Source organism: Mobula birostris, chromosome 4 (genome assembly GCF_030028105.1).
Source record: "Mobula birostris isolate sMobBir1 chromosome 4, sMobBir1.hap1, whole genome shotgun sequence".
Taxonomy (NCBI): Eukaryota; Metazoa; Chordata; class Chondrichthyes; order Myliobatiformes; family Myliobatidae; genus Mobula; species Mobula birostris.
In genome coordinates, this window is record NC_092373.1 from 57366826 (window position 1) to 57438914 (window position 72089).

Consider the following 72089-nt stretch of genomic DNA (forward strand, 5'->3'; position numbering starts at 1 on the left):
ATTAGAGAGGTACGGGAGGAGGAGAGTGCTTCGGGTCAAACAGGGGGCTCGGACCCCCGGAGGCGGTCTTCAGCGGTTCAGGAGGTGGTAGCCAGGGTGAGATCAGAGAAATCCAAGGGGTCCTGGGGGGGAGGACCACCCCTGCTTGAGAGGATTGACGGGGGGGGGTACCCCCTTCGGGGGGCGTACCAGGAGGAGAGAGGCGGCGGGTAGTGGGTGCTATAACTGTGGGAGGGAGGGGCTTTTCCAACGGAAATGTGAGTGGCTGGGGGTATGCTCCAGTTGTGGGGAAGCGGGTCACTTGCGGAGGGATTGTGAGAGACGAGATGCTCCGAGGGGGGAGGGCCCCCGGGCCACTAAGAAGGGAGAGGTGTCGGGAAACTTAGGAGAGGCTCAGTGAGGGAACGGACTGGAGTCTCGGTAGGAACCGTTCCCAAAAAGCAGCCATGGAACCCCCGAAAGTACAAGCCCTTATTCCGGATGCACCAGTGGAACCCCGTTCCAGCGTGTCCCTACGGATAGAGGGAATCTTTGCAAAAGCTATCCTTGGCACAGGATCGCAGGTTACCTTACTGTACCAGTCGTTCTACAACAAGTATCTGAAGCATTTGCCAGTAACCCCGTTTAGCGCACTACATAAGTGACGGTGATTACCCGTATGATGGGTACCTGTTAGTGAGATTGGAATTCTCGGAGGGCGATGTTGGAGTTTCGGAAGCCCTTCCTTGTCAGAAGCTGGTGTTGGTCTGTCCGGACCCAGTGGAAGCTGGTGGTGCTGCCCTGCTGGTGGGGACTAACTCCCCTCTGGTGCGACAGCTCTTGGGAGTCTGTAAGAAGAAGGGGGGGGAGAACTTTCTGGAGACCCTCTCGGTACACCCCGTGTTCCGAGCGGCGTACGAAGGAGTGGGTGACCCCCAGGGGCTGGATCCTGAGTGCAAACAAGGGACGGTGTGGTGCACTCAGATGTGGCCTAAGGTGATACGGCCAGGGCAGGCAGCATTAGTGATGGGGACCCCCCAGATTCCCCGGATTACCGCCGGGCGAGGCCCTGCTAGTAAACGCCCCAGACAACCTGGAAGGGGAGTCCCGGTTCCCGGCTGGGGCGCTGGTGAGACCTGAATTGCAGAGGCCCTCAGCTGTACAGGCACGGTGGATGGGAGTGATGGTAAGGAACATAATGGAGTGGGAGATCACCTTTAAGCGTGGGATGCCCCTCGCGCACTTGTTCCCGGTGACAGTGATGTTCAGCACCCCCGTGAAGCCCACTGGAGGAAAACTATTGGAGAACGGGGGGCGGCTGACCAAGGAGGCCTTTAATTTTAAAGACTCCCCTGTACTGCCGGAATATAAGAGCAGGCTGGTGGAGAAGATGCTGAAGCTAGGAGACGTCTCTTCTCAGGGCGAGTTTGATGTGGGATGTTCCAAGAGCACTCGGCACACTATCCAGGTGACAAATGACACCCCGTTTAGAGAAAGGTCGTGGCGGTTGGCCCCAGCAGACGTGGAAGATGTGCGGCAGCACTTGTGGCAGTTGAAGGATGCAGGGATTATCGCGGAGTCCCGAAGCCCCTATGTGTCCCCCATAGTGGTGGCAAGGAAGAAAAATGGGAAGGTACGCATGTGCGTGGACTACAGGACCCTGAACCGGCGCACGGTTCTCGACCAGTGTAGGGTCCCAAGGGTGGAAGTTTAAGTGGGGTGCAGTGGTTTACTGTATTGGATTTGCGGAGTGGGTATTACCAGATTCCGATGAGTGAGGCCGATAAAGAGAAGACGGCCTTTATCTGCCCCCTGGGATTTTTCCAGTTCGAATGAATGCCCCAAGTCATCTCGGGGGCCCCATCCACCTTCCAGTGGCTCATGGAGAGGACAGTGGGGGATATGACTGCTGGAGGTGTTGGTGTACCTGGACGACCTGATAGTGTTTGGATCTATGTTGGAGGAACATGAGGAGTGGCTGCTGAAGGTGCTGAGTCGGCTGAAGGAGGAAGGGTTAAAACTTCCCCTAGATAAATGTCAGTTCTGTAAGATGTCAGTCAGCTATGTCTGGCACATAATCTCGTGAAATGGAGTGGCCACCGATCCGGGTAAGATAGCCACAGTAACCACCTGGCCGAGTCCTCAGAAGGTGAGCGCCTTACGCTCGTTTTTGGGGTTTTGCGGATATTACCGGCGATTCGATAAAGGATCTGCAAAAATGAGTCATCCATTGAACCAGCTGCTGAGTGGCTATCCACCTGTGGGGAGGAGGAGGAAGGCAGACCGAGGGCTGGAGGTAGGAGGATACTTGAACCCGGGAGAGCCTTTTGGATCGAGGTGGGATGCTAAATGTGAGGAGGCGTTCCAATCTCTAAAAAGGGCGCTGACACAGGCCCTGTGTTGGCTTGTGCTGATCCCCGGAAGCCGTATGTTCTACACACTGATGCCAGTCACGAGGGTCTGGGGGCTGTCCTGTACCAGGAACAGGGCAACGGATTGAGGCTGGTGGCATTTGTCAGTCGGAGTTTGTTGCCATCTGAGAGAAACTGTCCCACTCACAAGCTGGAGTTCTTGGCATTGAAATGGGTGGTGGTAGACAAGTTGAGTGACTATCTATACGGGGCCCAGTTTGAGGTGAGAACTGACAACAACCCCCTCACTTATATCCTGACCTCGGTGAAGCTGGATGCTACTGGGCACCGGTGGTTAGCAGCCTTGTCTGCCTATGAGTTCAGTCTGAAGTACCGCCCGGGGAGTCGGAACATCGATGCAGATGCCCTGTCTCGTCAGGCGATGACGAGTTGGGCACAGCCGAGGAGTGGAAGAGTGTCCCTGCCCCGGGAATAAAGGCCATGTGTCAAGCTGGGAGCAACGGGGAAGTAGGAACCCCGATGGGAACGGATCGGGCAGTGGATCAATTAGGGGTTGACGATGACGTGCTACCCACTGTTTACTGTAATTTGACTGCTCTGAGGAACAGGCAGCTGCCAGTGTTGAGCCCCCAGAAAGTGGGGGCGGCTCAGCGTGAAGACCCGAGCATTGGCGCTATCTTGTATGCGGTTAGACAGGGTGATATGGGGCAGGTGGAGAAGGCGAAACATGCCTCCGTTCCCCTACTACTGAAGGAGTGGCCTCGGTTGAAGTTGAAGAACCACGTCTTGTACCGGGTCACGTCGCCTCCGGACCACCCCCGGCGCTGGCAGCTGGTCATGCCTTAGAAGTATCGGAAGACTGTGCTCCAGGCTCTACATGATGATTCCGGGCACTTAGGGGTAGAGAAGACCTATGGATTAGTCAAGGACCGGTTTTACTGGCCCCGGATGAGGGGGGAGGGGGAAGAATACTGTAAGACCTGTAGCCGTTGCATCAGGAGGAAGACCTTGCCTGCGCAGGCGGCTCCGTTATCCCATTTGCAGAGTGCGGGACCCATGGACCTGGTGTGTATGGATTTCCTGTCTATTGAGCCAGACACCAGCAATACCGCCAATGTCTTGGTCCTCACGGATTACTACACTAGATATGCGCAGGCTTTTCCTACTAAGGACCAGAAAGTGACTACAGTGGCGAAGGTGTTATGGGAGAAGTACTTTGTTCATTATGGCCTTCCCCGGCGGATCCACAGTGATCAGGGACGGGACTTCGAGAGTAGGCTTATCCATGAATTGCTGGATATGCTTGGGGTTGAGAAATCCAGAACCACCCCTTATCACCCGCAGGGTGATCCTCAGCCCGAGAGGTTTAACTGGACCCTGCTGGACATGCTCGGCACTTTGGAGATCAGACAGAAGAGTAAGTGGAGTCAGCACATCGGCCATTTGGTTCACTGTTATAATTGTACTTGCAATGACGTTACGGGGTACTCACCCTATTACCTGATGTTTGGACAGGAAGCGAGGATGCCCATTGATCTGTGTTTTAGGACTGAAGTGGGGGAAGTACCTTCGAAGCCATATCTGAAGTACGTGTCCGGTGTGAGGAGAGAGTTGAAAAAGGCGTACGAGTTGGCTGAGGCGGTGGCCACTAAGCAGAATCAGTGGAATAAGAAGAGGTATGATCAGAAAGTAAAATTCGTCCAGCTATTGCCAGGAGACCACATTTAGGACTACCTGGTAAGCACAAGTTGGCGGATCATTGGGCAGCCACCCTCTATGTGGTGGAGAGTCAGATGCTAAATCTCCCGGTTTACCGGGTGAGACCAAGGATAGGAAGGGGGGTGTCAAGGTACTCCATTGGAACCTCCTGTTGCCTCTAGGTCACGAGGTGCAGGTAGACCCAGAGCCTGAATGGGAGTTTACAGCTAGTACGAGGATTCTGCGAGGGCGCGGGGCAAGGGAAGAGCCCGCTGCGAAGGAGACGGGGCCGGTCCCCACCCCAAAAAGGGATACGTCATTGGAAGATGATGATTTGGACATGTGGTACCTGTTTTCGTTCGCAGATTCCCCGGTGCCGGGAGAAGATGCTCCTGGCTCTTCCCTCATTGAGTTAGGGGAAACGAGGGAGGGTGTTGCAGAGTCGCCTGTATTACAGCCGGGACTGGGGGAGGAGATGGTAGAGCCAGAACCTGAGGCAAGGGGTTCACAGGTGCCGAGGGGTCCCTGTGAGGGTGAGGGTCTGACAGGTAGGCCCAGGGTGTCACCTGGGGTGTCTGAACAGGAAGGGTCAGTAGAGGAAGTACAGAGGTCTCAGAGGAGTAGGCATCCCCCGGAGAGGTTGATTTATACAGCGCCAGGAGAACAGGGTGTGATGTCTACAGCGCTGGGAAGTTATGTCACTGCTTTATGCACCTGGGTTGGGTTTTGTGTTTTACAAGGAGCACTGGTGAACCCTGTTAACGTCATGAGGGCATGGCTTTTATTTGGTGGGGGGAGAGTGTATGGGGTCTTTCTTTCTTGTATGTTAGATTTAAATGGCTTCTTTGTTATGTTATACTTGGGAATGCTTCTTTGTTATGTTAAATGCTGAGAAAGTCTCTAGCTAGACATTTGCTTGGGTTAATACAGATAGCAGGGTGCTACTAGCCAATGGGTGTTCACGTATCGTTTTTTTGGATGATAATGCTGTCTCATATGACTGGGAACGGGGTTTTTGGCAGGGAGTCGGAGGAGAGACGGAGAGAGCAGCGGATGTGCAGAAAGGCTCTGGTCGATCACTTTGGGTGGTCCCAAGCTGTGAATCGACAGGATCCGGGTGGTCGTCAGGAATTGATTGAGCTCCAACGGTTGTGCATGAAGAACTTGGACTTTGATAAGTCTGGCGCCTCTTTTTTTTTCCATTACTTCCTTTTCTGTATCGAATTTATATTAATTTCATAGACTTAGTAATATCTATAAAGTGTACTTGGTAAAACGTCCTGAGTGTGCTGGCTGATGATTGATGTTTGGGACTGATTCGGCCGGCAGTGGTGCAGCAACTGCATGGGAAGCGTTGAGGCAGGTGCTGAGTGGGATTTCCCCTAGACATATACCAGCCAATATAACTGAGCGTTACATGGGTTTAGGAAACTTTTGTTTTTGATGGGTATTAAGACCCTATTTAAGAAAGAGAAGGAAGTGCATAGTAGGTATAGGCAGGCAGGAACAAATTTGATGGTTGAGGGGTATAAGAAATGTAAGAGAACAGTAATGAAGGAAACATGGGGTGCTAAAAGAAGGTGAGTTTGTTCTAGCAGACAAGGTAATGGAGAATCCCAAGGGCTTACTTAAGGATATATTATGAGCAAGAAGGTAGCACAGCACAGAATTGGTCCTCTGGACAATCTGAGTGGAATAATCTTTGGGTGGAGCTGGAAGAGTTGGAGGAGATGGAAACAGAATCTTTTGATGTGAGACAGAGTAGTAGTGAGGTCATGGGCCTTATACATATTACAGTGGAAGAGGTGGTTGATGTGTTGAGGTAAATTAGGGTGGATAAATCCACAGGGCTTGATGATGTGTCCTCCTAGACCCTGTGAGAGGCTGTTGCAGAAATCTTAGGGGACCTAACAAAGATATTTAAAATATTCTTAACCACAGGTGCGGTGCCAGAGGATTGGAGGATAGCTAATGTTGCTCTGTTTTTTTAAGGAAGGTTCAACGAATAAAAGACAAAATTATAAATCAATGAGCCTGATGTCAGTAGTGGGAAAGTTAATGTAAAATATTCTAAGGGACCGGATATATGAGTATTTGGATAGCAGGGACTGATTAGGGATAATCATCATGGCTTTGTGTGTGTTAAGTTACGTCTAAATAACCTTGTAGAACTTTCAAGGAAGTTACCAGGAAAATTGATGAAGGCAAGGCAGTGGATGTTTCAGTCACTTGGCATTCAAGATGAGGTAGTAAATTGGATTAGACACTGGCTTTGTAGAAAAAGCCAGAGAGTGGTTGTACATGGTTGCCTTTCTGACAGGAGGCTTGTGATTAGTAGGATCAGTCTTGGATCCATTGTTGTTTGTCACCTATATCATAGATCTGCATGATAATTGACCAGCAAGTTTGCTGCTGTCACAAAGATTAGGGTTGTGGTGGACAGTGAAGAAGACTAACACGGTTCGTGGCGCGATCTGGACCAGCTGAAAAAATAGGCTTAAAAATGGGATATGGAATTGAATGCAGGTAAGTGTGAGGTGTCTGCATTAAATTGGGAGGACCATCTAGGTTAGGTCTTGCACAGAGTGGTAAGACACTGAAGAGTGTGGGTAGAACAGAGGGTTATGGGAGTACAAATCCATAATTCCTTGAAAGTGGTGCCACAGGTAGATAGGTTTGTAAAGAAAGCTTTTAGCATTGGTCTTCATAAATTAAAGTATTGAGTGCAGGAGGTGGGATGTTTAAGTTGTATAAGAAGTTGCTGAGGCCTTATTTGGAGAATCATGTGCCATTTTGGTCACCTACCAATAGGAAAGATGTAAAAAAGATTGAAAGAGTACAGAGAAAATTTACCAGGATATAGTCCAGATTGGAGGATCTGAGTTATAGGGAAAAGTTGAATAGGTTAGGACTTCACGCCGTAGAACATAAAAGACTGAGGGGAGATTTGACAGGGGTATACAAAATTATGAGGGGTATAGACAGCGTAAATGCAAGCCTGCTTTTTTCCACTAAGGTTGGGTGAGACTATAACCAGAGGTCATGGGTTATGGGTGAAAAGTGAAATGTTTAAGATGAACATGAGGGAGATCTTCACTCAGAGGGTGGTGAGAGTGTGGAACAAGCTGCCAGGGCAAGTGTTGAATACAGGGTCAATTTCAATGTTTAAGAGAACATTGAGATAGGTAAGTGGATGGGATGAATAGGGAGGGCTGTGATCCAGGTGCTGGTCAATGGGACGAAGCAGATTAATGGTTTGGCATAGATCGTAGATCATGAAGGGATCATTTCTGTGGGGGTGTACTGTTCTATGGTTCTTCTATGACTATAGGTATTGCATGACATGCAAGAAAGTCAGAAACAAGTAGATAGCGGAGAAGAATTTCTTGTATGGAAATTTAAGAAAAAAAATCAGAACCTTTCATTCACTTCTAAGGCTGTAGCTTCTATTGTTCTTCCCCAATTGTCCTTTGAGCTGCCTTCAGGAATTGCTACAGCCTGGATTATGAATGAAGGGCTTTTATGGTTACAGAAATTCATCTTATATGTCCAACTAAGGCAGGACAAACAAAATCTGTTTAAAATGAACATCCTGATAATTATTTGACGTGATGTTACAACAAATATAATGACCTAGCTCTGGAAAACAAAACATTAGCCTTACACAAGGGCCAGGTAGGTAGGTTGACCTGATTGAAGTCACTAGTTATTATTTTGATGGATCCCAGGAAGTGAAATGCTCTAGGAAGTTTATTATACATGGTAACCAATATGTTATTTCTTTAGGACATTTGGAGGCCTCCTTTTAGGTTAATATTTCTAAGGTCTAGAAACATAGAAACATAGAAAATAGGTGCAGGAGTAGGCCATTCGGCCCTTTGAGCCTGCACCGCCATTTATTATGATCATGGCTGATCATCCAACTCAGAACCCCGCCCCAGCTTTCCCTCCATACCCCCTGACCCCCGTAGCCACAAGGGCCATATCTAACTCCCTCTTAAATATAGCCAATGAACTGGCCTCAACTACTTCCTGTGGCAGAGAATTCCACAGATTCACCACTCTCTGTGTGAAGAAGTTTTTCCTAATCTTGGTCCTAAAAGGCTTCCCCTCTATCCTCAAACTGTGGCCCCTCGTTCTGGACTTCCCCAACATCGGGAACAATCTTCCTGCATCTAGCCTGTTCAATCCCTTTAGGATCTTATACGTTTCAATCAGATCCCCCCTCAATCTTCTAAATTCCAACGAGTACAAGCCCAGTTCATCCAGTCTTTCTTCATATGAAAGTCCTGCCATCCCAGGAATCAATCTGGTGAACCTTCTTTGTACTCCCTCTATGGCAAGGATGTCTTTCCTCAGATTAGGGGACCAAAACTGCACACAATACTCCAGGTGTGGTCTCACCAAGGCCTTGTACAACTGCAGTAGTACCTCCCTGCTCCTATACTCGAATCCTCTCGCTATAAATGCCAGCATACCATTCGCCTTTTTCACCGCCTGCCGTACCTGCATGCCCACTTTCAATGACCGGTGTATAATGACACCCAGGTCTCGTTGCACCTCCCCTTTTCCTAATCGGCCACCATTCAGATAATAATCTGTTTTCCTATTTTTGCCACCAAAGTGGATAACCTCACATTTATCCACATTAAATTGCATCTGCCATGAATTTGCCCACTCACCCAACCTATCCAAGTCACCCTGCATCCTCTTAGCATCCTCCTCACAGCTAACACTGCCCCCCAGCTTCGTGTCATCCGCAAACTTGGAGATGCTGCATATAATTCCCTCATCCAAGTCATTAATATATATTGTAAATAACTGGGGTCCCAGCACTGAGCCTTGCGGTACCCCACTAGTCACCATCTGCCATTCTGAAAAGGTCCCGTTTATTCCCACTCTTTGCTTCCTGTCTGCTAACCAACTCTCCACCCACACCAATACCTTACCCCCAATACCGTGTGCTTTAAGTTTGCACACTAATCTCCTGTGTGGGACCTTGTCAAAAGCCTTCTGAAAATCCAAATATACCACATCCACAGGTTCTCCTCTATCCACTCTACTAGTTACATCCTGAAAAAATTCTATGAGATTCGTTAGACATGATTTTCCTTTCACGAATCCTTGCTGACTTTGTCCGATCATTTCACCGCTTTCCAAATGTGCTGTTATCACATCCTTGATAACTGACTCCAACAGTTTCCCCACCACCGACGTTAGGCTAACCGGTCTATAATTCCCCGGTTTCTCTCTCCCTCCTTTTTTAAAAAGTGGAGTTACATTAGCCACCCTCCAATCCTCAGGAACTAGTCCAGAATCTAATGAGTTTTGAAAAATTATCACTAATGCATCCACTATTTCTTGGGCTACTTCCTTAAGCACTCTGAGATGCAGACCATCTGGCCCTGGGGATTTATCTGCCTTCAATCCCTTCAATTTACCTAACACCACTTCCCTACTAACATGTATTTCGCTCAGTTCCTCCATCTCACTGGACCCTCTGTCCCCTACTATTTCTGGAAGATTATTCATGTCCTCCTTAGTGAAGACAGAACCAAAGTAATTATTCAATTGGTCTGCCATGTCCTTGCTCCCCATAATCAATTCACCTGTTTCTGTCTGCAGGGGACCTACATTTGTCTTTACCAGTCTTTTCCTTTTTACATATCTATAAAAGCTTTTACAGTTCGTTTTTATGTTCCCTGCCAGTTTTCTCTCATAATCTTTTTTCCCCTTCCTAATTAAGCCCTTTGTCCTCCTCTGCTGAACTCTGAATTTCTCCCAGTCCTCAGGTGAGCCACTTTCTCTGGCTAATTTGTATGCTTCTTCTTTGGAATTGATACTATCCCTAATTTCTCTTGTCAGCCACGGGTGCACTACCTTCCTTGATTTATTCTTTTGCCAAACTGGGCTGAGCAATTGTTGTTGTTCATCCATGCAACCTTTAAATGCTTGCCATTGCATATCCACCGTCAATCCTTTAAGTGTCATTTGCCAGTCTATCTTAGCTAATTCACGTCTCATACCTTCAAAGTTACCCCTCTTTAAGTTCAGAACCTTTGTTTCTGAATTAACTATGTCACTCTCCATCTTAATGAAGAATTCCACCATATTATGGTCACTCTTACCGAAGGGGCCTCTCACGACAAGATTGCTAATGAAACCCTTCCTCATTGCTCAAAACCCAGTCCAGAATAGCCTGCTCTCTAGTTGGTTCCTCGACATGTTGGTTCAGAAAACCATCCCGTATACATTCCAAGAAATCCTCTTCCTCAGCACCTTTACCAATTTGGTTCACCCAATCTACATGTAGATTGAAATCACCCATTATAACTACTGTTCCTTTATTGCACACATTTCTAATTTCCTGTTTAATACCATCTCCGACCTCACTACTACTGTTAGGTGGCCTGTACACAACTCCCACCAGCGTCTTCTGCCCCTTAGTGTTACGCAGCTCTACCCATATCGATTCCACATCTTCCCGGCTTATGTCCTTCCTTTCTATTGCGTTAATCTCTTCTTTAACCAGCAATGCCACCCCACCTCCCCTTCCTTCATGTCTATCCCTCCTGAATATTGAATATCCCTGAACGTTGAGCCGCCATCCCTGGTCACCCTGGAGCCATGTCTTTGTGATCCCAACTATATCATAATCATTAATAACAATCTGCACTTTCAATTCATCCACCTTATTACGAATGCTCCTTGCATTGACACACAAAGCCTTCAGGCGCTCTTTTACAACTCTCTTAGCCCTTATACAATTATGCTGAAAAGTGGCCCTTTTTAATGCTTGCCCTGGATTTGTCGGCCTGCCACTTTTACTTTTCTCCTTAGTACTTTTTGCTTCTACCCTCACTTTACACCCCTCTGTCTCTCTGCACTGGTTCCCATCCCCCTGTAGTGAACTAACCTCCTCACGCCTAGCCTCTTTAATTTGATTCCCACCCCCCAACCATTCTAGTTTAAAGTCACCTCAGTAGCCCCCGCTAATCTCCCTGCCAGGATATTGGTCCCCCTAGGATTCAAGTGTAACCCGTCCTTTTTGTACAGGTCACGCCTGCGCCAAAAGAGGTCCCAATGATCCAAAAACTTGAATCCCTGCCCCCTGCTCCAATTCCTCAGCCACGCATTTATCCTCCACCTCATCGCATTCCTACTCTCACTGCCGCGTGGCACAGGCAGTAATCCCGAGATTACTACCTTTGCGGTCCTTTTTCTCAACTCCCTTCCTAGCTCCCTATATTCTCCTTTCAGGACCTCATCCCTTTTCCTACCTATGTCATTGGTACCTATATGTACCACGACCTCTGGCTCCTCACCCTCCCACTTCAGGATATCTTGGACACGATCAGAAATATCCCGGACCCTGGCACCAGGGAGTCAAACTACCATCCGGGTCTCTGGACTGTGTCCACAGAATCGCCTATCTGACCCCCTTCCTATCGAGTCCCCTATCACAACTGCCCTCCTCTTCCTTGCCCTACCCTTCTGAGCTACAGGGCCAGACTCTGTGCCAGAGGCACGGCCACTGTCGCTTCCCCCGGGTAAGCTGTCCCCCCCAACAGTACTCAAACAGGAGTACCTGTTGTTAAGGGGCACAGCCACTGGGGTACTCCCTATTACCTGACTTTTCCCCTTCCCCCTCCTAACTGTGACCCACTTGTCTGCCTCCCGTGGCCCCGGCGTGACCTCCTGCCTGCAACTCCTCTCTATCACCTCCTCACTCTCCCTGACCAGACGAAGGTCATCGAGCTGCAGCTCCAGTTCCGTAACGCGGTCCCTTAGGAGCTGCATCTTGATGCACTTGGCGCAGATGTAGATTTCCGAGAGGCTTGGAGACTCCAGGGCCTCCCACATCCGACACCGAGAACAACAAACTGCCCTCACACTCATACTGCCCCTCTCCTCAAATAACAACAGAAAATGAATGCCAAACCTTCCTCGCCTGTTTCTGCCTAAGCCCGTTGAGCCGAAGCCCTTAAGTCTTCACTCTGCTCCTTAAGTCTGTGAGATGATCTGCAAGCAATATGACTCCCTTTAATAAGACTCTGAGAAATAGAGCAAACTGATAAAACCAAGTTAAGATGAATATATAAGTTTAATTTGCAATTTAAAGCATCTACAATTTTCAGTATTGAGTTTGGATAACTCAGTAAATAGAAAAATAAATCCCTTATCAATATGACATAGATTTGTGGTTGACAAAGTCAACAAAATAGGCTTTTGGAGGAAATCCAGTGATCTAGAGTATGTATATATAAAGGTGTCGTTTTACATCAGTTGTCAGAGGAAGCAGTTCGAGGCTTTGCAAATTTGTGCATTAAAGCAGATGCCAGTGCACAGGTAATCTGTCCTTCAAGTAGATGCATTTAAAGTAAAGATTCTTCTTTGCAATGACCCAGATCATAGACATGATTTGTCCTTTCTATTTCACAGCAGTCAGCTACTAATTTAACATGCTTAGTATCACATTCTAAGTACTTCAATAACACAACTATGATTAATTGAGCCCTTTAATAATACATTATGTTGAAAAACAAAGCCCAAAACGATGTCAAATCTTATTCTGGTGGGATTTATATTTTTAACAGAAAAATTAAATGAAACAAAGATGAATTATTTTTAACACCGAACAATAAATGCTGATGCTTTTATAATGAGAAAGTTAATTACTGCTTGAAAATTTTCCTTGGTGTAATTAAGTTCAGAAGTGCTAATTGTGAGATTATATAAACTATCCGTAACAGTTTTCTCTGATTCCGGTCTTTCAGGCCAGTCACATAGAAATCAGGTGAAGTCCAGCAGCTGCTTTATATGTCACACAAAACAATTATTTCACATTAGTCATAGTCATAGTCATACTTTATTGATCCCGGGGGAAATTGTTTTCAGTTACAGTTGCACCATAAATAATAAATAGTAATAGAACTATAAATAGTTAAATAGTGATATGTAAATTATGCCAGTAAATTATGAAATAAGTCCAGGACCAGCCTGTCAGCTCAGGGTGTCTGACCCTCCAATGGAGCAGTTGTAAAGTTTGATGGCCACAGGCAGGAATTACTTCCTATGACGCTCTGTGCTGCATCACGGAGGAATGAGTCTCTGGCTGAATGTACTCCTGTGCCCACCCAGTACATTATATAGTGGATGGGAGACATTGACCAAGATTAAATTCAAACATTTTCTATTTATTATTTTTCCTGTGATTAAAATTGTCCTTTGTTTATCTGTCCTGTTGACGTTTGATGGTTTTAGAAGCACAATCAAATTCAAACAAAATGTGCTGATAAATGTTTTCAAGTGAATGACATGGCTAAAAGAAATTTAAACTCTTAAGTTCAAAGGGAACTGACAATCAAACTTAAGACTGAATATATCGGTCTTTCCACTGAGTACTGATAACAGTTGAAAGGCTGACTTTCTGAGGCTTTGCATTTTCAGCAGTCTCACGGTACCTTTCACACCTCCAAGTTTCCACGCACTGATATTGCTACATTGGAATAAAGGGAACTGTTCTTAGGATATGCTGTTGCTGGCAAGGCCATATTAGCCGTGATAAAATGATGGTGGACTTGTTCTTTGACTTTGTAGCTGTTTAGTTGATAGTTGTCAAATGGGGGGGGGGGGGGTGTTAGAATATGAATATCTTCAGAAGGTTATTTAACAGTGAAGACCCCCCTATGTGAGCAAAGCCGAGTTCCAGGATGGACCGACAGCAGTCAGGGATTTGGGAGTCTCACCAACCTGCTAATGGGTTACAGAGCACCTGTAGGATGTTGAGACCAGTTAGACTTTGCTGGTTGAAACTGGACACCGCATCATGTCTATACTTAACACATTAGGATTCCCCTGAAGAAAGGATGGTCGGAGGATGCTTTCTGGCTTTTTGCGTCCATCGTAAGGCACCAGCACAAGATGATCGCGGGCCTGAAGAATGAGGTGGGGGTACCACATCGGTGCTGTGCCACCATGGGAGAGGCTGCCCAGAGAGCCCAGACCCAAGCTGCAGAGCTAGAAGACAAGAATAGTGAGATAGCCTCTTGGCTGATGAAGGTGCAGTAATTAGAGGCTGCCCGGTGGGATAATTGACAACCGGATTCCATTAAGGTTGGAGCTTTGCTGTGGTGAGGCGATGATCACACTGTGTGGAGGGGCAATGGGGATGTCTGACTGAATGGTGAGGGTGGGTAAGAGATGGTAGAGTGGAGTCCTAGGATTGCCCTCTCCCCTACACATCTGAAGTAGTACAGGCCAGGCCAGTGATCAAGCAGTCTCATATCCACCATCGGGGCATTGCCCCACAGCTTCTTCCTCCCAGGAAGGAGAGGAGGAGGAGAACTGGGAATATGTGAGGAGTGATACAATGGGCCCCTTTGAGGCAACAGAGATCAGGGAGTTCTTCGTGAGGGAATTGGCGAGATTAAAGGATGGGGACAGAAAGAAGACTGGAGGATCTTTGGCCCCGTAGTCATTGAGGATATGGGATGAGGGGCACACCGGAGTAAACCTATCTAGTAGAAATATGCAAACAGGCAGAAATCTGCAGATGCTGGAAATTCAAGCTACACACACAAAATGCTGGTGGAATGCAGCAGGCCAGGCAGCATCCATAGGAAGAGGCATGGTTGACGTTTCGGGCCGAGACCCTTTGTCTCACAATAACTCCTTGCCTGCTGTCCATCTTCCTCTGGTGCTTTCCTCCCCCTTTCTTTCTCCCTAGACCTCCTGTCCCTTGATCCTCTCCCTTCTCCAGCCTTGTATCCCTTTTGCCAATCAAATTCCCAGCTCTTAGCTCTATCCCATCCTTTCCTGTCTTCTCCTATCATTTCGGATTTTTCCCTCCCCCTCTCACTTTCAAATCTCTTAATATCTCCTCTTTCAGTTAGTCCTGATGAAGGGGTTCAGTTGAAACGTTGACTGTGCTTCTCCCTGTAGATGCTGTCTGGCTTGCTGTGTTCTACCAGCATTTTGTGTGTGTTAGTATAAATATTGGCATTTTGGGAGCTTATCATCCAAATATGCCACCAATAATGCCCCTGAGCATAATGCATTATTATGGGGTTGGGTGGCAGTGGTGGTCAGATTCAGGTGCCCTTCCCTCTCTGAATGAGATTTAAAGCCTCAGGTGCAATGGAGCAGAGTAGAGGAAGTGATTAGAGCCTAATTACAGGTTTATACAGCTATATTGATAGCTCACCAAAGGACTGTGAACTGAGCCGTCATGATAGGACATTTGGTTACGGCAGTGACTCCACACCTGAGGGTGGTAGTGCTGTCTTTCATAGGACCAAACGTCGGATGTCCCATATGTGCAGCAATTCAGTTGTGGCAGGGTTTGGAGTATGTAGAAGAAAGTACAGAGGATGGAGAAGCAGATGGGGAGTGGGGGGGGGGGGTCACACGTGACCTGAAAGGAAATGCTTTTGGCATTGCTCAAAGCAGGGGTCCAAACGGAGCAGGTAAATGGAGTTCCCACTCTCTATGCAATGTGGAGGCAGTACCGCGGGGGAAACGAGGTCAAGAGGCCATTAAGGGGGATGTGTCATTCTTCAAGGCCTCTCCCGATGAGGGCTCCTTTTGCCCTTGACTGGATTCCTTGCATTCCATTCAGGATTCCCTGTATCCCATTGCTAGGGACTCTGCAAAAGGCACTGGTGAACCTGCAGTGGCAGTGGGCATCGGGCTGGGGGGAGGATGATTATTAGCAAATTCATTGTTCACCCTTGTAAGGAGAGGATTCATGTGCCCGCTCCCTTATAAATAGAGAGTGAATGGTTTGAGTGCGGGTGAAATGATTCTTGAGTTGTGGCCAGACGTCAGTTTGCTTGAGCATGTGTGTGTGAGTGAGGGTTTTGCCTTTAAGTGTGTGTGTGGATGTGTTAATGAATGTGCCCGTCACATTAAAACACTCAGTTGTTTTCTTCTTTTCCTTTGTTCTTTAGAATATGTGGGAATTAATTGTTTGTTCTAAATTTTCAATTACTTTCAAAGGTGCTGAATGAAGAGAAGTACAAGCCTGGATTTTGTTTGCCTCGTCCATGTTTTCCTTCGGTTATTTCATCTGTTTCCCATGGAAGTGGTTTCAGGGAGAGGCCTGGATTCCACACTGGCCATGTGGAATCCAGGTTACAAAGATGGAGATCTGTGCATCTTTATTCCGGATATGAGGTGATCACATTTAGTTAGATAGATACCTTACTGATCCCAAAGGAAATTACAGTGTCACAGCAGCATTACAAATGCACAGATATACAAATGTTTGAAGAGAAGTAAGAAAGGATAAAAAATAGGTTACCTCTAACAGTCTGACAGAAGGGAGTCATCACTTCTCTGGCTATAGGTTGACTCATATAGAACTGAGTGGCTGAGGTTTAGAATGATTTCATATAGTGCTCTTTGGAGCAGCACAGTTGACTTAATCTATTAGGAAAGGTGCTCCTCTGTTCAGCCAAGTTGGCAGGCAGAGGATGAGAAACATTGTCCAGAATTGCAAGGATTTTCAGCCAGGTCCTTTGTTCTACCCCAGCCTCCACTGTGTCCAGTTTGACTCCTATTACAGATCCGCCTTTTTAATCAGTTTATTGTGACTGCTGGCATCACCCATATTGATGCCATTGCCCCAGCGCTCCACTACATAGAAGATTGTACTGGCAACAACAGACTGGTAGAACATGTGAAGAAAAGGCCTCCATACTCCAAAGGACCTCAGTCTCCTCAGGAAGTAGAGGTGACTCTGGCCTTCCTTGTACACAGCTCCTGTGTTGGTGCTCCACTCAACTTTGTCATCTAGGTGCACCCCCAGAAACCTGTAGATCCTCACCACATCCACACCTTCCCCATTAATAGTAACAGGGAGCAGTGCAGGCTTCGTCTTCCTAAAGTCCATCACCTTCTCCTTTGTCTTATTAATGATGAGCTTCAGATGATTCATTGTGCACTATTTGACAAAGTCCTCCACCAGGGCCCAGGATTCATCCTCCCATCCTCCCTTTAGACACCCAACTATTGCTGAGACATCAGAGAATTTCTGCAGATGACATGACTCAGTGATGTATCTAAAATCCGAGGTATGCAGGGTAAACAGGAAGGGAGCCAGTACAGTCCCTTGTAGGTGCCCAATGCTGCTTATAACCATATTTGACGCACAGCTCTGAAGTTGCATGAACTGTGGTCTACCAGAGGGAAATCAGCATTTGGAGAACAAACCCAGAAGTTGTTGGTTACATATTTTATTGACTGCTTTGTGTCTAAGTACCCAGTGACCAATCAGGAGGGAGTGAGTTTTTGTCTCCCTACATTACAGAATGACAGAATGGTGGATGCTGACACCTGTGCTGATGATACCGCATAATACATTCCTGTGGGTGGTGTTTGAATATGCAAACCTGACCAGATGGCTAGATTTGTATGAGGACTCCCAACTATACTGTGGAAGGGTTGCCATTAATATTGATCCTTTCGATGACAAGGAAAAGGACTTTTATGGGAAATTACCTAGCTTCTCTGGTTGTGGTTTGGAGGAAGCTGGGAGACTGATCTATTCCAGCCACCCTCGCAGCAGCTTTAAGGAACTAGAGCCTTAATAATCCCCTGTGGAGTAAGTGTTTTAAGGGCTGGTGCTTCCCTATGTATGATTTATTTACTTCAAAGTCCCTGAATCTAAAATTAATTCCCCACCTGAGAGGGAGAGGAATGTTGGAGCAGCTGATATGATGAGTACGGGTCAAGCCATTTGGTGGGAGACAGTGAGCGTGGGTGGGAATGGTACCCCGTGAGTGAATGATACTGTGAAGGTGGATACTCCTTGGACACTGAATGATAGGTACTGGGCCTACCTGTGGCTCCCAATGGGGTGGTACAGCGGCTGCCATCCAGGATATGTGGTGCCTTGCATACACCACCTCTGTGCTCCGGATGAGCACTCTACCTATGTTGGCTGGTGCAGTCAAAGAGCTAAAACAGAGGCAGAAAGGTTTTGGATGATCGCCTTTCCCAGTATGGTTGGCCGACCTGTCCCGGGAACTGTTACCAATGGTCTTAGATTACCTGTTCGCAGGAAGTTGACACTCGTGCAGTTATTGGTCAGGAATGCTGCACCTACATTACTGAGGAGTGGGGAAACATCATTCACCTGGCTGATCACATCTGAGAGTCAGTGGATAAGATTAATTGTGGGAGCAGCTCTGTAGCTATTACACTCCTGGGGAAGGCTGGTAGCTTATTAAGGTGCTCAAAGGCAGGAAGACTACTATAATATACTGAGAGGTGACAATTGGGTTTATAGTACTATGTATTGTACTTTTGTGTTTCATATGTAGCTTAGTGCAGCATTCACAGGGGTCATACTAGACTGAGGGCCAAATTGTCACAGTGCAGCATCTTTCAGGGGGTGATTTGTCATGTGGGGGATTAGATTACTTGTTGCCTGAAAACAGCTTCTGCCATGCCAGTTATCAATGATCAGTTATCACTGCCATCCCAGTTACTAATGAGAAAGAGCTGGCCCTTTCGAGGGAGGCAGCAGCTCTTTCTCATTAGTTGCCAGGCATTCCAAGGGACTGGTGTCTGGTTTCAGGTACCTCATAATTTCCTTTGTCTTCAGGCAATCATCTCCACACTGAGGTCATGTCCAGTGCTAAAAGAACCAATGGGAAAATATGCTGCAGATATAGAAGGACCCACGTGCACACTTAGCTAAGTATCTGTTGGTCAAATGTTTAGTTTTGAAGTTGTGTAACTTTGGGGGGCTGTTCATAAATATATGATTAATGTGCGTATTCGGAATCAGCATTTTCTGTCTCACTTACCAAACCATTGAACCTGCTTCCTTGTAACAATGGTGCACCCAATAAATTGTTCAGAGTGAATTGTAATGGAAATTAACACACAGCAAGTCAAAGTCAAGATGTATCTGAGGAGTTATTATTCTTCCATGGTCTAATGTTCATGACTTTCTTGTTATTTTATTTATTCATGGATGTCCTGCTGACAAGTTTGACATTTTTCCCTATCTTTGCAATATGGAGTAAACTTAATTATTGTAATGCAAAAGAAAGTCATGAGTACTCCACACCATCCGAATAGAGTATTAACATTCCCCACTTTATTTCCCTGTAGCCCTGCAGGTTATTCTTCACTACATTTCCATATCTTGCCTATGAACTTTACATACTACATTTTACAAGAAGATATGAATAGAACACAATGATCAACCAAGCAGAATCTTGATTTAGAATCTCAGAAACATATCTTTCTTTATTGCAGTTACAATGAATGTGGATAAACATGATAATATCCAACTTTCTAGTGGAGAGAATCTCATCAATGAAGTAGCCTAACACTGAGGACAATGAGGTTGCATATACATTGATAAAGGCATTCAGATTCTTGCTCAGTATGAGGATGATCTAGTTGGAGATACTTCGATGAAGGTAAAATTTTAAAAACTGGTGAATTTCTCATTGGCCACCTGTTCCCTACTGTGTTATGTTAACTTTTGTAAAACATTGAATTTCTGAACAATTCAAAATGTTAATTTAATTCTGTGAGCTTGCAGCATGTAGGGTGTCTGTACAAGGTAAACATTGTAGGTTTGTTAATATCTAATGATTGCTAATAGCAGCTGGATTCTTTCATAGTCTCAGGCACCATTAATGTGAGGATGTTTGTTGGTCACTTAGTGAGCTAAGTTGATGGATTCTTTCTTAGTGTCTGTTAAATTGGCTTGATGAACTTTTTTTTGCATTCGGATGTATCTCTTATATGTACTATTGAAGATCTTTTGTTACTAAAGGAATGTTAAATCCAAAACATTGATGCTCTGATGGATAAGGAGCGTCCATTATAATGTCTAATTAAGTTGGAAGTGTATGTTGATTTCTGTGTTAATGAACATGTGTTGTTTAAATGAAAGAAACCAGGATGAGTTAATGACATGAAAACAAAAGATCAAAGAGTGTGTCTGTCTCAGTGTGTCTCTCTATACTTGTAGAGCTCATATTTATTGGAGCAGTTTTCCCCGGGTTCTTTGAAATTCATCTAGACCAGAAATCATAACTGGTGTCTAGGACTTAGTGGTGGTTTTATGAGTGAGTTGGAATTCAGATTTCCCTCAACAACAGCAACAATCAAGTGGTAACTAAAGAATCATGAGTCCTGATATCTTTGTGACTTATTATGTAGTATCTTGTGTGGTTTATTTGTGCTTTCTATTTTATGGTAATAAATTTAGCTTGAGTTACACATATTGCCACATCTCTTGGACACTTGAATAATTTGAGTCTGATCAACCCAGCTCATTAAATCTACTTGATATATTTCCTTAGAGAAAACTGTTATAGAATAGTTAGACCTGAAGCATGGTGTTACCGATTCCTGGAATGCAGAGAAAACCTGTTTTGCATTTGATGTGGTCACAATCTGAAGGAAAAACTAGGAGTCCAGACACTCAACTAATTGTGACTAAATGGCTTGAGCTTGGTCAATCTTGCTTCCATTCAGGTCACATTCACCATACTGCTGCATTCAGTTAGGTTACTTGCAGGTATCTGTGCAGGTTTAGGAGATTAATTTGCTCATTTAAGTAACCCTATATTGAATGTTGACTTGTGATGGTATTGGGTTTGCTGACCATAAATCCCTAAACTCCACTGAAGATCTTAAGCTCTTTCTGATATAGATAGCCATGGGTACCCTCATTAGAGGGAGGTTATACCATAACTACCCAACCTTCAAAGACTAGGTCACCTCCTGTATATCCTCCATGGCCAGTTGAGCTGTCAATGCCCACTATTTAAGCAGTGGGGCTCACTGCCTCCCCCCCACACCAAGGTGGAGTTATTTCCAGCTAACGAAGCAGTTTAAATGCAGTTTGTTTACCTTCAGTGATAATGTTTAAATCCAAACAACATTCTTAAATCATGTTTAAACTCAGAGAATTTCTATCTTATAAAAATCTTGTAAATTATAAACAATTTCTAAAACAGAAAGGATTTCCAAAATACAGATACAATTCCAATAGGCTAGAAAAACATACCCATGAGCCACAGAAGAACCAGTTGTCCTTTGCTGAAGTCAAAGGCAGGGGAATTAATTCAAATTCATACTATATTTCTGTCATTTTTCTTGACATTATTTGGCCAATCTGAAAAAGCCTGAACTGTTTTCTAAACTTATTCTGTCTCTCTGCCACCTGGGTGACTTCACACACATGTAATATTTTTTCAGATACCTTTTAACACAGTCTAAAAGTTTCTGGAGACAGAGATTACAATTACCCACAATTAATGATGTGACGCTGACTTTCTGAATATACAAACCTTCCAACTATTAACCGATCATCTACTTAATATGTTAAATAATATCATATCTGCAAAATAATAATAAATAATATCTGAAAGCTTCCTTGAAGTAAATAATGTAGCCACCATTGTCTAGTGTGATGCAAGCCAAATTAAATAATCTATTGTCTTACACTGCACCTCTTGAATAGTTAGCCCAGGTGCTGTGGCCAGCATCCTGTGCTATAGACACTGCATGTTTTTAAAACTATCTTTTACTGCTTCAAACTGATCACTGCTTGCCATTGACAATAAGAACTGAAGACGGGCTCATGTTTATGACCAGAAGCAAAAGAAAGAACACTGGTTGGAAGTTAAACTTATTTAAAAATATCACCTTGATGATTAGAAGCTCACAACCTTTAGGTTTAGAAATCTGAGCTTGGCAAAAAAAAACCAAACAAGGTCCCCTGGTCCAGACAAGTGAATATTCATCATAGTCTCCCATTGTCCATTAATAACTGTATTCCTAAAGGGTTTGGAAATTTATCAATGGAAGACACCTATGTTTTAGTTGTACTTTTAAGTCTTAGCTATCTCTACTTCTTCAATCCCTTTGCTACCAGATTGCATTGACCAAATGCAGAGAACATTGAGCAGAAACATTTGTCTAAATTAATGTTCTTCCTTGTGTGTCTCTAAACAAATAGAGAGCACTTGAGGATTAGATCACTTCAGTTGTGAATTACCTAACTAAATGTTATACCGTCCTTCCACTGTCTCAGAAGAGTAGATTCATTTACTTCCTTATGGCTCCAGCTTCCCCTGGACCTGGTCCAAGCATCTGATTTTTTAAAAAAACTTCCACAGAGTTTAGGAAATGATTAGTAGGTTCTTTAAACAGCTGGATACAGTTATTAAAGTCTGTTATTTGGAATTAAGGGATTTTATTCCCATTGTGATTCTTATTACTCTCACTCTTTCACAACTGTCTTGGCAAACCAATCCCTCCAAGGCAAATTTCTTGTTTTAAAAATAAATAGTGCTGGATATCTAAATCCTTTCTGTGGAAGAAAATGGCTAAAGTTTGCTGAAAGTATATAAACATAGATAAAGCATTATATCTTACATGACTTAAGATTCAGCTTTTCTTATATCTATCTGTGATGGTCAATAAACACTAATATCAACATGTGGGTTTGAGTCAGCTTGGTGTTTAAAGAAATTGTTCACGCACTCTAGCTTAATTCTCTCCAACATTTACTGGAATAGCAGCAAAGTGAAAGATAGAGAAGTTGCAGAATACTTGAAAAGCACTCAAGAGAATGTTTTAAATCAGCAGGAGATGATACTGTTAAAAAGCAAAATATCACCAAAGCAATATGCTGGTGAAACTCAGCAAGTCATCCATGGAAATGAACAGTTGATGTGCCAGGCGGAGACCCTTCTTCAGGAAGAAGAATATCAACCCATAATGTTGACTGTTTGTCCTTAGATAATGCCATATCTTCTGAGTTCCTGTGGCATTTTGCGTATGGTGCTTTGGATTTCCAATATTGGCAGACTTTCTTATGTTTAAAATATTGCTAATGCAGAAAGTCTAAAATAAAATAGAAAATGCTGGAAATACTGAGTAGGTAACAGCGTCTCTGTCGAAAAAGAAGTAGCATTAATGTCTCAGGACATTAATCCTTCGTTAGAACTGCAAGCAGTATTGGGTTTAGTTTTGGGGAAAGAATCTGAAAAATGTGACAATGGAGCAGCAATACCAAATTTGTTAAATTTGACAGATGGAGGGAAGACAAGGCAATATCAGGACAGAAAGTTTTAAATTGGGGTAGGAACTATTTTAATCAGGCTTATAAAATGTGCACTGTCAGTAACTATTAAAAGGTAAATCAATGTCACAGCAGAAGAAAACATTGAACCAGAAGACAGTGAGGTGCAAATGGTTTTGGTAGATTTGGCAGAGTTTTCTTTTATTGGGAACAAAATCTAGACCCATTTTGAAAATACGGAATATGCAAGGACGTGTCAGGCAAAAACAAAAAGCTTAATAAAAAGTACAGTACCAAGAGCTAAACAGTGCAGGAAGCTTAGAGGAATATGGGGGTGCAGGTGTGAAAGTAAACAGCAAGACTGGTGGGAAAAGGGAAATTAGATTAGCAAGCAATAGCAAAATTGTTTAGAAATGTATGAAATATTATACCCAAGATTGGATAGGCTTGAGTGGAAATTAAAATGATAATGTGTGGAAGTAGAAAACATGTAACTACATAAAACCTTAGGGGTGCATTGGGCTAAGATTGGTTGTAACATTATTAACACTAAGGACAAAGAAGATAAAATGTTTCAAATGATAAAAATATTGCAACAGAATGATATTAGTAAGTCTAAAGTCTTTATGGATAGATTTCCAGTGGTGGATATATTAAAAGAAGCAAAGGGAAAAATACTCATGTGATAATCATTTTGAAACATTTTTTGCTGCAGACAACTCCTGGAGGGCTTGAATTTTACTTATGTGATACCATTGTTTCTCAAGATAGATTAACTGATTTGTAATTAATTCAATCTAACAGCAGTGATGTGACAATATTGAAAAATATTCTGATGGGCAGCATTCATGCATTTGCATTTGAAGAGGCACGGGTTCATTGAGGACAAGGTTATGTCTTAATAACTTGATGGAATTGTTTCTAATGAAATCACGAGTAGGGCTGATGAGGATAACATTTTGATGCAGATTACATGGATTCGGTAATATGTTTGACAGTGTTACAAAGGGCAGATTGATTAGTGAAGCGAAAGGTTATGGGAACCAAGAGAAACTGGAAAACTGGATTAAAATTTGGCTCAATATAATTTGTCCCTGGGTAATGAGCATATTACATTTGTCCGGTCATCCATAAGTAACCGTACCTCCACAGTATTCTGCTGAATGGCATCAAGACTACAGAAGACTGATAATAACAGGTGAACAATTACGAATAGCAGAGACAAAGAGAGAGAGAGAGGCGGGTGTGAGAAGGAAACTAGTTCTGCCATTTGTAGAAACATACACGTGTACACCAGGCATTTGAATAAGCTATGGAGTTTGTTCATATGTAGGGATTGTCCATGAGTTAGGTGATGGCTCTAAAAGGAAGCAAAGAGTAAAAAGGTAAAGGTCAGCAGCAATAACTGAAGGCCTGTGTGAGGTGGAGTTCTGTAGATTCAATATTTGTTTCCATGCTTTCCAGTAATAAATTAGTGTAGTGTATTTAAGAATGCAAAGCATGTTTCAGATTTTGCCAGTAAACCCTGAATTAGCAGTGTAGTTGATACTAGACACTACAATACTACAGCACAGTACAGGTCCTTTGGCCCTCGATGTTGTGCTGACCCATATACTTCTAAAAAAAGTACTAAACTCACACTACCCCATAACCCTCTATTTTTCTTTCATCCATATGCCTGTCCAAGAGGCTCTTAAGTATCCCTAATGTTTTAACCTCCACCACCATCCCTGGCAAGTCATTCCAGGCACCCACAACCCTCTGTGTAAAAAAACTTACCGCTGATGTCTCCCATAAACTTCCCTCCCTTAACTTTGTACATATGCCCTCTGGTGTTTGCTATTTGTGCCCTGGGAAACAGGTAATGGTATAGATAACAAGGAAAAATTTATAGACAGTGTGTTAATGTCAATGGATTATGTGGTGTGTTCACAAATGGCAAAAAGAGTTCAATCTAACAAGGTGTGATGTAATTCATTTGGAGCGTGTAAACAAGGCATAGGAACATGCAATAAAAGGAAGAATACTAAGAAGTATAAAAGTATAAAGAAAGTCCTTGTGCATAGATCGCCGCAGGCAGCAGAACAGGTTGATTAGGGAGTTAAGGAAACGTACAGATATACGGGATTTCTTTATCAGCTCAGTCAAGGAGGTCAGATCTAAAGGATATAAAACACTGTTTTGGCCACAGCTAACGGACTGATCTGACTGGGACACCACGTTACAGGAAGGAACTAATAACATTGTAGAGGCAACAAATGACAATTAAGAAGTTGGGCAGAGAATTGAAGTATGTTGTGTATTTAATATTTCAGTAATATTTGAGGAATAATGTAAATATATTGTTTGATTAAACTTTTCTTTAAATAATTCATTATGGGTTATATATAAAAGTACATGAATGATATATGACATAAAGCCACCATGTCATAAGTGCACACCTCATTAAAGTAAGAACAAAGTATTCACGTTTCTCCTGAGGCTCCCATGTTTTTCTTTCAGTTAGTTTTTAGAGTTACAAAACATAACAGTGGCAATGAGTATGTTTTAAAATGAACCCAAGATGACTACTTACCTGTTGAAGTACAGCAAGACACTCAAGTTTTTTTTTTATTGAAGGAATGACACAATACAGAATATATAATGGATTACATTTTCCTCCATTTTGCTTTTATATCATACTCCCAAACAAACCTCCCCCCAACCGCCCTCCCCGAACATATCATGGCAGCTAATATATTTACAACACAACAATTCACAAATACAAGTACGGACATTTCACAACCGTACCCCCACACTACTTCAATACAACGGCTCACACACATCTGCAACATGTCAGATGATCCAAAATACACTCATATTTACAATTCATCAACCACCCTGTGAGGTAAATTATAAGCGTGTTAAATGGGAGGCAACTTCCCGAGTACAATCAAATGCCCTCAACTAGTAGGTAATTCCTTAAGACTCCCAAAATATGATAAGAAAGGTCCCCATTTCGAATAGAACTTTTTCACAGACCCCCTCAAAGTGAATTTAATCTTTTCTAATTTCAGAAAAAACATTACATCTTCTAACCAAGCAGCAACAGTTGGGGGAGTGGCAGATTTCCAAACCAGCAAAATTCTCCTACGGGCCAATAGCGATGTAAATGCAATGATATCCAACTGGCTTGCATTTAAACCCAAATCATCATCTGCCACACCAAATACAGCTATAAGCGGGCAAGGTCTCAGTGTCACCCCCAAAACTTCACTGATAATTTTAAAAACCAGTGCCCAATAGTCATCAAGCCGAGGGCATGACCAAAATGCATGTACTAAACCAGCCGGAGAGAAGGAACACCTGTCACAGCTAGCGTCCGTCCCAGGGTATATGTCTACAAGTCTGGCTTTACTTAAATGTACCCTGTGTAAAACTTTGAATTGTATGAGCCCCAGTCTAGCACATGATGATGAGAAATGAACCCTGTTCAGTACTTTTGCCCAATATTCCTCAGCCAGATCCATACCGAGGTCATCCTCCCACCTACTCTTAGTTTTGTTTAGATCTTGATCTCCCAAAGACATCAGCTGAGAGTATAGTTCAGAGATCAGCCCTTTATTGTTAAAGCTAAGAGTGAGTTTTTCCCATAACATAGCAGGTGGTAGATCAGGAAAAGAGGGAAATTTTTCCTTGACAAAGTGGTGAATCTGCAGGTATTTAAAAAAAAATGATTATGTGGAAGGCCATACTTACCGCACAGGTTATCAAAACTATCAAATATGTTATCAGTATACAAATCCTTAATGCGCATAAGACCGTTCAAACCCCATTGTCTGAAAGCTGAATCAAATGTGGAGGGAGGAAATAAATGGTTTTTAAGTATGGGGCCCAAAACTGAAGCTGATATGAACCTATAGTGGCAGCGAAATTGATCAAAAATTTTGAGGGTGGAGAGCACGACCGGGTTAGATGTGAATTGAGAGGATTTCAATGGTAAGGAGGAATACACCAAAGCTGGGAGAGACGAGGAGTGGCAAGACCGTGACTCAAGCAGGCACCAGATTATATCTGGCCGGTGGAGCCAAAATAATACTTTTGGAATATTCGATGCCCAGTAATAATGAATAAAGCTGGGAAGACCCATTCCACCTACGTCACGACCTCTTTGGAGAGTGTGCTTATTAACCCTTGGGACCTTATTTTCCCAAATAAAGGAGGTTATAGCTTGTTCGACTGATTTAAAAAATAACTTAGATAACTGGCAAACACTGAAACAAATAAAGAAATCTAGGAAGTATAGTCATTTTCACTGATTGAATTCTCCCAGCTATAGTAAGGGGTAAACTGCACCATCTCTCGAAATCAGCTTTCATTTGGCTAACCTGAGGCCTGTAGTTAGCTTCAAACAGAGATGTAAAAGAGTGAGTAATATGCATTCCTAGGCATAGAAAACCATCTTGAGATAAAGGAAAAGGCAAAGATTCCTGCCGGATCTGTAGGGCCAAGTTATTAATTGGAAAGCATTTGCTTTTTTGAAAGTTCAGTTTATAGCCAGAGAAGGCTCCAAATTGACCTAATAATGACACAATAGCAGGACTACTACCTATAGGGTCGCTAACATAAAGTGAGAGGTCATCAGCATATAGGGAAACACGGTGTTCCATGTCCCCTCTTCTAACACCTTGAAATAATGTAGTTGACTTAAGTGCAATAGAAAGAGGCTCAATTGCAATTGCAAAAAGAAGAGAGGACAATGGGCAGCCTTGGCGAGTGCCACGAGTTAATGGGAAATAGATCGAAAATAATTTGTCTGTATACATGCTAAAGGCCAGTGGTATAATAGCTTAACCCAAGCTACAAATATTCTGCCAAATCCAAATTTCTCCAAAACACTAAACAAGTATACCCATTCCACTCTATCAGACACCTTCTCCGCGTCCAAGGAGATAACAACCTCCGTACTTGGAGAATCACTGGGTGAATAAACTACATCAGCCAGTCGACGGATATTAAAAAAAGAATGGTGATTTTTAATAAAACCTGTTTGATCGTCTGAAATTATCTTGGGAAGGGGACGTTCTAAACGGCATGCAAGCACTTTAGCCAAAATTTTCACATCTACATTCAAAAATGAGATGGGGCGATATGATCCACATTGAGTCGGGTCTTTGTCCTTTTTAAGAAGCAGCGAAATAGCTGCCTGTGAAAGAGAAGGGGGTAAGGAGCTGTTCTCCAAAGATTCCTGAAACACTTCTAGAAGGACCGGTATGAGCTTATTCTTAAATTTCTTATAAACGTCTATTGGATAACCACCAGGACCTGGGGACTTACCACTCTGCATAGCCATAATGGCATTATTAATCTCTTCCTGCCCAAGAGCCCGATCTAGGTTCTCCATGTCCTCTGGTTCAAGAGTTGGTATTTCCAAATTATCTAAAAACATTCCATATTTGTTTTATCTGAGGGGAACTCTGAGGCATACAGAGAGGAATAAAAAGTTGCAAAGATGTTATTAATCTCTTTTGGATTGCTTGTCAAGTTTTGGTGCGCGTCTCTTATCTGGGGAGTAAGTCGTGATGCAGCTTGGCGCTTCAACTGATGAGCCATAAGCCGGCTCGCCTTGTCACCATATTCATAATAGAGGCCACGTGTCTTAAGAATTAATTGTTCTGATAGGTTTGTAGATAAAAGATTAAACTTCACTTGCAAATCAACCCGGCTTTTACATAATTCCGTAGTGGGTGCCTCAGACTATTTTCTATCCAGGTCCAAAATAGATTGCAATAACACTTGCATTTCCTTCCTACGCTCTTTATGGCATGTGAAGTATAAGATATTATTTGACCCCTCAAGTAAGCTTTTAAAGTTTCCCAAAGTAAAGAGTACGATACCGACTCAGTTTTGTTAGTCTCAAAGAATGTCTCAATGCTAGCCGATATATAACTACAACATTTCTCATTAGAAAGCAAAAGAGGGTTAAGTCTCCACAGAGGCCGTTCTCTAACGTTTAAAGGAAAACATAAGTCCAGTTTCACGGGCGAGTGATCAGATGTAACTATAGCAGTGTATTCAATTTGTCTAATCATTGGTATCAAGGAGTTATCTATAAAGAAATAGTCTAGCCCGGAATAGGAGTGGTGAACATGAGAAAAGAAAGAGAATTGCCTAACTGATGGATTCAAAAATCTCCAAGGACCCATATAACCATTTTGCTGCATAAACATCGAGAAGGCCTTTGCCATACCAGAAAATGTTCCCCTAGGGCAAGACCTATCCAACAGTGGGTCAATAGCACAGTTCAAATCTCTGGAAAAGATTAGCTTATGTGTATTCAGGTTAGGTATTAATGACAAAACCTTACTTGCAAATTGGACATCGTCCCAATTAGGGGCATAAACATTTACCAAAATAACAGGATTCTGAAAGAGAGAGCCAGAGACTATAATAACGCGACCATTAGAGTCACTGATTACATCAGATGGTGTGAACTGCATTCTTTTGGTGATTAATATTGCCACCCCCCCGGACCTACTATCAAATCTGGAATGAAAAACCTGACTAATCCATGCTTTACGAAGTCTATTATGATCCTTCACTCTTAAATGTGTCTCTTGTAGAAATAGTATATCTGCTTTTAATTGTTTCAGATGAGAGAAAACTTTAGCTCTTTTAACCAGACCATTGAGCCCCTTTATATTCCAAGAAATAAACCTCACAGGGTGGCCTCCATCAACAGTACTCATGTTAACCATATCAAAAGACACACAGGCCCTACAATCCAAAACAGTGCGAGGGCATAAATTGCACACAATAACGCACAATGAAAAGAAACTCTGATCAATCCGTAACACACAAAATAATAAACTGCCATGGTAATCCCCCAAAACACTCCCCACCCCTTTACAAACAATAAAAACACCCAATTAACCCTAGAAACCTAGATCTACCTCCCCAATTGAGGATGATCGCAGGCAGTACCCAACAAAAAACTTCCAATGTGTTCCCCCTACAACCCAACTTTCAATTTAATCTAGGGTGGCTCCCTTCCTTAAAATTTATCCTATCACTTATACTACATTTAATATAACATATAGGCTAAAGCTGACACAGGTTAAGCTAAGCATTAAAAACAAAAGAAAAACACTAGGCAACTTAAACGCCCGAGATACAAATCCCATATATTTACATTTTGCTAGTTGAAAGTTTTTGTTAATCAGTTTCAGCAGCATAGCAGTTCGACCCCATCGCGTTTCACAAATTAAACTGGAAAAAAGGAACAAAGAAGTGGATTGTGAAAATTAACAGTTTGCTTCGGCATGAGGCCCCTTCAATGCTGCATGAATAACCTAAAAACAAGTCATTGTTCTTCTCGTTCTTCTTCTCCCCAGCGCGAATGGTAAAACTCCTTGGCCGCCTCTGGTGTATCGAAATAATGCTTTTTACCTTCATGCATAACCCAGAGCTGGGCAGGATACAAGAGGCCAAACCTGAGCCCTTTCCCGTAAAACAGAGATTTCACCTCCTTGAAAGCTGCTCGTTTTTTTACCCAGCTCCGCACTAAAATCTTCATAAAAAAACATGCGGTGTCCGCGGAAATACAGCTCCTGCTTCCATCTATTGATGATGCGTTGTTTATCTTGAAAGGAGTGAAAGCAAACCAGGAACGTTCTTGCAACACACATAAAAGTTGCTGGTGAACGCAGCAGGCCAGGCAGCATCTCTAGGAAGAGGTGCAGTCGACGTTTCGGCCTGAAACGTCAACTGCACCTCTTCCTAGAGATGCTGCCTGGCCTGCTGCGTTCACCAGCAACTTTTATGTGTGTTGCTTGAATCTCCAGCATCTGCAGAATTCCTGTTGTTCAGGAACGTTCTTGGTCTCATTTGCTTGGCTCTAGAGACACCGGATGGTTTACGTCTGACTCGGTGAGCACACGAAAGTACGAGAGGCCTTGGGAAAAAATTTGTCCCCAGCACTTCGTCAAAAAACTCTGTCATAAATTTAACAGGGTCTGAACCTTCCAAATTTTCAGGAATGTTGACCACTCTCAAATTGGATCTCCACGACTGATTTTCGAGGTCATCTAGCTTTCCCTTCAGAACTGCATTTTCGCTCTGCAACGCTGCAATGGCGGCTTCGGCGCTCATCAGTTGGTCACTGTAATCATTCAGGCCATCTTCAACCCCATGAATGCGTTCGTCATGCGACTCGTAAGAAGACATAATTTGTTCCATGGTAGCATTCACTGGTGATAAAGCATCTTCAAGTTCTCTTTTTAGGGCAGAATGCACCACTTGCGTCATGTCGTAATAAGTACTAAACAAAGCCTCTCCAAGTCATTGGGTAGCGCAGGTCTGAGTCCAGGTCCAGCAGCGTGCAATGGCGCCATTACTGTAACATCCGCCTTCTTGCTCGAGGCTTCGCTATCTTTTTCCCCAGTTTTACTTCGAAGGTACATTCTATTTGCCATTTCAATGTCCAGCTATGTCCCGCGTTGTTCACAATGGTAAATATTCAGTTATCTTGAGCATACGGCAAAGATAAACAGGTAGATTTTCAGTAAAGATCGGGAGCCACACTCACATGCACCGACTCATGCCATACTCAACCCCGGAAGTCCTGACACTCAAGTTTTTAAAAAAAAGTGCAGAATGCTCTTTTTGCGAGAGGAGAGAAATGGTCAAGTAGGAAAAAGAGCAGCAGATGTTCCTTTGCATGATGTCAGTGACAGTCAAGTTAAAAGGCAAAAAAAAGGGTAAATTCATGGGCTAATAAACAGTAAGTACCATGTGATAATAATTATATGTTTAAAAAAAAATATAAATGGCTGTCTATATTAGATAGACGTGTTTGTTTACACAATGGATAAGTGCCTGATGTATGCTGAGTGAATTGAGCAGTATTTTGAAGCAAATGAATTAGCTGATGAGAAACAAGTGCCAATTTTACTGAGTGCAATATGTAGAAGAGATAAAGTTTGCTTAGAAACTTGACTGCACTAACCAAATCAGCCAAAATGAGCTTTGATGATTCAGTGCAGATCAGAAATAACATTGCCTCCTCACTGACAAACAGCACAGGCAAACCTAAAGAATTATGCTTCTTTACATCTACAATTGTGTAGCTAGGCACAGTGCAAATGGCATCTATAAATTCACTGATACCACAACTGTGCTGACAGAATCTCAGATGGTGATGAGATGGCTCCAGGAGTGAGACAGATCAGCTGGTTAAGTGGTGTCACAACAACAATCTTGCAGTCAGCATCAGCAAGAATTGATTGTGGACTTCAGGAAGTGTGAGTTAGTCCTCATTGAGGAGGTAGCAATGGAAAAGGTGAGAAGCTTCATGTTCTTGGGCATAAACATCTCAGTACAGCTTTCAGTGCAACAGATCAATGCGATCATGATGAATGCAGCCTTCAAGTTGGCTACACCACATTAGGAGTTTGAGGAGATTTGGTATGTCACCAAAAACTCAAACAAATTTCTACAGATGTACAATGAACTCAGAGATTATGGGTTTAGAGCATAATGTGCTAAGTGTGAATCCTTCAAAGCAAGTTTTACTTACTGTGGTCACACCAATGACGCCCAAGAATTGCACAATTTTGCTAAGAAAATTCAAGCAGTGGTGGATGCTTCAAGGCCAAAGGCAGTGTCATTGTCGCAGTCCTTTTTAGGATTTCTCAATTGCTATAACAGGTTCCTGCAAAATCTGGTCCTATGCTACACACCTTGAACTCATTACCACAGATTTGGAGGAAATGGCAATGGAGAAGCAGTGTGAGGTGTCCTTCCAAAAGACAAATGTAATGGTCATGGCAGACACTGTCCTCACACATTATGATCCATATTGTCCAGTGAAGCTTGCCTGTAATGCCTTATCTTATGGAATAGGTGCAGTCATGTCACATGTCATGAGTGATGGAAGTGAGCATCCCGTAGAATTTACATCATGTTCCCTTACTGCTGCAGGGAAAAACTACACACAGATTAACAGAGAGGCTTTGATTCTAGTTTGGGGTGTAGCTATTCTATTAACCAGGACTTGTATGGGAGAGGTTTTACCCTCATTACTGATCATTACCCCAGGTAATTTCTCAGGTAAGGACATGTTCGGCACAGCTTTGTGGGCCAAAGGGCTTGTATTGTGCTGTAGGTTTTCTGTTTCTTCTATTAACTACTAGTGTCAATGTTCAAACCACAGAAGGGCGTTCCACTAACAGTAGCAGCACAATTGCAAAGGTGGGCTGTGTTTCATGGAGGACACAATTACAATATGGAATTCAGGAGAACAACTAATCATGGAAATGTTGATGGATTGTCCCATTTATTCTTGGAAAAAGAAATATCTGACAAATTTACAAAGATGGATACTCTTTTTGATGTATTCTCCCTGATGCAAAGCAAAGATCTCCCTTTTATGGCAGAGATGATCCAAAGCAAAACCAGGGAAGATGACACATTGTCTTGAGTGTACATGGCCACTCATAATTGCTGGAATGTCCAGCAGCAATCCAAGTTCCTCCATTTTTACCTGCATCGATTTGAACTTGTCCTTGACGGGGGTTGCCTTATGTGGGGATTGAGAGGTGCTGTACCATGCAAGCCGAGGGGTTGGAGCAGTTGCATACTGTTCCTCTAGGCAATGTCAAAATAGAAGCATTTGCTCGAAGACTTGTCTGAAAGCCTGGGACAGATCAACAGATCGAGCAGCTTTTCATTCATCGTTCAGAATGCTAACATGTCCAAAAGATGCCAAGAGCAGTGCCTCGCCATCCCGGGGAATGGCCTGCATTGCCTTGGCAGAGGATTCATGTGGATTTTGCCAAAACATATGTGGGCACAAATTACTTGGTAGTAGTGGGTGCAGCTAAAAATGTGGCCAGAAGTGTTCCCAATAGCCTCCTCTAAAACCTCGCACACTCTTAATGAGTTGAGAAGACTCTTCTCAAGGACAGGTGTTCCGGAGTATTTAGTCAATGACAATGGACCAGAGTTTGTGGCAGAACAGTTTCAGTTATTCCCGAAAAAGAATGGAATAAGACATATTACTTCTGCATTATACATCCCAGCAACAAATGGCTTGGCTGAAAGAAATACTGAATTAGAAGCTTTCCAAATTGCCCCTTGCATCTTGCAATGCAGCACACTCCACAAACAACAACTCACCAAGATTATGACAACAAAGAGGTGGGTGTAGGAGGCACAGGGGTGGTTACAGAATTGTTTCAAGCTGGTGGACTGAGCCGTGTTCAAGCACTCATCTGTGGATCTGAATGAAAACACCACAATTGTCACTGACTTTATAAAAACAGTCATAGACTAGTCCATCCCCACAAAATCATTCAGATTCTTCCTCATCCTACTGCTGTGGATGTACCATGACATCTACAAACCATTGAGGGCCAGATCAGAGATATTTAAGTTTGGCAACAAAGGAAGTACAGATAAGCTCTCTGGAAAGCCTTCTCCTGGGCAAAGTGGAATACCAGATTAAACTTGAATCAAAGAAGGATGCTCGACATTTGTGGCAGGACTATCACTTCCTACAAATGGAAATCAAGTGTCATAGTTTACAATAGGCTTCAATTCCAGATGGGCTCAATGCCTTTTATGAACTCTTTGAGAGTCAAAACATGAAGGAATCATCATGAAATCTCACAGCCCCCAATGATCTTGTGATTTCAGTCTCTGAGGTGAGCATTAGAGCATCCTTCTGGAGGGTGAACCCACGGAAAACATATGGCCCAGATGGGGTGCCTGGCTGAGTACCAAATCCCGTGCTGGAGTTTTCACTGAGACCTTTAGCCTCTCACTTTGGCAGAATAAAGTACGCACCTGCTTTAAGCAGGCTTCAATGATACCGGTACCTAAGAAGAATGTGGTAATATGCCTCAATGACTATCAGTTGCACCTACATCCACAGTGATGAAGTGTTTTGGAAGGTTGTTGATGAAATGTATCAACTCCTGCCTGAGAAGCAACTTGGATCCACTCCAATTTCCCTACTGGCATTCAAAGTCCACAGCAGATGCCATTTCATTGGCTCTTCACTCAACCCAGGAAAACCTAGACAGCAAGGTGCATATATCAGGATGCTCTGTATTGACTACAGTTTCAGCATTCAATACTATCATCCTTCCTAAATGAGCTTCTAAATGAGCTTCAAGACCTTGGCCTCAATGGCTCCTTGTGCAATTGGGTCCTGGATTTCTTCACTTGCAGCCCTTGGTCAGCTTTCATTGGCAACAATATCTCCTCCACAATCTCCATCAGCACAGGACAACACAAGACTGTGTGCTGAGCCCCCTGCTCTACTTGCTTTACACTTACAGTATGACTGGGTGTCTAAGCACATCACCAATGCCATATTCAAGTTTGCTGATGACACTGCTATTGTAACCCAAACCAAATGTGGGGATGAATCAGCATATAGGAGGGAAATTAAATGTCCAGCTGAGTGCTGCCACAACAACGCCTTTCTCAATGTCTGCAGGACCAAGAAGCTAACTAGTGACTTCAGCAGGAGGACACTGGGGTTCCGTGAGCCAGTCCTCATCAATGGATCAGAGGTGAAGAGGGTCATTAACTTTAAATTCCTCAGTGTTATCATTTCGGAGGAACTGTCCTGGGCCCAGCACATTAGTGCAATTACAAAGAAAGCATGGCAGTGCATCTACTTCTTTAGGAGTTTGTGAAGATTTGACATGACATCTATAACTTTGACTGACTTCTATTGATGTGTCATAGAGTGTAGATTGACTGGCTGCATCACAGCCCGTTGTGAGAACACCAATGCCCTTGAATGGAAAATCTTACAGAAAATAATGGATGTGGCCCAGCTCACCACAGGTAAAGCCGTCCCCACCACTAAATACATCTACATGGAGCACTATCATAGGAAAGAAGAGTCCATCATCAAGGACCTCCGCCATGCAGGGCCCGGTCTCTTCTTGTTGCTGCCATCAGGAAGAAGGTACAGAGCCTCAGGACCTGCACAACCAGGTTCAGGAACAGTTATTAACCCTCAACCATCAGGCTCCTAAAGCAGAAGGGAGAACTTCACTTGTCCTATCACTTGACTGTTCCATAACCTAGGGACTAATTTTTTACGGACACCTCATCTCATGTTCTTGATATTTATTGTTTATTTATTTCTTATTATTATTTATTTTCCTCCTTTCTTTTTGTATTTACACGGTTTGTTCTTGCTTGCACCCTGATTGTCTACTCATTTGTTGAGGTCTTCCATTGATTCTATTATGGTTATAGAATTTATTGACTATGCCCACAAGAACATAAATCTGAGGGTTATATATGGTGACAGATATTTACTTTGAACTTTGATCTTTGAACCAGCTACCCTGTTCCTGGGTCATTCCTTGTGCTTATGCTTGGAACACCTCAAACCCAATCTCAAAAGGAGTATGCAAGGCAAACACCTGAGACAAATTGAGAGGTCCTCAGGCAATGAGGTTTGATGTTTCACTCCTGGACAAGCAGCCCTGGTGAGGACTAAATAGGTGTTCAAAAGTGGGTACTTGTAATGTCCTCAAAGAACTCCAGTAAGTTTGTCAAACAGGACCTGCCCTTTCTGAATCCATGCTGCATCTGTCTAATGTAACAACTCCTTTCTAAATGTTTTGCTATTTCTTCCTTAATGACAACTTCAGGCATTTTCCCGACTACAGATGTTAAGCTAACTAGCCTATAGTTGCCCGTCTTTTGCCTACATTCTTTTTTAAAAAGAGGTGTGACATTTGCTGTCTTCCAATCCGCCAGGACCTGTCCAGAGTATAGAGAGTTTTAATAAATGATTACCAACGTGTCTACTATAACCTCCGCCAATTCCTTCAGCACCCTGGGATGCATCCCATCAGGACCAGGGGACTTATCTACCTTCAGGCCCTCGAGTTTACTCATCACTATCTCTTTAACGACAGTGATTTTGTCGAGGTCCTCACCTCCCATTTCATCCATAACATCCTTCTTTGGCATAGTAGATGTGTCCTCCACCATGAAGACCAACACAAGATAGTCATTCAATGCCGCAGCCACTCCCTTATCACCCAATATCAATTTCCCCTTATCGTCTTCCAAGGGACCTACGTTGACTTTAGCCACCCTCTTCCACTTTATATATTTATAAAAACTTCTGCTATCTGTTTTTATATTTTGTGCTAATTTGCTTTCATACTCTATCTTCCCTTTCCTTATTTCTTGTTTAGTTGTTCTCTGTTGCTTCTTAAAATTTTCCCAACACTCCAGTCTCCCACTACTCTTTGCAATTTTGTACACAAGCTTTTAATTTGATGCATTCTCTTATTGCCTTAGTTATCCTAGGCTGGCTCTCCCCACACTTACCTTACCTTTGACTGGAATATACTTTTGTTGAGCACTGTGAAAAATCTCTTTGAAAATATTCCACTGTTCCTCAACTGTCTTACCAAATAGCCTGTGCTCCCAATCCACATTAGCCAACTCCTCCCTCATCCCATTGTTGTCTCCCTTGTTCAAGCATAATACACTAGTTTTAGATCTAACTATTTCATCCTCCATCTGAATGTGAAATTCAATCATATTATGATCACTCTTTCCAAGAGGATCCCTGACTATAAGATCTTTAATCTTACCTGTCTCATTGCACAGGACTAGATCTAAGATAGCATTTTCCATTATAGGTTCACTAACATGCTGCTCAAGAAAGCCATCGCAGATGCATTCTATGAAGTCCACCTCAAGACTTCCTTGACCAACCTGATTCACCCAATCTATGTGGACGTTAAAATCCCCCATGACAACTGCCATTCCGTTCTTACAAGCATCCTCAGTAATATTTGAATAATACTGTAAATATATTGTTTAAATAGGAATTCTTTGTTGGTTTAAATAATTCATTATGCATTATATTTAAGAGTACAGGAATAGCATATGTCATTACAGCACCTCACTAAAATAAGAACAATGTAAACTTCTTCATCCCTGGGCTCACATGTTTTTCTTTCAATTAGTTTTTGGAATTACAAATCATAACAGGAATTCACTTCTTGAATGTGTGGAGGAATAAAAACCTGATGACATTTAAATGGTACTTCATTGAGAACTTATAGTTATATCCTACTTGCTGAGAGCAGGGGAGTGGAACCAGCCAAAGTGACTCCATTTCTAGCTATCATTTGTTTTCATTTTATGATTCTGTGATATGCAAAACTTGAAGTGCTAAAGCTTGCTAGCTCAGCAGTGAAAAAAAAAATTAATGATACACCCAATTTTTGTTTTTCAGTATTTTCACAGAATCCAGAGGAGCAATCTTATACTTGGTATGTACTTTGAAATATTCTGCTCATCAGCCTATTTAAAATGCAGCACGTAGAAACAAAATTCTAGAATATCTGTATGAAAAACATAAATGTGTAATTTAGCTCAGGTGTCAGTTATATGTATTTTACAGCTTGCTGATCCATAATTTTGTGTGCTTATTTCATTGCTGTAGAGAGAAAATGCAATTCTCAAATGCAAAGTGTTACATAGAAACATAGAAAATAGGTGCAGGAGTAGGCCATTCGGCCCTTCGAGCCTGCACCACCATTCAGTATGATCATGGCTGGTCATCCAACTCAGAACCTTGTACCTGCCTTCTCCCCATACCCCCTGATCCCTTTGGTCACAAGGGCCATATCTAACTCCCTCTTAAATATAACCAATGAACTGGCCTCAACTGTTTCCTGTGGCAGAGAATTCTACAGATTCACCACTCTCTGTGTGAAGAAGTTTTTCCTAATCTCGGTCCTAAAAGGCTTCCCCTCTATCCTCAAACTGTGGCCCCTCGTTCTGGACTTCCCCAACATCAGGAACAATCTTCCTGCATCTAGCCTGTCTAATCCCTTTAGGATTTTATACGTTTCAATCAGATCCCTCCTCAATCTTTTAAATTCCAACGAGTATAAGCCTAGTTCATCCAGTCTTTCATCATATGAAAGTCCTGCCATCCCAGGTATCAATCTGGTGAACCTTCTTTGTACTCCCTCTATGGCAAGGATGTCTTTCCTCAGATTAGGGGACCAAAACTGCACACAATACTCCAGGTGTAGTCTCACCAAAGCCTTGTACAACTGCAGTAGTACCTCCCTGCTCCTGTACTCAAATCCTCTTGCTATAAATGCCAGCATACCATTCGCCTTTTTCACCGCCTGCTGTACCTGCATGCCCACTTTCAATGACTGGTGTATAATGACACCCAGGTCTCATTGCACCTCCCCTTTTCCTAATCGGCCACTATTCAGATAATAATCTGTTTTCCTGTTCTTGCCACCAAAGTGGATAACTTCACATTTATCCACATTAAATTGCATCTGCCATGAATTTGCCCACTCACCTAACCTATCCAAGTCACCCTGCATCCTCTTAGCATCCTCTTCACAGCTAACACTGCCACCCAGTTTCGTGTCATCCGCAAACTTGGAGATGCTGCATTTAATTCCCTCATCTAAGTCATTAATATATTTTGTAAACAACTGGGGTCCCAGCACTGAGCCTTGCAGTACCCCACTAGTCATTGCCTGCCATTCTGAAAAGGTCCCGTTTATTCCCACTCTTTGCTTCCTGTCTGCCAACCAATTCTCTATCCACATCAATACCTTACCCCCAATACCGTGTGCTTTAAGTTTGCACGCTAACCTCCTGTGTGGGACCTTGTCAAAAGCCTTTTGAAAATCCAAATATACCACATCCACTGGTTCTCCTCTATCCACTCTACTAGTTACATCCTCAAAAAATTCTATGAGATTCATCAGACATGATTTTCCTTTAACTGGATCAGCAAGCTGCCTGTGCTCTTATTGAACTTTAATGTTTTTTTGTTTAAAGATATTATCAAAATGATTGAAATTCTTACTAATATCATTTTCCTGGAATCAGAAGAATTTAATGTGACAAAATGGAACCTGTGAGATTCCAGAGTGCTTTGCTGATTTGAATGGGAGGCTTATAAGTTGTGTATGTGTATTTTATCAAGATGTGTGTTTTATGGTGTGCGGGGGAATGTTTTAACGCAGAGAAAACAAGGACACAACTGTCATGGAGGAAGAAGCCTCCAAAGACAAATGGACAAATTGAAGGATAGATGCCAGGAACCAGAGATATTTGTAGATAACAGAGGAATGCCATTAGAGGATTGAACCACCTAATTACTATTCTATGTGAACGTATAAAAGTGGTTTATTTGAGCAATAAAATTGAAGCTATATTCCAGATGATAATGTGTGGAGGTAGACTTCCTTTGCAAGTAAATAATAAAATGTACCTAAAATTTGTTCTGCACTGAATTTGTTGCAGCTTGTTACTGCATACTAATAAACCTAGCTGAATGGTACATGACACCAGTTACCTGGAAACTCTTGTTTGCTTGGAAAGTTTTCAAAGAATCAAACAGAAGAAAAGGAATCGCTGCCTGTTTTTGACACATCCATGATGAAGTCCTGCTGCTGAGGAAATTGGACCAGATTCCGAAGATGTTTCATACCAACACTGGTTTCATTCTATCTTTGTATTTTGAATGTGATGATAGCTGCAAATTTTACTTAATTATTTAATGACAGATCATAATTTATGACCAATAATAACAATTCACAATAAAATGAGTGTGCCATAATTAAAATCATAAACTTAATGTGAATTAAAGTAATACCCATGGGACATTGTTTCTAAATGTAACAATAATCACTTTAACTTTTATTAAAAGCAGACTAGTGCCTGAAGGTTCAACAAAGTCAAGGGAATGTGAATATCCAAGGCTTTACGCCTCACTGTGTCACATAAAGGTGATGTGTTGTCAATAACAGTTCTGGAATGGACCTTTCTGCTGAGATTCATTTTCCATATCTTACCTTTGTACTTGCGGCAGATTGGTCTTCTTATTTTCCTTATCGTGTTGTACTTCTTGTGGAATTATCTCCAGTTAACAGCATTTGGTTAAAGCCTGAAGTCAGCACACAGTCTCTTACTTCTGTAAAACCAAAATAGAGACCAAGTCTGCCACATTTACTGGAAAATAAATCAACCTATTAACTTACTTGCTCCAGAAAATTAAATCTGTTGCCCAAAATTGGTTAGTAATTGATTATACATTTAAATACTGCAGATAAATGCCTTGCTGCTGGTAAACTCTGGGTTCCTGTGCAGGTTGACCTCCTGGAGTTAACAGTATCATTGAGGTTCAGTTTGCCAGCACTAAATTCATATCATTTTTGCATGCTTAACAGCACTTTTTTCTGCCTGTTTAATAATGTTAGTATGTGTAAGTGAGAGCCATGTTCAAAACTGCCCTACCCGATAAGACAGAATGCACAAGTTTTACCACGAATGTGCCCTAAACATTGTGCAGGGAACAGAGACAGAGAGTTGCCTGCAAATAATTTGACATTTCCAAATAAAATCAAGGAAGATATTCTAAATTTTATAACGTACTGATTACCTTCTGCTGAGTGTTGTATATAAGGAAGCAAAAGGGAAAAGTAATGGGGCAGTGTTTTAGAATTTTTGTAAATGATGAACAGGAATTTTATTAAGATGGGGAATAAGAATATGAACATAAACTGAAAAGAGACAAGCATAAACATAAACAGTAGGAGCTAGCATAGATATGTAAAATGAAAAAGACTAACAAAGGCTAAAGCAGGTTCTTTACAGGCAGAGATGGAGAAATTTATCATAGGGTGTAGGATAATGAAAAAGACCATAAGACCATAAGACAAAGCAGCAGAAGTCGGCCATTTGGCCCATCGACACTGCTCCGGCATTTTATCATGAGCTGATCCATTCTCCCATTTAGTCCCACTCCCCCGCCTTCTCACCATAACCTTTGATGCCCTGGCTACTCAGATACCTATCAATCTCTGCCTTAAATACACCCAATGACTTGGCCTCCAAGGCTGCCCGGGCAACAAATTCCATAGATTCACCACCCTCTGACTAAAAAAATTTCTCCGCATTTCTGTTCAGAATGGGCGCCCTTCAATCCTTAATTCATGCCTTCTTGTACTAGATTCCCCCATTCTGGGGAACAACTTTGCCACATCCACTCTGTCCATGCCTTTCAACATTCGAAATGTTTCTATGAGGTCTCCCCTCATTCTTCTAAACTCCAAGGAATACAGTCCAAGAGCGGACAAACGCTCCTCATATGTTAACCCTCTCATTCCCGGAATCATTCTAGTGAATCTTCTCTGTACCCTCTCCAACGTCAGCACATCCTTTCTTAAAGAAGCAGACCAAAACTGCCCACAGTACTCCAAGTGAGGTCTCACCAGCGCCTTATAGAGCCTCAACATCGCATCCCTGCTCCTATACTCTATTCCTCTAGAAATGAATGCCAACGTTGCATTTGCCTTCTTTGCCACTGACTCAACCTGGAGGTTAACCTTAAGGGTATCCTGTACGAGGACTCCCAAGTCCTGTTGCATCTCAGAACTTTGAATTTTTTCCCCATCTAAGTAATAGTCTGCCCGTTTATTTCTTCTGCCAAAGTGCAAAACCATACACTTTCCAACATTGTATTTCATTTGCCACTTCTTTGCCCATTCTTCCAATCTATCCAAGTCTCTCTGCAGACTCTCCGTTTCCTCAGCACTACTGGCCCCTCCACCTATCTTCGTATCGTCAGCAAATTTAGCCACAAAACCATCTATTCCATAATCCAAATCGTTGATATACAATGTAAGAAGAAGCAGCCCCAACACAGACCCCTGTGGAACACCACCAGTAACCAGCAGCCAACCAGAATAAGATCCTTTTATTCCCACTCTCTGTTTCCTGCCAATCAGCCAACCCTCTATCCACGTATGTAACTTTCCCATAATTCCATGGGTTCTTATCTTGTTAAGCAGCCTCATGTGTGGCACCTTGTCAAAGGCCTTCTGAAAATCCAAATATACAACATCCACTGCATCTCCCTTGTCTAGCCTACTGGTAATCTCCTCAAAAAATTGTAATAGGTCTGTCAGGCAGGATTTTCCTTTAAGGAATCCATGCTGAGTTCTGCCTATCTTGTCAAATCCCTCCAGGTACTCTGTAACCTCATCCTTGACAATCGACTCCAACAACTTCCCAACCACCGATGTCAAGCTAGCAGGTCTATAATTTCCTTTTTGCTTCCTTGCACCCTTCTTAAATAGCGGAGTGACATTTGCAATCTTCCAGTCCTCCGGAACCATGCCAGAATCTATCGACTTTTGAAAGATCATCACTAATTCCTCTGCAATCTCCACAGCTACTTCCTTCAGAACATGAGGGTGTATTCCATCTGGTCCAGGAGATTTATCTACCTTTAGACTATTCAGCTTCCTGAGTACTTTCTGTCGTAATTGTGACTGCGCACACTTCTCTTCCCTGCCACCCTTTAGTGTCCGGTATCCTGCTGATGTCTTCCTCAGTGAAGACTGATGCAAAATACTCATTCAGTTCCTCCGTCATCTCCTTAGCTCCCATTACAATTTCTCCAGCATCATTTTCTATCTGTCCTATATCTACTCTCACCTGTCTTTTACTCTTCATATACTTGAAAAAGATTTTAGTATCCTCTTTGATATTATTTGCTACCTTCCTTTCATAGTTTTCCCTCTTAATGACCTTCTTAGTTTCCTTTTGTAAGGTTTTAAAAACTTCCCAATCCTCTGTCTTCCCACTAATTTTTGCTTCCTTGTATGTCCTCTCCTTTGCTTTAACTTTGGCTTTGACTTCTCTTGTCAACCACGGTTGTATCCTTTTTCCATCCGAAAATTTCTTCATTTTTGAAATATACCTGTCTTGCACCTTCTTCACTTTTCGCATAAACTGCAGCCACTGCTGCTCTGCTGTCTTTCCCGCCAGCGTCCCTTTCCAGTCAACTTTGGCCAGTTCCTCTCTCTTGCCACTGTAATTTCCTTTACTCCACTGAAATACTGACACATCAGATTTCGGCTTTTCTTTTTCAAATTTCACAGTGAATTCAATCATGTTGTGATCACTGCCTCCTAAGGGTTCCTTCACCTCAATCTCTGTAATGACCTCCGGTTCATTACACAATACCCAATCCAGTACAGCCGATCCCCTGGTGGGCTGAACAATCTGTTCTAAAAGCCATCTCTCAGGCATTCTACAAATTCTCTCTCTTGAGATCCAGTGCCGACCTGATTTTTCCAAACCATTCGCATGTTAAATTCCCCCACAATTATCATAACACTGCCCTTCTGAGAAGTCTTTTCTATTTCCTGTTGTGATTTGTAGTCCACAGCACTGCAGCTGTTTGGAGGCCTATAAATAACTGCCATCAGGGTCCTTTTACCCCTGCGATTTCTGAACTCAACCCATATAGATTCTGCACCTTCCAATCCTATATCACCTCTTTCTAATGATTTAATACCATTTCTTACCAATAAAGCCACACCTCCCCCTCTGCCTACCTTCCTATCCTTCCGATACACCGTGTATCCTTGGACGTTCAGCTCCCAGGGACATGCATCCTTTAGCCACATCTCAGTGATGGCCACAATATCATATCTGTCAATCTGTAGCTGTACGACAAGATCATCCAACTTATTCCTTATGCTGCGTGCATTTAAGTACAACACCTTAAGACCAGCATTTGGTACTTTTCGCTTTGATTTCACTGCAAATTTATTGCACTGCTCCTCATCCCAATGGCTACAAATTTGCCCCATCACGTGCCTGTCTTTCCTGACATCTTTACTGCTCACTATCTTGGATTTATTTCTGTTTTCTACTTCCTCCACTGTCATTCCGTTTCCCATCCCCCTGCCAAATTAGTGTAAACCCTCCCTAACAGCTCTATTAAACTTTCCTGCCAGGATATTGGTCCCCTTCGGGTTCAGGTGTAACCTGTCCTTTTTGAACAGGTCATACTTCCCCCAGAAGAGATCCCAATTATCCAAGAATCTGAAGCCCTGCCAACTGCACCAGTCTCTCAGCCATGCATTCATCTGCCTGATCCTACTATTCTTGCCCTCGCTAGCACGTGGCACAGATAGCAATCCCGAGATTACTACCCTGGAGGTCCTGCTTCTCAGCTTCCTTCCTAACTCCCAGAAGTCTCTCTTCAGGACCTCTTCCTTTGTCCTATCTATGTCATTGGTACCAACATGTACCAAGACAACTGGCTGCTCATCCTCCCCCGTCAGAATATTCTAGACACATAAAAAGGAATTAAACAAATACTTTTTGATTGTTTTCATAGAAAATAGATAAAACCCACTGAAATATGGGAGAGTAAGCTGTTCGATGCAAAGAAGTAAACAAGAGTACAACAGGAAAAATATAATAAGCTTGACAATAATAAATCCCAACGACTAGATGTTCCACACCCTCTTGTTTAAAAATAAATGTTTGTCGTGATATTGGATGTTCTAGCTACCATTGTCCAAACCCATGTAGTTTCTGCAATCATTCCTAGACAATGGGTGTAGCCAATGTAACCCATTATTTAAGAAAAGAGTTAAGAGAGTAGTTGGAAAAATGCTGGAGCCTATAATCATAGAAGTGATATCAGGAGATGCTGTTAAAAACAAGGAAATTGTGCTGAACTAATTTCATAGAGTAGCTAATGGGAAATCAGTGAACAAAATATGTTAGGAATTTCAGAAGACATTTGATGAGATCTTTAAGGTGTTGGATCTGGAAATGATATTGTCAAGAAGGTTCTTCAGAAATCATAAATGAGGCATAAATGTTGTAGTTAAAGATGTCTTGAAGTGTTCACGAGAAAAAAATAACAATGACCAATTTAATGACCAAAGGAAGAAGACAAAGTAAGGACAAAGAACAAAGAAGTTGTGGTTCCCTTATACTGAAAAGTAGCTCAAAATAGACAAGTAATAAAATTCTATTGATAAAAACAGCCTAGGAAACAGATTAAATTATGGTGTAAGATAGGCTACAGACAAAGGAACTACAAAAATACAGAACCAGCTATACTAGAAATTACTGAAAATGCACTGAGAATTTACCAGCAGGTGATTGTACAAACCTAAAGAAAGTGAAACGACAATAAAATGATCGTTTAGACTCTAATCTAACAAGGCTAAGTCAGTGAACCTAGTTAAAATGTGGAATTGAGTGTAAAATACTACCATTTATAAAATCTGCAAATGCTGGAAATCCAAGCAATGTAAGCAAAAGGCAGCATCTATGGAACAGAGTACAGTCGATGTTTCAGGCCGAGACCTTTCAGCAGGACTCACTTTCCAAGACCTGAGAGTTTTATTGCTCACCTCAGCATTCTAACAGAGCAGCGTGACCTTTGCAAAGGATCAGAGTTGCTTGTCACCAAGTTAAACTTCTAAACAATATTCCTTGGCAATACACACAAAATACTGGAGGAACTCAGCAAGCTAGGCAGCATCTATGGAAAAAAGTAAACAGCTGATATCTCGGGCCAAGACCGTTTACTCTTTACCATAAATGCTGCCTGGCCTGCTGAGCTCCTCTAGCATTTTTTTTGTGTGTATTTCTTGGGATTTTCAGCATCTGCAGATTTTCTTGTGCTTGTGGAATTAATATTCCTTGTTCAGCTTCTTGTTGTAAACAAGAACAATTCTTCAGTTCTTAATAAAAATTGCAAGAAATAATCATTCTGAGGTTGAAAGGACAGCTTTGCAAACAAACGGCACTAATTACAAAGCGGAGGCAGCTAGCCCACCGCAGGGGGCTGGTTGTTCAAGAGGTATGTTACAAAGTGAAGCAACCACAAATAGTTCTTGTCTGCATCAACCATATGTAAAACAATGCGGTTATGTTAATTAATTTGCATCAAAGCAGACAACATTGGCTAAGATTTTTAGTTCAAGGAAGTTTGCAGACAAGACTGGTGTTGTCACATTATAAGTGGTCATGGTTTAAATGATCAACCAATAATTGGGATATTTATGTACTCACAGAATCAGCACTCAAAGCATTAATGTTGGGTGTCTGGGATCTCTGTCCAAACACTTTTTGACCATCTGCGTGAATGATTTTGTTTCAGCAAAAGTATCTGAAGAACCTCACATGCAAGTAATGTCAACTAATAACAGAACTGTATAAATGTTAGAAAGCATTGAGGAACGTTAGGAATGACAAGGAGAATGAGAGAAAGACCAAGTGACAGGAAGAAGAACTTTATTTTAGTTTGTAAGAATTGTACCTGTGTTTGGAAATACTTTTTAATTTATAAATCTTCTGCAATCCTGAATTTTCCTATAAATCAGAAATCTTCTGTGAGATTTAAATGTGTGTTAAGAACTATTCGTCTAAATTTATACATGTATCATTAAAAATAAAATAAACCGTGTTTAAATTACATCATTAGTTGGAAATATCTCCTCCTTGGTATAGAGGGGGGGCCCACCACTCAAATAGCAGTTACTGACAGCTACAGCTCACCACAGAGACTAGACAGGGAGGTAAGCTAGTCCTTGAGGAGCAGGTAGATACAGTTAAATCCCTCTATACTGATGATAGCCAAAGATCTCTATATCAGATTGAGGTTAAACTCCTTTTTCAGTACAGGGATTTGTAGACAATGAACCGGATGCCACCACACATGGAATTAGAGTAGGTAAATGAAAAAAAAAGAAAGAATCAGAGCAAATGTGTTCTTCTCAGGTTAACAGGTGGTGTATAACATGCATCACTACTTGGGCCACAAGCAATAATAATCTAAATTAAATTGGATAGGACGACTGAAAAGTCAAATGCAAAAGGTTCAAAGATTATTAGATTCTAAAGGATAATGAGTATAAAGGTACTTTATTTGAATGCCAGTCATGTCCAAAATAAGGTCACTGAACGTCTGGCACAAATTAGTACAAAAATATGATTTGATGGCCATTATAGAAAAGTGGTTGCAGGGTAAAGATGATTGGAAATTAATTATCCAATTTTATCAGGTAATACAGAAGAATAGGCATAAAGGTAAAAGGGATGAGATTAAGGACAAGATCACGGCAATAGTGAGAGACAATATAAGATCTAAGAAGCAGGATGTTGAGTCCATCTAGGTAGAGATTAGGAAATGGAAAAAATGGAAAAAAAATGGAAAAAAAAAATCACTGAGGGAGTTGCCTATAGGCCATCTAATAATAGCATCACAGAGCATGGGCAATAAACCAAGAAATATCTGATGCATGTAAGAATGGAACAGCACTTTAACTTGTACATAGATTGGGCAAATCAGGTTGGTCAATGCAGTCTGCAGGAAGAATTCATAGCATGCATCTGTGAACACCGTGTTAGTGAACCTACAAGGGAAAATGCTATCAGAGATGTGGTCTTGTGAAATGAGACGGAAAGAGCTAACAATTTTGTAGTTAGGATGCTCTTGGGAAAAGTGATCACGTTATGACTGAATTTCTCATTCAAATAGAGGGTACAATAGTTCAATCTGAAACCAGTGTATTCTTTCTAAACAAGGGAGACTATGCTGCAATGATGTTGGAGCTGGCTAGCGTAGACTGGGAGCACAGACTTTATAGTGGGACAGTTGAGGAACAGCAGAAGTCTTTCAAAGGGATTTTTTCACAGTGCTCTAGGAGAGTTTTTTTTTATATGGCATCCGTTAGTCTCATGAGACCATGGATTTGCGCCTTGGAAGGTTTCCAGGGTGCAGGCCTGAGCAAGGTTGTATGGAAGACCAGAAATTGCCCATGCTGCAAGTCTCCCCTCTCCATGCCACCAGTGTTGTCCAAGGGAAGGGCATTAGGACCCATACAGCTTGGCACCGATGCCATCACAGAGCAATGTGTGGTTAAGTGCCTTGCTCAAGGACACACACGCTGCCTCAGCCAAGGCTTGAACTAGCGATCTTCAAATCACTAGACAAATGCCTTATCCACTTGGCCACGCTCCAACACCACAAATATACGAAAGTATATCCTAGTTAAAAACAAGAACAGTAAAGTTGGTGAGAGCCAGACTTGGATTACTAAGGAATCAAACTAAAAGTTCATGCATATAAAGTTGGCAAGAGTAGTGGGAAACTGGAAGAAAATTTCAGTGAGTGGGAAATTTTTTAAATGTTCCAAAGAGACACTAAACAAGCAATAAGGATGGGCAAAATCGATTATGAGGATAGATTAGATTAGATTACGAGGACACTCAGTCCTTGTTTATTGTCATTTAGAAATGCATGCATTAAAAATGATACAATGTTCCTCATAGATAAGCTAGCACATAGTATTTTAGAGCAGAAATGGGTTGCAAAAGTGAACATAGTACACTTGAAAGATGAGAAGGGGAATCAACATTGGGTAATAGGGAAATAGCTGAAGCTTTGAATAACTATTTTGTCAGTCTGCTCAGTGGATGCCATATCTAACATGCCAAAAATAAGTTATAATAGACATCTGTGTGATAACTTACCAGAATTCTCTGGACTCTGGGCAGGTCCCGGCAGAAAGGAAGACACCCAATGTCATGCCACTGTTTAAAAAAGGATGCCGACAAAATGCGGGTTAACTATAAGCCAGTCAGCTTAATATCTGTAGTCTGGAAAGTGCTTGAAGTTGTCATTAAGGATGAAATAGCAAGACATTTGGATAGAAGTGATTCTATCAGGTAGATACAGCATGGATTCATGAAGGGCAAACCCTGCTTGACTAACTTAAAGGAATTCATTGAGGACATAATGAGTGCAGTGAATAGGTGGCTGTTTTATACTTGGATTTCCAGAAGGTGTTTGATAAGGTGCTGCGTAAGAGACTCATCCATATGATAACAATGCATGAAGTTGGAGGGAATCTACTAGCATGGAGATAGGATTGCTTAGCCAGTTAAAGGAGAGAATTGGGATAAATGGGTGTTTCTCTAAGTGGCAGTCAGTGGTGAGCAGAGTGTCGCAGGGGTCAATGCTGGGCCCTGCAACTGTTCACATTAACAATTTGTCATTAACAATCTGGAAGAGGCAACTAAGAGTAATGCATCTGAGATTGTTGATTGGCACTAAATTGCATGCAAAAGTAAATTGTGCAAAGGATGCAGAGAGTCCAGGGAGATATAGATAGGTTAAGTGAGTGAGCAAGGGTCTGGAAGATGGAGTAAAAAGTTGGTAAATGCAACGTCATTCACTTTAGTAAGAAAAATAGAAAATCAGGTTTTTATTTAAATGATGAAACATGGCAGCAGCTGTTGTGCAGAGCGAATTGCGAATACTTGTGCTTGAAATGCAAATGATTGGTTTGCAGGTGCAATAGATTATCAAAAGGCAAATGGAAGGCTGGCCTTCATTGATGGAGGGATTGAATTTAACAGCCGGGAGGTTATGCTGCGGCTGTATAGGGTTCTGGTGAGGCCACTGTGTACAGATCTGGACTCCCTTACTTGAGAAGATAGATACTGGCTTTGGAGGTGATGCAAAGGAGGTTCACTAGGTTGATTCCAGAGAGACTGAGTTTCCTAGGACTATATATGATTAAATTTAGAAGAATAAGAAGGGATCTAATTGAAACATATAAAATTATGGAAGAGATAGTTAAGATAAAGGTAAAAAAGTTGGTTCCACTAGTGGGTAAGACTAGAATTAGGAGACAAAGCCTTAAGATCCTGGGAATAAATCTAGCACAGAGAGGAGGGGAAACTGATTTTGCAAGAGAATAGCAAATCTGTGGAATTTTCTGCCTAGGGAAGCAGCAGAAGTTATTTCATTAAATATGTTTAAGACACAATTTGATAGATTTCTGATTATCAAGGCAATTAATGGATTTGGGAAAAGGCAGGTAGCCATTATTTTATTAAATGGCAGAGCAAGCTTGACAGGCTGGATGGCCTACTCCTGCTCCTATTTCTTATATTCTTAACAACAGAGCTGAGGGGGCAAATGTAACATTTTCAGTTTGCTGATGATGCAAATGTAAGTGGAAATGAAAGATTTAAAGAGGCTTTAAAGTGATATCATCGAGATTAGTGAGTGGGCAACAAAATATGATAGTGTAAAATATGGATAGATATGACGTGGGGAAGAAGAGAAAAGACATTCTACAGCGTGACTTCAGAGAACTTGGAAGAATGCTGAAAAGCAGGACTTCCAGGGTGGTTATCTCCAGTTTGCTTCCAGTTCCTTGTGCTGGAGTGGGCAAGAACAGGGAGATAATGGATCTGAATGTGTGGCTGAGGAAATGGTGCAGGAAGCAAGGATTTACATTCTTGGACCACTGGAGTATGTTTCAGGGTAAGGATAAATTGTATAAAAGGGACGGGTTGCACCTTAATAAGCGGGGCACCAGCCTCTGCAACACGGGTGTGTTTAAACTAAGTAGTTGGGGGGGGGAGCGGATGAACTAGAAACATAAGGATGGAGATAAAGGGAAAGTGAGAATAAGAAAAGTTAAGAAAGACAGCAGAATCAACAGAGCAGAAAGCTCAAGAAGGGATCATAAAGTATGGCCAAGTGATATAGGAACTGATATGGGAGGTGAGGGGAGTAATGAATTAAAAGTATTGTATATGGATGCACGGAGTATAAGAAATAAAGTGGATGAGCTTGAGGCACAGTTGGAAATTGGTAAGTATGATGTTGTTGGAATAACAGAGACATGGCTTCAAGTGGACAGGGCCTGGGATACGAATATTCAAGGGTATACATCCTATCGAAAGGACAGACTGATGGGCAGAGGGGGTGGGGTGGCTCTGTTGGTGAGGAATGATATTCAGTCCCTTGTGAGGAGGGACATAGAATCAGGAGACGTAGAGTCTGTGTGGATAGAACTGAGAAATTCTAAGGGTAGAAAGACCCTAATGGGAGTTATCTACAGGCCCCCAAACAGTAGTCTGGATGTAGGGTGTAAGTTGAATCAAGAGTTAAAATTGACATGTCACAAAGATAATCCTACAGTTGTTATGAGGGAGTTCAACATGCAGGTAGACTGGAGGAATCTGGTTGGTACTGGACCCCAAGAAAGGGAGTTTGTGGAGTCCCTCCGAGATGGATTCTTAGAACAGCTTGTACTGGAGCCTACCAGAGAGAACGCAATTCTAGATTTAGTGTTGTGCAATGAACCGGATTTGATCAGGGACCTCAAGGCAAACGAGCCATTAGGAGGTAGTGACCATAATATGGTAAGTTTTAATCTACAACTTGAGAGGGAGAAGGGAAACTCGGAAGTGTCAGTATTACAGTTGAACAAGGGAACTATGGTGCTATGAGGGAGGAGATGGCTAAAGTTCAATGGAACAATACCCTAGCAGGGATGACAGTAGAACAGCAATGGCAAGTGTTTCTGGGAATAATGCAGAAGGTGCAGGATCAGTTCATTCCAAAGAGGAAGAAAGATCCTAAGGGGAGTAAGGGGAGGCTGTGACTGACAAGAGAAGTAATGGACAGTATAAAAATAAAAGAGAAGAAGTATAACATAGTAAAGACAAGTGAGAAGCCAGAGGATTGGGAAACTTTTAAAGAGCAACAGAAGGTAACTAAAAAGGCAATATGTGGAGAAAAAAATGAGGTGTGAAGGTAAGCTAGCCAAGAATATAAAGGAGGATAGTAAAAGCTTCTTTAGGTATATGAAAAGGAAAAAAATAGTTAAGACCAAAATTGGGCCCTTGAAGACAGAAGCGAGTGAATTTATTATGGGGAACAAGGAAATGGCAGACAAGTTGAATGGATACTTTGGATCTGTCTTCACTAGGGAAGACACAAACAATCTCCCAGATATAATAGTGGCCAAAGGACCTAGGATAATGGATGAACTGAAGGAAATTTATATTAGGCAGGAAATGGTGTTGGATAGACTGCTGGGTCTGAAGGCTGATTAAGTCCCCGGGACCTGATGGTCTGCATCCCAGGGTACTTAAGGAGGAGGCTTTAGAAATCGTGGACGCACTGGTAATCATTTTCCAATGTTCTGTAGATTCAGGATCAGTTCCTGTGGATTGGAGGGTGGCTAATGTTGTCCCTCTCTTCAAGAAGGGAGGAAGAGAGAAAACAGGGAATTATAGACCAGTTAGTCTGACATCAATGGTGGGAAAGATGCTGGAGTCAATTATAAAAGATGAAATTACGACACATCTGGATAGCAGTAACAGGATCGATCCGAGTCAGCATGGATTTACGAAGGGGAAATCGTGCTTGACTAATTTTCTGGAATTCTCTGAGGATGTAACTATGAAAATGGACAAGGGAGAGCCAGTGGATGTAGTGTACCTGGACTTTCAGAAAGCCTTTGATAAAGTCCCACATAGGAGATTAGTGGGCAAAATTAGGGCACATGGTATTGGGGGCAGAATACTGACATGGATTGAAAATTGACTGGCTGACAGAAAACAAAGAGTAGCGATTAACGGGTCCCTTTTGGAATGGCAGGCGGTGACCAGTGGGGTACCGTAGGGTTCAGTGCTGGGACCGCAGCTGTTTACAATATATATTAATGGTTTAGATGAGGAAATTGAAAGTAACATTAGCAAATTTGCTGATGACACAAAGCTGGGAGACAATATGAAATGTGAGGAGGATGTTATGAGAATGCAGGGTGACTTGGACAGGCTGGGTGAGTGGGCAGATGCAGTTTAATGTGGATAACTGTGAGGTTATCCACTTTAGTGGTAAGAACGGGAATGCAGATTATTATCTAAATGCAGTCAAGTTAGGAAAAGGGGAAGTACAACGAGATCTAGGTGTTCTTGTACATCAGTCACTGAAAGCAAGCATGCAAGTACAGCAGGCAGTGAAGAAAGCTAATGGCATGCTGGCCTTCATAACAAGGGGAATTGAGTATAAGAGCAAAGAGGTCCTTCTGCAGCTGTACAGGGCCCTGGTGAGACCACACCTGGAGTACTGTGTGCAGTTTTGGTCTCCAAATTTGAGGAAGGACATTCTTGCTATTGAGGGAGTGCAGCGTAGCTTCACAAGGTTAATTCCCGGGATGGCGGGACTGTCATATTTCGAAAGATTGGAGCGACTGGGCTTGTATACTCTGGAATTTAGAAGGCTGAGAGGGGATCTTATTGAAACATATAAGATTATTAAGGGATGGGACACGCTGGAGGCAGGAAGCATGTTCCCGCTGATGGGTGAGTCCAGAACCAGAGGCCACAGTTTAAGAATAAGGGGTAGGCCATTTAGAACGGAGTTGAGGAAAAACTTTTTCACCCAGAGGGTGGTGGATATATGGAATGCTCTGCCCCAGAAGGTTGTGGAGGCCAAGTCTCTGGATGCGCTTCAAGAAAGAGATGGATAGAGCTCTTAAAGATAGCAGAATCAAAGGTTATGGGGATAAGGCAGGAACTGGACACTGATTGTGGATGATCAGCCATGATCACAGTGAATGGTGGTGCTGGCTCGAAGGGCCAAATGGCCTACTCCTGCACCTATAGTCTATTGTCATATGAAGTTATCCATTTTATTGTAAAATACAAGTGCTGAATATTTTTTAAATGGTGAGACACTCGGAAATATTTATACTCAATTAGGCAAGGCATCCTTCATAAGCCGTGACCCAAAAATATCCAAAACACTACATCTGATAGGGAGGAGGATGGCTACAAGAGATTCCTGTAACAGACCTAACAGTTCTCTACCACCACTACCCTTCTCTGTCTGGCAAAACTGGTCCTCACACCCAACAATTTCACTTCCTTGTTCCCTTTCTCGCAAGGTCCACTCTCTTCTCCTATCAGATTACTTCTTCATCAGCCATTTATTTTTCCACCTATCAATTCCCAGCTTCTCATTTCATCACCCACCTTCCGCCTCATGTAGCTTCACCTATTACCTGCCAGGCTTGTATCCTTCTCCTGCCCAGACCTTCTCATTCTGCTTTCTAACCCCTTCCTTTCCAGTCCTGAAGAAGGGTCTTGGCCCGAAAAGTCTACTCTTTATTCTCCTCCATTCATGCTGCTTGTACTCTGGAGTTCTACCACCTAGTGTGTGTTGCTCTGAATTTCCAGTATCGGCAAAATCCCTTCAAAGTTCAAAGTCAATTTTATTACCAAAGCACATATATGTCACCATAAACCATCCTGAGATGCATTTTCTTGTGGGCATAGAGAATAATAGCCATAACAGAATCAGTGATAGACTACCCAAGGAACTTCAGGAGAGGGAAACCAGAGGTCCACTATCTAGTACACATTAGAGGATCAGAGGTGGAAAGGGTCAGTAAATTTAAATTCCTTGATGTCACTATCTCAGCGGACCTGTCCTGGACCCATTATCTAAAGAAAGAAAATACGGCAGTGCCTCTACTTCCTTAGGGGTCTGCAGAGATTTGGCATGTCATCAGAAACCTCAGTAAACTTCTATAGATGTGCGGTGGAAAGTGTGCTGACTGGCTGCATTACGGCCTGGTATGGCTAACACAGGTCCTCTGAAATAATAACTTCTAGGAATTTATAGTTGCTAACCCGCTCCACCTCTGATCCTCCATCAAGGACATGTTCATGGACCTCTGGTTCCATCCTCCTGAAGTCTATAATCATCTCCTTGGTCTTGTGAACATTGAGTTTGTTGTTGTGGTACCACTCAGCCAGATTTTCAATCTCCCTGCTATTTGCAGATTCGTCATCATCTTTGATTGGGCAAACAACAGTAGTGCTGTCAGCAAACTTAAATATGGCATTGGAGCTGTGTTTTCCACATAGTCCATAATTGTAAAGTAAGTAGAGCAGGGGGCTAAGCATACCGCCTTGTGATTCACCGGTGCTGATGAAGATCGTGGAGGAGATGTTGTTGCTTAGCTGAACTGACTGGGGTACGCAAATGAAGAAACCCAGGATCCAATTGCAGAAGGAGGTATTGAGGCTAAGGTCTTGGAGCTTATTGATTAACTTTGAGGGGATGATGGTATTGAATGTTGATCTGCAGTCAATAAAGAGTATCCTGATATATACACCTTTACTGCCCAGATGCTCCAGGGTTGAGTGTAGAGCCAATGAGATGGCATCTGTGGTTAATCTGTTGTTCTGGTATGCGAATTGGTGCAGATCTAAGTTGCTTCTCTGGCAGGAGTTGATATGTTTCATCAGTAACCTCTCAAAATACTTCAATACTGTGGATGTAAGTGCTACTGGATGATGGTCATTGAGGCATGTTTCTGCATTCTTCTGAGGCACTGGTATGATTGAAGCCCGCTTGAAGTAGTTGGGTACAACACACTGTGGAAGTGAAAGATTAAAGCTCTTAGTGAACATGTTAGCCAGTTGGTCAGCACAGGTCTTTAGAACTTGTCCAGGTACCCCATTTGGGCTGGTTTCTTTTTGAGGGTTCATCCTTCTGAAGGCTGTTCACACATCGGCTTCAGTAACTGAAATCATAGGATCATTGGGGATGTGGGAGATTATAATGGTTTCCCAATGTTTCAGTGGTCAAAGTGAGCATAGAATGCGTTGAGTAGATCAGGAAGCAAAGCCCTGCTGTCTTCTATGTCTCTTGATAAGAGGTGATAGTATTCAAGCCCTATCACAACTGTCAAGCATCCTTCATTGAGTCCAGCATTCCCATGAGACAACTTTCCGGAGATCGTACCTGGACATCTTATAACCTTCTTGGTCACCAGACTTGAATGCCTCTGATTTCAGATCTCATGGTTCATTTCATCCAGGGCTTCTGGCTGGGGAAGGCTGAATGATTTTGTGGGGACCCACTCGTCTACAGCTGTTTTAGTAAAGTCCATTACAACTCTGGTGTATTCATTCAGATCCCTAGACGAGTCCTTCAACACGCCCAGTCCACTGACTCAAAGCAATCCTGTAGCCACTCCTCTGCCTCCGGAGATCACCTTTTTGTTGTTATAATGTCTGGAGCTTTGCTCTTCAGCCTCTAGCTCTACACAAGTAGAAGAAGGACAGGTAAGAGATCAGATTTCCCGAAATGCAGTCTGGGCATTGAACGGTAAGCATTCCTTATATTTATATAACAGTTTAAGATACCTAAACTACATACTGCCTTCTATTGTACCTGGAGGCCGCTACTCTCTCCTAGTTACTGCTCTATTTATCTACTGTGTGATCACGTCTGTAAACATACTGTATGATTCATGTTCATATCTGATTGTTGATGCCACACTCCGTAATTCCAGTCCTGTAATATGGCAAATAACAGCTGCAGCCTGGTCCCAGGGACCGTGGAGGTATCTCTGACTTGCCAAGTAGTGTATTCAAAGTTCAAAGTTTATTTATTATCAATATATGTACGGTACATGAAGAATGAAATACAATACAAATTTTGGAAATGCTATGCATAAACATACAAAGACTGACAAACAACCAACGTGTAAAAGAGGACAAACTGGGTAAATAAAAATAATACTAAGAAAATGAGTTACAAAGAGACATTGAATGCGAGTGTAATGGCATTGAATTAATTCAGAGAAGTGGTGAAGTTATCCACACCGGTTCAGGAGCCTAATGATTGAAGAGTAACAAATGTTCAAGAACCTGGAGGTATAGGACTTAAGGCTTCTGTACCTCCTGTGTGATGGAAGTCATGAGAGGAGAGCATGGCCTGGATGGTGATGATCCTTGATGATGGATGCTTCTTTTTTGTGGCAGCGTTCCACAAAATGTACTCACTGGTGGGGAGGGTTTTGCCTGTGATGGGTTGGGCTGCATCTACCACTTTCACTGGCCTTTTCCATTCCTGGGCATTGGTATTTCCATACCAGGCCATGATGCTGAAAGGTCTGAACTTTCGAGCCATGACTTATAATTACTTCCAAATTAAATTAAGTCAAATTAAATTCAAGCCTAATTCTGAAACAAGGAATCTTACCCTCAAAACTACCCAAAATATTAAAAGACTTAGTCTTTATTTTCACTTAAAAGTGCAAGTAAAAGTAGTGGAAACATTCACCTGCTTCTGTACTTAGGAATTAATTTCCTCCCCTCTTGTATGTGTCACTTTCTGAATTGTCATGTCAGGACGAACTCTATAGCTGGTCTCTGAAGATGTCACACTTCTCACTTCCTTTGCTCTCGTTGTTGCCTCATGTCTTGTAGTCTCCAGCTTTCTTCTATTTTGTTCATAATTTTTCATGCCTCACTGCTACAGCTGACTGTTTTTGTATAAACACATAAACATAAGAACAGTATAGGTTTTACCCACATGTTTATGAACATACAAGAATAATGTAAAGTGTAGAAATCACCATGCTAATTCTGATTGGTCAACTTTCTTCTCATTAGCATCTTCTGAAAGATTGCATCTTTTACAATTTAAATTTTGTAGCACAGATACCTATTTTTAAAGTGCATGGTTTTATTTGGGCTCCTCTAGTAATGCTCAATTTCATTTGATTTATGGAGTTTCGCACAGGCAGAAATGGATTGAATTGATTCTACTAATGCCTTCTTGCAAAAAAAACATACAGTAACAGCACATTCATGGCAGACTAAGCCTATAAATAAATGCAAATTGTAATGGAGTTTGTGCTTGGCCAATAGTTTAGATGTATTGACAACACTGAAATGGTTTCTATCTGAGGGAGTCATATAGTTCACATGAGATAAGTGTGAGTGCTTTAAAGCAGCAATTATTTTTCTCCTGGGTTACTTTGTGTACGTCTGCTCCAATTGGCCATGCCTACGTTTTCATGGTTGGGGTATTTTGTTTTAAGTTTACATAATAATCTGTGACAATTTTAGTTAGTGGATTCCTGCTCATCACAGACCAGCAGTGCTAACTGGAATTGGATGCTGCCTGACGCAGTAAGTTAATTGAGTACTTTGTTTTTAGTGTTGTGTAGTTGTTCATTTCTACTGTTCCTTGCTGCCCGATCAAATACTTTTGAGGTTTTAAGAGGAGGATTCCATTAGGGATCTAAAAAACACTTTGTCAGGATAGTTAATAATTTTCCTAATATTTAAGTACGAAAGTGTAATAAAGTTGGTACATTCACCTGACAGACCAGAAAATAGAGTGACAGCTAATTTCCAGTCTTAAAAAAGCACTTGCAAACATGAATTGCCTCTTTCAAGCAACTCCACTGTGCAGATTTCAACATGAATATCAGTGAAGGTGTGGGCTGAAAAGTCCTGCTCCCTAAATCCATCAGAACTAGTTGCACAAAATGCCAAGGGCCTTAAATTTCTATTGTTTAGAGCTATATTTTCATATGTCATCAAAACGCAAAGCTGAACATGGTTAGCAGCTTAATGTGTGGAACTCATTTCCAGAAATTTGTTCTGGGTTCTCTGTGTCTCAGACTTGCATTGACATGAAAGCTACTGCAAATAGGCAGCGACATTAAACCCTATGTGACACCCATTACATGAGGGGTGATTGATAAGTTCATGGCCTAAGGTCGAAGGAGTCAATTTTAGAAAACCTAGCACATTTATTTTTCAACATAGTCGTCTCCTACATTTACACACTTGGTCCAGCAGCCGTGGAGCATACGGATTTCTTCTTTGTAGAAGTCGGCATCTTGGACTTCGAGAAAGTGGTCCACAGCAGGGGTGATTGATAAATTTGTGGCCTAAAGTAGAAGGAGATGAGTTATTAACTTCAAACTTTCTGTATAATCACTCAAAGAGTTGAACTGCACATGTATGCAACTAGAGCTGTATAACTCATCTCCTTCTAGCTTAGGCCACAAACCTATCAGTCATCCCTGCTGTGGACCATTTTCTGAAGGTCCAAGATGCTGACTTCTACAAAGAAGGGATCCGTATGCTCCACGACCGCTGGACTAAGTGTGTAAATGTAGGAGGGGACTATGTTGAAAAATAAATGTGCTAGGTTTTCTAAAATTGACCTCTTCTACATTAGGCCACAAACTTATCAATCACCCCTCGTATGTCACAAACAGAATTCATATGTGCCAAGAAGGCCTATGAATGGTGTGAGTTCCGTGATGACGCAGGCCTGAATTTCAACCTGTTATAGATATGACCTTGCCTAATCACCTATTAGTGAGCCATGTTGTTCACCTTTTTCAAGATGCATCTTCTTTTAGGTTACTTTTCTAATGTTTACTTCTACCATCTAGCCCTGGACAACACTTTTGTGGCGGTTACCATATATTCTGTGCAGCCTGATTTCCAAATTGCCTGCTTGAAAAAACTCATCCCCAGATGCTGATTTATCACCTGTTTAACCAGTTTTCCCTATGCTCCAACCATCGAAAGCGGGCTTCAGTTATGCTGGTACCTAAGAAGAAAGTGTTAACCTGCCTCAGTGGCTAAAGTCTAGTAGCACTTACATCCACAGTGATTATGTGCTTTGAGAGGCTGGTGATCATACATGGCAACTCCTGACTGCGAAGCAGCTTGGATTTGTTCCAATTTGCCTACCGGAGCAACAGGTCCACAGCCGATGCCATTTCATTGGCTCTTCACTCAACGCTGGAATATCTGGACAGTGAGGATGTACACTGTATATCAGGATACTTTTTATCAACTACAGCTTGACATTCAATAGAATCATCCCCTCAAAACTGATCAACAAACTTCAAGACCTTGGCCACAATACCTTCTTTTGCAATTAGATCCTGGATTCCTTCAGTTGCAGACCCTAGTCAGTTTGGATTGGCAACAAAATCTCCTCCACAATCTCATTCAGCACAGGTGCCCCAAAAGTCTGCTCTTCTCACTTTATACTTATGACTGTGAGGCTAACCACAGCTCCAGTGCAATATTTAAATCTGCTGATGACACTGCTGCCACTAGCTGAATCAAAGGTTGTGATGAATCAGTATATAGGAGGGAGACCGAAAATCTGGCATGTGGTGCCACTATACCAACCTCTTACTCAATGTCAGCAAGACCAAGGAGCTGGTTATTGGCTTTAGGAGGAGGAAAGCAAAGGTCTATGAACCAGTCCTTATTGGAGAATCTGAGGTGAGAGGGTCCCTGGGCCCAGTGCATAAATGAAATTGCAAAGAAAGCATGGCAGTGCCTCTACTTTCTTAGAAGTTTTCAAAGATTTGGCATGATATTTAAAACTTTAACAACCTTTTATCAATGTGTGGTGGAGAGTATATTGACTGGTTGCATCATGGAGTGATATGGGAACATGAAAGCCCCTGAAAGGAAAATTCTGAAAAATGTAGTGGATATGGCCCATTCCATCACAAGTAAAGCCCTTCCCTCCATTGAGCACTTCTACATGGAGTGTTGTCACAGGAAAGCAGCATCATTCATTAATGACTTCCACCACCCAAGTCATGCTCTCTCCTTGCTGCTGCCATCAGGAAGAATGTATGGGAGCCTCAGGACTCACATTACCAGGTTCAGAAACAGTTGTTACTCCTCAACCATTAGGTTCTTGATCCAGAAGGGATAACTTCACTGAACTTCACTCACTGAAGTTCCCACAACCTATGGACTCACTTTCCAGGAGTCAGATAATCTCATCTCTTCCTTTTTTGAATTTGTACAGTTTGTTATCCTGTACATACCATTTGCATGCCCAGTTGGTGCAGTCTTTCACTGAGTCCATTATGGTTACTGGGGTTAGAGTATTGATCTTGATCAAGGTCAAGGTAGCACTGCATACGGTGGCCATGTTGCTAGCTCCGTTCCAAATCTACAGTATACTACTAATTGCTATGATCTTCGTAGCAGTTTCTGTTCATTAATTGCTATGATTTTTTCTGAACATTGGAAAGTCAGCATTTACCCACTATATGCCGTCTTTCCTACACTGGGATCCCCTGCTTGCGTGATCCATTGGAGACTCATCTCTTACACCGCCACTACTCTGGAAGAAGCGCCAGAGGTGAGGGAGAAGGGTCAGTGTCCTGATGAGGCTAAGACAATGTGCTAATCAGCCGCCACTCCCTGGCATACCCGTGGATAACAAGCTTTGTGAATTGAAAGCCAGAATTTCCTATCAGCGGGAAACAAAGGAATGCAATGTTGTGTGCTTCGTGGAGACCTGGCTGACAGAGGAGATACTGGATCGTACCATCGAGCCCTCTAGGTTCTCCCTGTTTCGGCTGGACAGATTGAGAAACCTCTCCAGAAAGAGTAAAGGAGGAGGGGTATGCTTCACGGTCAACAATGCTTGGTGCAACTCCCAGAATGTGCATGCAATCAAATCATTTTGTTCCCCAGACCTGGAATACCTGGAGCTATTTTGCAGACCCTACTGGCTGCCTAGGGAGTTCACAGCTGTTATCATCACAGTGGTGTACATTCTGCCACAGGCTGATACTGACCTGGCTCGCAAGGAACTTTACGAGACCATCAACATGCTGGAGACTGCACAGCCAGAGGCTGCCTTCGTCGTCGCTGGTGACTTTAATCGAGCATTGCTGACGAAAGTCTCTGCGAAGTTTTGTCAGCACATCCAGGTGAGCACTTGTGGAGATAATACACTTGACCAGCACTACACTCCTTCCGCAATGCTTACAAAGCTCTCCTTCGCCCAGCTTTTGGAAAATCAGATAACTCTTCGATCCTGCTTTTGCCGACGTACAGGCAGAAGCTTAAACAAGAGACAAGAGGTAGCCATAGTTAAAACCATCCACAGTTGGCCCAACCAATCAGTCTCCATGCAGCAGGACTGCTTCGATGATGTTGACTGGAATGTCTTCCATGATGAGGATGTCTCCAAGTTCATGGATAGAGTCACGTGCTTCATCCGGAAATGCATCAATGATGTTATCCCCCAGATCCTCTTTTGAGTCAGTATAGGTAGAAGTCAGGATCAGGAAGGGAGCAGTTGCTCTATTGGAGGTATTCTATAGGCCCCATGGTAGCAGCAGAGATACCGAGGAGCAGATTGGGAGGCAGATTTTGGAAAGGTGCAAAAATAACAGGTTTGTTATCATGGGTGACATTAACTTCCCTAATATTGATTGGCACCTAATTGGTTCCAAGGGTTTGGATGGGACAGAGTTTGTTAAGTGTGTCCAGGACGGATTCCTGTCACAGTATGTGACTAGGGGGAATGCCATACTAGATGTAGTACTAGGTAATGAACCGGGTCAGGTAACAGATCTTTCAGTGGGTGAGCATCTGGGGGACAGTGACCACCGCTCCCTGGCCTTTAGCATTATCATGGAAAAGGATAGAATCAGAGAAGACAGGAAAATTTTTAATTGGGGAAGGGCAAATTATGAGGCTATAAGGCTAGAACTTGCGGGTGTGAATTGGGATGATGCTTTTGCAGGGAAATGTACTATGGACATGTGGTCGATGTTTAGGGATCTCTTGCAGGATGTTAGGGATAAATTTGTCCTGGGGAGGAAGATAAAGAATGGTAGGGTGAAGGAACCATGGGTGACAAGTGAGGTGGAAAATCTAGTCAGGTGGAAGAAGGCAGCATACATGAGGTTTAAGAAGCAAGGATCAGATGGGTCTACTGAGGGATATAGGGTTGCAAGAAAGGAGCTTAAGAAGGGGCTGAGAAGAGCAAGAAGGGGGCATGAGAAGGCCTTGGCGAATAGGGTAAAGGAAAACCCCAAGGCATTCTTTAATTACGTGAACAACAAAAGGATGACAGGAGTTAAGATAGGACCAATTAGAGATAAAGGTGGGAAGATGTTCCTGGAGGCTATGGAAGTGAGCGAGGTCCTCAATGAATACTCCTCTTCGGTATTCACCAATGAGAGGGAACTTGATGACGGTGAGGACAATATGAGTGAGGTTGATGTTCTGGAGCATGTTGATATTAAGGGAGAGGAGGTTTTGGAGTTGTTAAAGTACATTAGGATGGATAAGTACCTGGGGTCTGACGGAATATTCCCCAGGCTGCTCCACAAGGCAAGGGAAGAGATTGTTGAGCCTCTGGCTAGGATCTGTATGTCCTTGTTGTCCATGGGAATGGTACCGGAGGACTGGAGGGAGGCGAATGTTGTCCCCTTGTTCAAAAGCGTAGTAGGGATAGTCCAGGTAATTATAGACTAGTGAGCCTTACGTCTGTGGAGGGAAAGCTGTTGGAAAAGATTCTTAGAGATAGGATCTATGAGCATTTAGAGAATTATGGCCTGATCAGGGACAGTCAGCATGGCTTTGTGAAGGGAAGATCATGTCTAACAAGCCTGATAGAGTTCTTTGAGGAGGTGACCAGGCGTAAATATGAGGGTAGTGCGGTAGATGTGATCTACATGGATTTTAGTAATGCATTTGACAAGGTACCACAAGGTAAACTTATTAAGAAAGAAAGAAGGTATGGGATCCAGGGAAGTTTGGCCAGGTGGATTCAGAATTGGCTTGCCTGCAGAAAGCAGAGGGTTGTGGTGGAGGGAGTACATTCAGATTGGAGGGTTGTGACTAATAGCGTCCCACAGGGATCGGTTCTGGGACCTCTACTTTTCATGACTTTTATTAACGACCTGGATGTTGGGGTAGAAAGGTGGGTTGGCAAGTTTGCAGATGACACAAAGGTTGGTGGTGTTGTGGATAGTGTAGAGGATTGTCAAAGATTGCAGAGAGAAATTGATAGGATGAACAAGTGGGCTGAGGAGTGGCAGATGGAGTTCAACTCAGAGAAGTGTGAGGTGGTACACCTTGGAAGGACAAACTCCAAGGCAGAGTACAAAGTAAATGGCAGGATACTTGAAAGTGTGGAGAAGCAGATGGATCTGGGGGTACGTGTCCACAGATCCCTGAAATTTGCCTCACAGTTAGATCAGTAGTTAAGAAAGCTTATGAAGTGTTAGCTTTCATAAGTTGAGGGATAGAGTCTAAGAGTTGCGACGTAATGATGCAGCCCTAAAAATCTCTGGTTTGGCCACACTTGGAGTACTGTGTCCAGTTCTGGTCACCTCACTATAGGAAGGATGTGGAAGCATTGGAAAGGGTACAGAGGAGATTCACCAGGATGCTGTCTGGTTTAGAGAGTATGCGTTATGATCAGAGATTAAGGGAGCTAGGGCTTTACTCTCTGGGGAGAAGGAGCATGAGAGGGGACATGGTAGATGTATACAAGATATTAAGAGGAATAGATAGAGTGGACAGCCAGCGCCTCTTCCCCAGGGCACCACTGCTCAATACAAGAGGACATGGCTTTAAGGTAAGGGGTGGGAAGTTCAAGGGGGAAATTAGAGAAAGGTTTTTTACTCAGAGAGTGGTTGGTGCGTGGAATGCACTGCCTGAGTCAGTGGTGGAGGCAGATACACTAGTGAAGTTTAAGAGACTACTAGACAGGTATATAGAGGAATTTAAGGTGGGGGGTTAATTGGGAGGCAAGGTTTGAGGGTCGGCACAACTTTGTGGGCCGAAGGGCCTGTACTGTGCTGTAATGTTCTACGTTCTGTGTCCTAAGTCGGTCAGGGTCTTCCCGAACCAGAAACCTTGGATTAATAGTTCTGTGTGAGCAGCACTCACAGCACGACATCGAGCTTACTTCGCTGGCGATCAACTAGAGCTCAAGGAAAGCAGCTACAACTTCAAAACCAAATGTTGTGGTGCCGCCAACATCGAGGCTTCTCTCCCAGATGAGCTCAATCACTTTTACACTTGGTTCGATGTCGTTAACTTTGAGCCTCTGAGGAAAGCCACCACTACAACTGCAGCCTGGTCATCTCTGAGGCTGAAGTTCGCAGACGTTTCCAATGAGTGGACAATCGCAAGGCTGCAGGACCGGACGGCATCCTAGGGCAAGTACTCAGGATGTGCGCAGCATAACCGGCAGGTATGTTTACTGATATTTTTAATCTCTCCCTCTCCCGGTGTAGAGTGCCCTCCTGCTTCAAATTATCCACCATTGCCCCTCTACATAAAAAGGCCAAGGCAACATGCCTGAATAACTGGCGTCCTGTCACACTCACCTCAGTAATAAGCAAATGCTTTGAGACGCTGGTCAAGGTTTACATCTTCAGCTTGCTACCGTCCAAACTGGACCCCCTACAATTCACCTACCGACATGTGCAATTGATAGATGATGGAATAGCCACTTGCTCTACATACCGTCCTTACACATCTGGAAAGGAAGGATGCTTATGTGAGAATGCTGTTCTTGGACTACAGTTCAGCATTCAACATCATAGTTCCATCCAGGCTCAACAAGAAGCCTTGACCCAGCCTTGTCAAATCCCAGCAGGTTGTAAGAGGAGTACCTCACCCCCAACCCTCTGACTCTCAATACAGGAGCCTCTCAGGGCAGCAGACTGAGTCCCCTCCTTTACTCCCTATATATCCATGACTGTATCGCCACCCACAGCTCCAATCTGCTAATTAAATTTGCTGACGACACTACATTGATTGGCCTTATCTCAAACAATAACAAGGTGGCTTACAGGGAAGAAGTCATCTCTCTGACACAGTGACGTCAAGAAAACAACCTCTCCCTCCATGTCGCAAAAACGAAATGCTGGTTGTGGTTGTGGATTACAGGAGGAATGGAGACGGGCTAACTCCTATTGACATCAATCAATCTGGGGTTGAGAGGGCAAACAGCTTCAAATTCCTGGGCATCCATATCACCGAGGAACTCACGTGGTCTGTATACCCTGGATGTGTGGTGAAAAAGTCACCACAGTGCCTCTTTCACCTCAGGCGGTTGAGGAGGTTTGGTATGGGTCCCCAAATCCTAAGGACTTTCTACAGGGGCACAATTGAGAGCATCCTGACTGGCTGCATCATTGCCTGGTATGGGAACCGTACCTCCCTTAATCGCAGGACTCTGCAGACAGTGGTGTGGACAGCCCAGCACATCTGTAGTTGTGAACTTTCCATGATTCAGGATATTTATAAGGACAGGTGTGTAAAAAGGTCCGTAGGATCATTGGGGAGCCGAGTCACCCCAACCACAATCTATTCCAGTTGCTATCATCTGGGAAGTGGTACCGCAGCATAAAGCCGGGACCAACAGACTCCGGGACAGCTCCTTCCATCCGGCCATCAGACTGATGAACTCACGCTGATTTGAGTGTATTCTAATTACATTGACCATTTTATTTATTATAAATTATTATGATTGCACACGGCACATTTAGATGGAGACGTAACATAAAGATTTCTACTCCTCATGTATGTGAAGGATGTAAGAAATAAATTCAAATCGCCACAAGATTATGCCTGAATTCAGTGCATTGTGAGCCAAAAGGCTTGTTCCTGGGCTGTACGGTTCCAGTTTCTGTGAGTCTCTGTCACTACTATAAACATGTTTACACTGGCTAAAATGAAAATTTGTTTTGTGAAAATGTGCCTGGAATAGAAAGAATCAAGATAAGAACTTGATGCATTAAAATGCATAGGTAACATTTCTGCAAGTGCCCTGTGAACAGGAGTTATTATAAATTTATAGCAAATATTTGTTATTGTATTTTATAATCACAGTATAGCAATGCTACTGTGGCACATTGCCTCAAATAATATGAAGGTATCACTGTTACAGTACCAAGACCAGGCTCATTGTGAAATGTGACATTCTAGTTTTCATATTAAATTCTTAGATAAAAGATCTATCTCAGATAACCTCATAATATATTGCAAATTTCATTTCAGAATTTTCAAAATTACTGAGATATTGGCAATATTTTATTACAAGATTTATAATCTGGAAGGTCAACTTGTGCACATAGTCTAAACTTTCACCTTCAAATGTGACAGATGGGACAACTATGTAAACTTATATGGTTTACAGACTAATACATTTTTCTTCTTTCAATGTGCTGCACTGCTTCCAGGAATGCGTTTAATAGCCTGCTGGGGATTTTGTTGAGCTTAATTGTGAAAAGCTTTGAAATAAACAATAGTAATGAAAGACCATGTTCATCTTATTTGACACTTAATAGTTTAAAGCCTTCATAAAATAATGATGAAAGGTACAACATAAACTTAGAAAAGTGTCTGGCAATGTATTCTTTGTCAGGTTGATGGCTCATGAATTTAACCAATGACCTGACCTCTCCTGAGACGAAGGCCTTAACAAAGAGTTCTACAGCTTAAGAAGTTTGGACACAATTTCTAATTAGCAGACTATCTGAAATCATCCATCACCCTGTACACTGAGAAAGGCCTTGAGGAAAAAAAAACAATTATCCATCCCCAATATTTGGTGAAGAGGACATTTGGCCTCTTGCCTTCATATTCAGGGCATCTAGTATAACAGTCATGGCCATATATCAGAAGTGTTATATATATCACAGTGCCTTCAGCATTGTCAGCACCCTTCCAATGCCTCTCACAATCTCTATGACCACCTGCCGTTCGGTACAAAGTTCTGCATCATGAGAGCCAGAACTGTAAGGCGAGTAACGGCTTCCCCCAGCTGTTAGAATTCTTAATATCCTGCTGCCACCCTGCACACAAGTACACGCTGTCCGAATGCCCTGTTGCCGCATTCCCCCCCAACTCCCCATTCACAGACATGCTCCCTCCCTGTGCTGGCCACTTTTCACCTTTTATTGCTGCAGTTTCACATATGTACAAGACTGTTTGCTTTGTTGTAACAGTGCCAGTAACATTTTACTGTCTTACACTAACATGTACCTCGCACCTTATGTCAACCTGTTAACCATCAGGCTGTACCATGCAGGGACTTGTGTTAATGCTGACTTGTGTCTGTGTGCTGGATCGTGACTATATGTGCAGTGCGTGACTATTCCATACATACTGCTTGGCTCCACAGGAACAATTATTTGTTTAGCTGTGTACATGTGAATGGCTGAATGGCAATTGACAGGGACTTGAACTTGAAACATTTTACAGTTGTGCAATCCATTGGTGAGACCACACCTAGAATATTGTGTGTAGTTCTGATCACCATGCTATATGAAGGATGTGCTTAAGTGAGAAAACATTCACAGAGATGTTACCAGGAATGGTGGGGGGGAGTGGTGGTTGAGTTAGAAGGAAAGACTGGATAGACTGATTTCACTACACCAGTGGAGGTTGACAAATGATTTTATAGTGGCTTATAAAATCATTAGGAGCAGAGATGATACGGATGCTACCCAGGATAGTGGGGTTTAAAACTAGAGGGCATATGTGAGAGAGGAAAGATTTAAAAGGAATCTAACAGTCAGGTTTTTCCATACAGAGGGTGATGCGTATTTGGAACAAGCTACCAGAAGAACTGGTACAGGTAGGTAAAATTACCATATTTAAAAACATTTGGGCAGGTACATAGATAGAAAAGGTTTGGTGGGATATAGGCCAAACACAGGCAAATGGATACAGCTCAGTAGGATATCTTGATCTGCGTGGATAATTTGGGTCGATCGGTCAGTTTCCATACTGTAAATCTCTGTAACTTAATGACTCTAAAGATTAGATTGCTTGATTAAACTGTAAAATTAAATTTTGTTTACTAATCTTTCCTCAGATACAGCCTGACCTGTTGTTTATTTCCAGCATTTTGTGCCTCTGTTTATAGTTAAAAAAAATCCTTGCATTGTCCACATAAACCAAAGAATGTATGATTTACATTTTATGAACCATTGTCTCAATGAAATGATTTTTAGGCTCATTTTTAAAATGCCTGATCACAGGCAATTCTTTACTTTACCTTAAAACTATTAAGGATTTTAAATGAAATGCAAGTAACATTTTCATCCTTATTTATTATTGCAACAAAAATCCTGTTTCATGATTATCAAGAAAAATGGTATGATTTGTCTTTTATCTTTTCTGTCATCTCCAACATTCCTAGATATGGCAGATTGCCAAAGGCTCTCTTACAAACATTTTCAAATGTTATTTTGAATTAATGGCCTTGTGCTTAAGAGAAATAGTATAAATTACCATTCTAAATATTGTATCTATCTTTAGGTAGAAATAGTCTACTTTTGAAACACTTAAAATGTATTTCTGAGCTCAAGTCATGGTAACTGGCCATGTGAAAATGAAATTAAGTTTGATTAATTTATTGAATCTCCTTGAAGAAAAGATTCACTAGAATGGAATGTTTCATTTATGAGCGAAGACTGGATAGTTTGGGGTAACATAAATAAAAGGCTGGAGGAAATCAACAAGTCACGCAGCATCTATGGTGAGAAATAGGCAGTTGACATTGTGGGCTGAGACCCTTCATTGAGACTGAAAAAAAGGGGGATTAAGACAGAATAAGAACGTGTGGGAAGGGTAAGGAGTACAAGCTGGAAGATGATAGGTGAAGCCAGATGAGGGGGAGGAAATAACAGGCTTAGAGGAGATAGTTGGAAAAAGTAAAGGATTGAAGAAGAAGGAATTTGATAGGGGATGAGAGTGGGTCACTGGAGAAAGGGAAGGAGGAGTGCCTTTCAGAGGAGAACAGAAAGTACCTTCATGTACTTTATTAAAACATTTCACAAGATGTTGCAGCAAAGTTCATAATTTTGGAGTTATGTATTGGAATGGAAAGCAGATTGACAGTTCAGCTGGAAACAGAATAGACATAAATTCTTGTCCAGCCTCAAACTTCTTACAATTTATAATAGTAATTTGGATGAAGGCATCAAAGTTATTTTGCCTGATTTGTTGATGGCACAAAGATAGGAAAAATAAATTCTAAATAGGATCAAAAAGTTCCAGATCTGTTAAGCTAGTGAGCAAAGATCTGGCAGTTAGGGTATAATGTATGAACATATGATAATGTCAATTTGACAGGAAATATGAAAAAAACAAAGCATTTTATCTGAATGATGAGAGATTACCAAGCTGTAAGATAAGAGATCCTAGATGTTCCAATGTATTATTTGCAAAAGATGGCATGAATGTATACAAGGCAATCAGAAAAGCTTATAAACACAAGTGGTTCTGCAGAAGCTGGAAATCCAGACCAACATACAGAAAATGCTGGAGAAATCCATCAGGTCGGGCAGCATCTATGGAAATAGATAACCTGTCGACATTTTGGGCAAAGGTTCTTCATCAGGATTCATCAGAAAAGCTTATAGAATGTTGTTGTTCATTGCTAATGTGATAGTAAATATATGTAGGAAGATTATGCTTCTTATATATAAGGGATTGGTGAGGACATACTTGAACAGTATGTTGTATAATCCCTGATTCATTGCATGAATACTTTCCAGCGTAGATCCTGTCTTTGTGAAAAAGATGATAACAAGCCAGAAGTATGTTTTCTGAATCTTCTTATTTTAATTCCACCACTTTTGATAATGGTAGCCTCACTGAGAGAACATTAGTGCAGTTTCAATTAAACATACAGAGCTTGTAAGCTTCCTGTCAGTGTTGGAAACAGTTCAGCAAAGGTTTACAAGCGTGTTACTTAGAATGAGCAAGTTGTCCACAGAGGAATGCTTGTATCCTTTGAAGTTAAGAAGAGAGAAAGGCAACATAATTGAAACACATGATTTAAAAAGTGAGCAGGAGTTTTTGGGACTTCCTGCAGAGCTTGAAATCACAGAAGCCATTGCTTGTACTTTTTAGCACAGAATTAAAACGCAAGAATTGCCTGTTACAAGTTGTGTGGAGCTTGAGGTAGAGTACGATATTAGGTACTTGGCAAGGGCCAATAAAAAGAAGCTAGGTTTAAGCAGAATGGTTATTATGGGACTGGGCCAGGTTTAGAGTATGGAGCTGAGGCTTTGGATCAAGAGGCTTCGGCAATGAGAGAAAAAGGCTAGGGAAATTTTGTTCCTTCCTTTTTTTCCTCCTTCCCTCCCTCTTTCCCTCCCTCTTTCCCTCCCTCTTTCCCTCCCTCTTTCCCTCCCTCTTTCCCTCCCTCTTTCCCTCCCTCTTTCCCTCCCTCTTTCCCTCCCTCTTTCCCTCCTTCCTTCCCTCCCTCCTTCCTTCTTCTCTTTCTCAGTTAGAGCAGTGTGACTGACACTGAGGACAGAGGAGTGCTCCTCTTGTCGAATATGGGAAGACAGGAGATCTCCACTATCCCTGATGACAACACCTGCAAGAAGTGCACCCCGTTGCTGTTTCTTATAGACAGTATTAAGGCACTGGGTTTGGAGCTGAAGCTGGGTGATCTTTGGCTCATTCAGGAGATGAAATGGTTGATTGGCGGTAAATAGAGGGAGGTAGTTTCACCTAAGATGCAGAACACAGGTAACTGGGTGATCACCAGGAGAGGGAAATGGGATAGGCAGCCAGTGCAGAGAATCTCTATGGCCATTCTTTTCAGTAGCATAATACTGTTTTGGATAATATTAGGGATATGAACTTGCAGAGAAAAGTCACATTGGTCA